Source organism: Lactuca virosa, chromosome 4 (genome assembly GCF_052849685.1).
Source record: "Lactuca virosa cultivar CGN04683 chromosome 4, Lactuca_virosa_CGN04683_v6, whole genome shotgun sequence".
In the NCBI taxonomy this organism is placed as follows: Eukaryota; Viridiplantae; Streptophyta; class Magnoliopsida; order Asterales; family Asteraceae; genus Lactuca; species Lactuca virosa.
This window is the reverse complement of record NC_136429.1, coordinates 99,636,763-99,708,851: the sequence shown is the minus strand read 5'-3', so window position 1 is coordinate 99,708,851 and position 72,089 is coordinate 99,636,763. Positions and strand designations below refer to the sequence as shown.

At 35.8% G+C, this 72,089-nt stretch overlaps 5 protein-coding genes across 8 annotated transcripts; 3 read left to right on the top strand and 2 right to left on the bottom strand.

The window, feature by feature from the left end:
* The first annotated feature begins 2,310 nt into the window (after positions 1–2,310).
* LOC145104821 (uncharacterized) lies at positions 2,311–2,700 on the top strand. The gene has a single exon (XM_079041994.1). It carries the CDS (start codon positions 2,311–2,313, stop codon positions 2,698–2,700), a length of 390 nt encoding a protein of 129 aa, XP_078898120.1.
* Positions 2,701–28,775: 26,075 nt separating this feature from the next.
* On the top strand, positions 28,776–34,437 carry LOC145106650 (uncharacterized). Of its 3 annotated transcripts, none has more exons than XM_079043605.1 (17): positions 28,800–28,888; positions 28,969–29,061; positions 29,542–29,605; positions 29,779–29,902; positions 30,082–30,267; positions 30,350–31,093; positions 31,226–31,414; positions 31,496–31,642; positions 31,720–31,848; positions 32,006–32,206; positions 32,426–32,603; positions 32,695–32,753; positions 32,850–32,892; positions 32,974–33,111; positions 33,503–33,615; positions 33,709–33,774; positions 34,218–34,437. In XM_079043605.1, the coding sequence occupies exons 3-16, from the start codon at positions 29,542–29,544 to the stop codon at positions 33,749–33,751; spliced, it is 2,358 nt and encodes a 785-aa protein (XP_078899731.1). In that variant the 5' UTR covers positions 28,800–28,888; positions 28,969–29,061; the 3' UTR covers positions 33,752–33,774; positions 34,218–34,437. The 3 variants fall into 3 exon arrangements, with proteins under 3 accessions (XP_078899730.1, XP_078899731.1, XP_078899729.1); XM_079043603.1 differs by having other exon boundaries at positions 29,776–29,902; XM_079043604.1 differs by lacking the exon at positions 28,969–29,061 and having other exon boundaries at positions 28,776–28,888.
* LOC145106653 (uncharacterized) lies at positions 34,214–50,447 on the top strand. Of its 2 annotated transcripts, XM_079043607.1 has the most exons (9): positions 34,214–34,272; positions 48,474–48,645; positions 48,803–49,086; positions 49,192–49,298; positions 49,377–49,439; positions 49,529–49,618; positions 49,700–49,816; positions 49,970–50,047; positions 50,245–50,447. In XM_079043607.1, the coding sequence occupies exons 3-8, from the start codon at positions 48,907–48,909 to the stop codon at positions 50,043–50,045; spliced, it is 633 nt and encodes a 210-aa protein (XP_078899733.1). In that variant the 5' UTR covers positions 34,214–34,272; positions 48,474–48,645; positions 48,803–48,906; the 3' UTR covers positions 50,046–50,047; positions 50,245–50,447. The 2 variants fall into 2 exon arrangements, 1 of the variants encoding a protein (XP_078899733.1); XR_013707617.1 differs by having other exon boundaries at positions 48,474–49,086; positions 49,700–49,833.
* On the bottom strand, positions 34,906–38,201 carry LOC145106652 (HXXXD-type acyl-transferase family protein). Its single transcript, XM_079043606.1, has 2 exons — positions 37,269–38,201; positions 34,906–35,624 (listed from the first exon to the last, which is right to left on the bottom strand). Exons 1-2 carry the CDS (start codon positions 38,069–38,071, stop codon positions 35,096–35,098), a joined length of 1,332 nt encoding a protein of 443 aa, XP_078899732.1. The 5' UTR covers positions 38,072–38,201; the 3' UTR covers positions 34,906–35,095.
* A 9,361-nt stretch (positions 50,448–59,808) lies between the features above and the next one.
* On the bottom strand, positions 59,809–60,753 carry LOC145104819 (uncharacterized). The gene has a single exon (XM_079041993.1). The coding sequence runs from the start codon at positions 60,751–60,753 to the stop codon at positions 59,809–59,811; it is 945 nt and encodes a 314-aa protein (XP_078898119.1).
* Between the last annotated feature and the right edge of the window lie 11,336 nt (positions 60,754–72,089).

Below are 72,089 nucleotides of genomic sequence, written 5' to 3'. Positions count from 1 at the left end.
TCCTTATGGAAGAAGATTACAAACCCTCCCGAGAAACTCAAAGGCGTTTGAATCCTCCAATGATGGAGGTGGTGTAGAAAAAGATTTTGAAGTTGTTGAATGCGGGGATGATCTATCCTATATCGGATAGCAAATAGGTAAGCCCGGTCCAAGTCGTACCAAAGAAGACAGGTATTACCGTTACAAAGAATGACCAAGGTGAATTAGTCCCCACCCATGTGCAAAACGGGTGGAGAGTTTGCATTAATTATAGAAAACTCAATTCCTCAACCCGGAAAGACCATTTCCCACTTCCCTTCATTGACCAAATGTTGGAAAGGTTAGCGGGAAAAACACACTATTGTTGCTTAGATGGGTATTCCGGTTTCCATCAAATACCCGTTGCACCCAAGGATCAAGAAAAAACCACTTTCACATGTCCCTTCGGAACATTTGCATATAGGCGGATGCCTTTTGGACTTTGCAATGCTCCCGCCAATTTTTAAAGGTGCATGGTAAGTATTTTTTTCGGAGTATGTTGAGGAAATCATTGAAGTGTTTATGGACGATTTCACTGTATATGGTAATTCTTTTCTTGAGTGTTTGGGTAATTTGAAAAAGATTTTGCAAAGATGTATTGAGACCAACCTTGTTTTGAATTATGAAAAGTGTCATTTTATGGTTGATAAAGGTCTCATACTTGGTCATATTGTGTCTTCTAATGGTCTAGAGGTAGACAAAGCAAAAATAGATGTCATCAAGTCTTTACCTTACCCCACTTGTGTTCATGAGGTACGCTCGTTTCTTGGTCATGCAGGTTTTTATAAAAGATTCATCAAAGATTTTTCCAAGATATCCCGTCCCATGTGTGAGCTTCTACAAAAGGATGCAGAGTTCGAATTTTCCAAAGAGTGCAAGCAAGTTTTTGATCAGTTGAAGGAGTTTTTAATCTCAGCACCAATACTTCAATCACCGGATTGGAGTTTGCCCTTTGAAATCATGTGTGATGCTAGCAATCATGCGGTTGGTGCAGTATTGGGGCAAAGAAAAGACCGAGTTCCTCATGTCATTTATTATGCCTCAAAGACACTTCATAGTGCACAAGCCAATTATTCGACAACTGAGAAAGAATTGCTATCTATTGTCTTTGCTTTAGAGAAATCCCGTCAATATTTGTTAGGTTCTAAAGTGATTGTTTATTCTGATCATGCAGCTATTAGGTACCTACTTGCAAAGAAGGATCCGAAGCCTAGACTCATTCGATGGGTATTACTCTTACAAGAGTTTGATATTGAAATCAAGGACAAGAGCGGAAAGTCAAACCTTATGGTTGATCATCTTAGCAGGATTGTTTCTCCCGATGATTCAACTCCCATTCATGATGCATTTCCCGATGAGAACCTATTTTCAGTAAAAGTTGCCCCATGGTATGCCGATATTGTGAACTACATTGTCACAAATTAATTTCCACCAGATTTGACTCGGTGGCAAAAAGAAAAAATCAAGAAAGAAGCCAAGAGGTATGTATGGGATGAGCCATATCTGTGGAAATATTGTGCTGATCAAATGATTAGACGATGTGTGCAACAACATGAGGTATCTTCTATCTTAGCATTTTGTCACTCTTATGCTTGTGGAGGGCATTTAGGTCCTCAAAGAACTGCAAGAAAAGTATTAGAGAGTGGATTTTACTGGCCAAGTATTTTCCATGACTCTTATGTTTTTTGTGCAAGCTGTGATAAGTGTCAAAAGATGGGTCCTTTAAATTCAAAGAATCAAATGCCCCTAAGTCCCATTTTAGTTTGTGAAATTTTTTATGTTTGGGGCATTGATTTCATGAGACCTTTTCCATCATCTTCGGGTTTTACTTATATCCTTTTGGCTGTGGATTCTGTTTCCAAGTGGGTGGAAGCAAAAGCTACCCGTACTAACGATTCAAAAGTTGTGATAGATTTTTTGAAGGCTAACATATTTTCTAGATTTGGTGTTCCAAAGGCCTTAATCAGTGATCGTGGTACACATTTTTGCAATCGTATGCTCGGGAGTGTTTTGAAGAAATATGGTGTTACTCATAAAGTTTCCACAGCATACCATCCACAGACAAACGGACAAGCTGAAGTGAGCAATCGAAAAATCAAGGGTATTTTGGACAAAACTGTCAATATAACAAGGAAAGATTGGAGTACTCGTCTTGATGATGCTTTCTGGGCATACCACATTGCATTCAAAACTCCAATTGGGATGTCTCCATACCGCATTGTTTTTGGGAAGCCATGTTGATTACCCGTTGAGTTGGAGCATAGAGCTTATTGGGCAGTCAAACAATTCAATATGGATTTAAGTGAATCGGGAAAGAAGAGGAAGCTTGACATACAAGAGCTTGAGGAGATACGCAATGAAGCGTATGAGAATGAAGTCCTTTACAAAGAAAAGACGAAAGCATACCATGACAAGATGATTTCACGCAAGGTATTTCAAAAAGGTCAAAAGGTATTACTTTACCATTCTCATTTTAAATTAATTCCTGGTAAATTAAGGTCCCGTTGGGTGGGACCATTTGTTGTTACTAATGTTTTTGAGCATGGTGCAATAGAGATCACAAGTGAGAAAACCGGGAAGATATTTAATGTGAATGGTCATCGTTTAAAGCCTTATTATGAAGGATTTGAAGTCAAAAACGAGGAAGTGGAGGAAGTAGCGGACCCAAAGTACCAAGATTGACAAATAATTGGGGTCCATGTCGAGCCACCGACTTTAAACAAGGGCAGCTACCCGAGAGGCAACTCGGGGGTATTTTGGTCATATTTGTAAAATTTTCATATGGACATTTTCTTTTAAGTTTTTGTGTTCCAAGGTTCTTAGAATAACTAGGGGAGTCTAAAAATAATTTTTATGAAGATTGGAAGCGAGCGGGTGCGGAAATAAGAAAAATCAAGGTGCGTCTCTCAGAACATTACACGGGCCGTGTAATGCATGTCTTTGCAAAACAAGGCCATGTAATGAAGCTTGACTCAGAATTTTGTGGCGTTACACGACCGTGTAACAATACCCTTACCATTACACGGGCCGTGTAACGAGGTCTGTAAACAAAAATAAAATAAAATAAATTTTGCAGCTTCCATTCATTCATTCATTTCAATCGTGACTCCTGTCTCTCATTTTCCCTCGCCATACACGACCGAACAAACACACATACATCTCAAATATTCAATTTTCCATGGATTTAAGCAACCAAGGTATGATTTTTCACTCTCCTTTCTTCTTCCTTACACTCAAGAAGCTTCAAAACACCATTTTAATGGTGATTTTCGGATTTTTGGAAGAACCCTAGAAATTGGGGTCCGAAAATTTTGTTTTAATTTCTTCAAATTGTTTGTAGGATAAGCTTGGGGAAGCATTGTGGAAGAGATTACAAGTGATTTCAAGCACCAATTTCGTGTTTCAAGCTCCAAATCGGGTATTTTCCTTCCAATTCTTTGACTTTGCATTATTAGTCAAAAAGCTTTAATCTTTGTGCTTAAACTGTCATATTGAGTGTTAATTGTGTGTTGGTCATATTAAGTGGTTGTGAATTGTGCTTAAGAGTCAAATTTTTGCGCTTAAATTGTTTCTCTCATGGCTTCATCATCTCGTGGGGGTGGTAAAAAGGGTAATTCCAAGCGTTCTAGAGTCGTTGACTCTAGTGTTAGTCAACGTGACCCACACCCTCCACGCCAAAATTCGGGTGCATTGGCATTCTTAGACTCTCAACAAGAAGCTAGGTATCACAATTTTCTTGGTCGTAGGCGTGCAGCACAGAAATTTGCGGACATGCCCACTCTTGAGTCCCTCCATATACATGACCAAGTACGTGTTTTGTTCAGAAATATTGGATGGGAAGGTTTGTTGTCATTGCATGATGTGGGTTATGTCCAACCCACTATTGAATTTTTATCATCTGTTTCCTTCAATCATCGAACCGAGTATCTTTCCTTCCGTGCTTTTAGTCGTAATTATCAATTGCATAAAAATCAATTATGTGAACTCGTTGGTGCTCCAATTGCTAACACTTACAACCCATTTCACATTTTTAATTTTCCATTTCAAGAGGATGCTAAAGCTTTTTGGGAGAGAATTTCAGGATTGAGATATTTTCCAAGTGCTGCCAAAGCATCAAGTATCATTCATCCTGTTCTTAAGGCCACTCATCGCATCCTTGCTTCTATTGTATTTCCACAAAATGAGATAAGCAAGGCTGGCCAAAAAGAATTAGAGCTTATGTGGTGTATGATCCACAACCCAACTCAACTTCTTGATTTTGGATTATGGATCATTTTCAAATTGTTGAAAATATCCCGCAGCACCAGTGGTAAATTACTTTGTGGCGGTATGATCACAATTATCCTCAAACACCCAACTCTTGCCATTCGCTTTCCACCCGGTCTCGATGTCATTGAAGGAGAAACTCGTCTCACAACAAACATCTTGCAAAATATGCATTTGTTTCACTTGGATGATGAAACGCATAACGTTTGTTGGGCTGTTGATAGCTGCGACTACCTCCGTATTGATCATCAGAATTCCCAACTTCTAGATTGTCTAATCCCATTCACAACACTGTGTGGCGCCTTAGGTCCAATTTAGGTGTTCCGCTGCCCGAGCCTGATCCTGATTCTAATGAGGATGAACCCATTCCTGATGCAACCATACCTGATGCTGCTGCTCCAGTGCAGCAAGAGCCTGTCATGCATCCCCATCATGACATGTATATGCAAGAATTTCGTAGGTTGCATGAGGACAATCGGCGTTTGCATCGTGACTATTCTGAACTTTATGATAGTGTTTGTGAGATAAATACTGAGATGGTGGAGTTTAGGGAAGAGTTTTATACCTTTAGAGACAATCAACAAGCACACAACCAACATGTGGATTCCCTTGTGACCGACATGTATAGGGTACTTTGTTTAGGTGGTCAACCTACACGACCACCTTATTACCCTCAATATCCACATTACCCCCCACCGTACAATCCACAATTTCCACATCAATATCCTCCTCCATTCCCACCTCAAGATCCTCCTCAATAATTTGTCCCGCTCTCTTCCCAAGCATCGAGGACGATGCACATTTTTAAGCTTGGGGAGGAGTGTATTATGCATATTCATTAAAAAAATTAAAAAATTAAAATTAAAATTAAAAATTAAAAAAAAATAGGATTTATGCAGCTTTTTCAACATTAGTCTTTATGTATTTTTAAAGTCAAATCAATGTCCGAAGAATAGTTGTTAAAGTTGTTTATTATTTTCATTCTAGTTTTCTAGTTGTACATATTAGAAGTTTATCGTTATTTTAAACCAATTTGTTTTCCAAAGTCAAAACCGCGAGATCATCAAAATGGCGGATTTCAAAGTCAAATATCTACAAGTGTTTGTCATTTATAAAAGAGTTCTTCTAAAGTCAATTTATCAAGTTTTGTGTTCAAATTAAAAAAAATAATAATAATAAAATAATAATAAAAAAAGAAGTTTTAGTTTATGTTTGTTTTTCATTTCTTTTGTAATATTTAAGTTGAGTCTTTGTACATATCCATGCTGCTTTCTAGTAATAATAAAAAAAAAACCGAACCAAGTCTGTCCAGATTTTTCATGATGATATTTTCACAGGAAATTCGTTTGTGTTTGATTTTGTTGGCTTGTTTAGCATTAGAAGTTTATTTTGAAGCCAACAATTATGATTATATGGTTCTATTTTGTATATTTGTTGTTGTATATTTCTTTTGCGCTCCTGATATGGTTATGGATTTATCTCCTATTATGGATTACCGAGAGTTGACACGGATTTTGGAAGAAGATATGAAGATTGTGCAGCCGCAAGCTATTAAAAAGCATAGAGAGAAAACTAAGAAGAATGGGATATGCCTTACCGACGCTGAGTGCCCTCCGCCTTAAATAACGAGTGTAGGTTCTTTGATAGGAGTGAGTTCACACATCTTGTGAAATGAGTGCATACACGAGTTGAGTGTTTCAGTGAGCACGCCCTATAGATTGAGATACACCTGCCTTGACATTAAAAGTTACTAGGAGATGCCTTATACTATGGTTCTATGCAATTAAACCAAGTGGTTGGCAAATCTTTGTGTTCCAAGTCTTCTACTGTCCTGATTTGGAATGCAGTACATTCGTATGTGTTTAGGGTATAGGTTGACAACTCTTTAATCACGATTATGTTGTCGGGATAAATAACTTGAGGCATTCTTTCTTTTTATTTCTATGTTTGCATTTCTTCATTTGCATTTGCATTCATCTCTTCCAAGGTTAATTTTTGTTTTGTTTTCTTGAGGACAAGAAAAGTTTCAAGCTTGGGGAGATTTGTTAGGTGCATAAATTGCACCTTTTCATAAGCTAATTTCATGTTTATTTATAGCATTGCATTGCATTTTTAGTGTAATATTCATTCATTTTGCATTTAAGGACATTATCGAGGATCTATCGATATTTCACCATTTTTTGTGGATGTTTCAGGGTGATTTGAATATTGGAGCATGCTTAGGATGGTCAAGGGAAGCTCTCGGTGAAATTTCGGAACTTTCGGAGCTAAATTGAAGAAATGAAGAAAATTAGGAATTGACTTTTATGAACTGCATTACACGGCCCGCGCTTTGGCAAGGCATACGTTACGCGGCCGCGCTTTGGAAGTATTTCAGCACATCAGAGTCATTACACGGCCGTGTAATGGCAAGGTATACGTTACACGGGCCGTGTAACGTGATCTGATCAAAATTTGAATTCTTAACTTCCGATTTATCATGTTCTTCTGGCATGTTCAAACATAACTTCGACAAGAGACTTCAAGGGGGCGATTTTGGTGTATCATATCATCATCTAGCATCTTGGAAACACTTTATTTTACATTTTGTAAGTTAATTTGAAGATCAAACTAGTTGAATTTGTAGTTTAACTTAGACATGTGTGGCTGATTTCTTTATCATTTCTGATTCTGTATTCCTAAGTGTTTGTTGTTAAGTTATAATTTGCACTTGATTTTATGTTTATCATCTAGTAATCTTTGATTTGATCTTAATTATATGTTTGATTGGTTCTCTTTTCACTTGATCAATGAATTAGGGTTCTTATCAATCTAGTTAATCAAATTGTGAAATTCGTATATGTTTTTTGATTTGATGTTAGTAACATGCACTTGATTGGTTGTAATTAGATCAAAATTAGTGTAATCAAAGATTAAATGTTCATATCCCAAGCTTATGAGGAATGTTGAACATTGTTGGTAATTGTTACAAGAACTTAATGTCATTTAATGATTTGGTTCAAGAGCTTGTTTGAATTGAATCAATTAAATGAAGTTTTATTTGAAGAACATCATTTGAATAAAACACTTTTGTAAACTTGGGTATTAGAGCTTGTTAATATCTAAATTACCAACCTAGATTGAACATGAATCATAGTCATATTACATCCTACAACATAATGCATGTTTAGGAATCCGAATCAGAAATGTATTTCTTTTATTGATTTTTAGTATTAATCTTGTTTATTTATGAGATTTAATTCGAGTTCAAACATAATCCCCCATTTTAATATTGTTTGTATGATGTGTGAGAATATGGCTAAATAAGAAGTCCCGTATTCCTGTGGACCGACCCTCCTTACTCTATACTATCTCTAGTGTATGAAGTAGCAGTGAATTGAGTTTTCTTGTTATTATTTTATCCCATTATTTGTTGGTTTGACAACCAAACACATCTCGTTCTTCCCTTTGCTTAAACTTGTTCTTCATGTTGCTTTCATGGAGGTGAAAAAGGTCTTTGATATTTTTAGAGGAACAAATATGATGGAGTTGAAATGGTGGAAAAGGGTTTCGTTCCGTCTGGTCTCAAGGGGAGATAGTCTAAGGTGAGGGGTAGTGGTGGTCGGCGGTGAGGGGTTGATCTTGAGGGACGTTGAAGTCCAAAATACCGAGAGAGAGAGAGAGAGAGAGAGAGAGAGAGAGAGTTCCCTCTCATTTTTTAATTATTTAAATGAATAAATAAGTATTAAACATTAAAAAAATAATAAAAAAAAATTAATACCCCAAGGGTATTAAAGTCACTTCACTTTACTGAGTGACCAAATCCACAACGAAACTAGCTCCAAATGATCACGAAGCCAAAAAAAATATCGAGGTTTGGACTAAACCTAAAAAAAAATGCATACCACAGGGACCATTTTTGCAGTTTTGTCTTAAAAAAATACATTGGTTTGGAAAATGATTTTTTACATTTGAAAAATAAAATGAAGAGAGGGGACTACATTTCCGATTATTATTGAACAAAATTTCTTTTTTCGGGTTTTGGACTTTTGCTACTATACATTTTTATTTTAGAGTTTTGCCATAAAACTTTTGGATATCGATAGATTTAGTCTTTTATGATTTTACAATTTATAGAAAATGTCTTTTGTGAAGCTTTTTTTTTTCAAAAGTAGTCCCTATAACTTCGTAAGTAAAACCTTGTATGCATCCTGCGAAGCAGGCATTTTCTAGTTTTTTATAAAAAGAAAACTATACATATAATGTAATTTTCCATTTAGAATTGAGTTTATGCCTTCATGGTCTTCGGGCACAAATTATTATTCTTCAGCAATTAATATGTCTCCTTTTATAGCTAAATGATTAATGCCTCTTGATGTGTATGTACGTTTATGGAATGGAAATGAAAAAACAAATACTTTAGAAAAATAGAACATCTCAGGGGCTTTTTTAACTCTCCATTTCAATTTCGTTTCATTATTATTCATACAATAAATTTCAAATGAACTTGTGAACAGTACAGTCGATAAGTTTTTGGCATGATTTTTATCTGCTTTTCGATTTTTTTACCGACTCGTTTATATTTTTACCGTCCTCTTATTTGTAGCCGGTATTTTCTACCAATCTATGGGCAATAGGAGGAGAAATGTGGGGTGTCGTTGGAGCTGCTTAGGTCCACATGGAATCGACTGTAGAACTCCCATTTCTCTTCCTCGATTCGATTCGTCACCGCTATCATCGCCGTATCAACGATGATGCCACTTACTGGACCTCTTGCCATATCTCACACTCATAATCACGCACTTCAGATCAATCTCACCACTCGATTTGGGGTTGTTGCCCCCTTCTTCCAATCTTCTTTAGGCACGAAGCTCTCCATCGGCCATGAGTATTTTATTACACAACGGAAACCCTCACATTCAATATCGATTTTGATTTTGAGAGAGACGGTGTAACGGCCCAAAAATTCTAAGCAAAGATTTTCTTTTAAATCGATTAAAACAACCAATCATTTAGTTTGAAAACCCATCATATTATAAAATACGTTGTACAATCATCATAGTACAAAATCAGTCAAATCATGCGGAATGCTGATGGCATCTTTGGTCAAGGTCCAGTGGCAACATCGGAAGGGTTCCAAATGGACTTTGGAACCTGAGGCAGAGTTGCGGGAGCATTACCCTGAGTTGTTCATAGCAGCGGACTTCGAGGATGAAGTCTGATTCAAGTGGGGGAGAATTGTAACATCTCGATTTCCAGGTATTTTACATTTTGACCCTTGGCATGAGTATTGTTTGCAAATTTGGTCCCGTATGACATTTTTGTAATTTTTGGGAGTTGCTTGCGTACGCTGGGCGTACCCAAGCGTACGCCAGACGTACGTGACCTGGACCTAAAACCCTAATATTTAGGGTTTGTGCACTATTTATTCATCCTTAATTCTCAAGGCTCCCTTCATTCATCGCCCTCCAACCTCATATTCGACCCTTGAAAACCCTAATCCATTTTTAGAGCATCTTTGAGCCTTGAGTGTGTATTTTGGTGATCTTGAAGGAGGAAGAAAGGAGACGAGACCATCTTAGAAGAGTGAAGCATTTTGGATCCAAAAACACATCATCATTTGGCACTACTTGGAGGTAAAAAGCTCTGATCTTGATGAAGTTTTGCTTAGATCTTGATTAGCCATGGATTGTGTTCATTGTGGTCCCATAAGCTTGATGTATTTGAGTATGGTTTACTCTAATCCATTTGAGTTGCCCTTTCATACATTTTGGAGTGTTTAGAGCCATAAAAATGTAATCTTGGTCCTTAGTTTTTCCCCATGCATGGACTAGAATGTCTTAATGAGTTAAAAAGTTAGGGTTTTTGGTATTGAGCACCTTATAGCCATGCAAAATCATAAAGTTGGAAACTTTATGATTACGGACATCATTTGAGGACTATATCTGGATTTTAGACAAAAGGGCTTAAGGGATTAAGCTTTTAATCAAAGGTGTAGCTGGTTGGCACGTACGTTGGGCATACGCTAGAGTACGTCGCATGTACGTGGTCAACATCCCAACTTTTGTCAAGCCTTGTGTACGTTGCGCGTACAAGCTGAGTATGTTGGTCGTACTCCGTTAAGTCAACTCGGCTGACTTTTTTTTACTTTCAACTTTGGCCGACCACCACTACCCGATGTGGAAGTGGTTGGTGCCCGATTTATTTTATATATATATATATATATATATATATATATATATATATATATATATATATATATATATATATATATATATATGATGAGGTTCAATAGAGAACCATAATTAACCAAGGAACCAATCTTTTTTTCAACTTTTAGAACTTATTTTTATAAAAAAAAAAAACTAAAAATACAGAAGTTCATAACTTTTTATCCTTTTTTCAATGATATCAAATTCGAAAAAAAAATTTCGTCAAATTCACAATGTGAATCTTTGAAAATTCACAATGTGAATCTAAATTCACACGGTGAATCCGAAAAATATTTTTCACATTGACGAACAAAATAAATGAATCACTAGATGATTCATTTGTAAGATGATTCACAAAAAAAAATTCCCAAAAAATCATTTTTATGATTCATTTTTAAGTAAATTAAGAAAAAATTCACTTTTATGACAATTTTAGTGAATAACAACAAAATCATTGTATAAATGAATCATCGAGATGTTTTTTTGAGAATTTTTTCTTATGAATCATCTTACAAATAAATCATCTAATGATTCATTTTGTTTGTTCGCGAAAAAAATATATAGAAAAAAACTTCTTACCTTCCTACCAAAAATTTCCTTCTTATTTGATCTTGACTCTCTCTTTCTCTCTCTCTATCTCTCTCTCTCTCTCTCTCTATATATATATATATATATATATATATATATATATATATATATATAATTAGCTAATTATCTAACTTTAGGACTTGGAAACCCTAATTAGGGTTTAGAAAACCCTAATGTCATGAAACCCTAGTTTTTGGAGTTGGTCGGGACCCACGTTAAAACTATTAATTAAACTTAAAATAATACTTAATAATCCTCTACAATTATGTAACGAACAAATTTTCAAAAGAAAATTTTCATTTTTAAATAGTCAAAAACATCTTCAATAAGTCATAAAATTCCAAGTACCATTGTTTAAAAAATCAAATTATCAACAATATTATTTCAAACATCAGAGTGTCCCATAAAAACGTCTGATAGAGAGTGCCTTCTGCGTCATCAAGCCTTGCCCTTACCCCTAAGATCAGATGTACATGCAATAAATCCACAAACTGTAAGCTAATGCTTAGTGAGTTCCCCATAGCATACCCCACACACAGTCCACGTAACACATATCATATTAGCTATAAAAGCTACACATATCACATAAGCCATGCATACAAACATATAAGGATGCTGTGGGCTCCTCCCAAGGTGTTACTCCAGGATGTCATGGGCTCCCCCACATGGCCTTACACATAAGTGTCATGGGCTCCCCCCTTGGTCTTTACTTGAAAAGCCATGGGCTCCCCCACATGGTCTTACATCCAAGTGTCATGGGCTCCTCCCATGGTCTTTACTTGAAAAGACATGGGCTCCCCCACATGGTCTTACATCCAAGTGCCATGGGTTCCCCCCATGGTCTTCCTTGCAAATAACACATACATAGCTAGCATAACACATAGCATAACTAACTATCATACCACATATTTCTACAACAATAAATGTACCACATAACACAAAAAGGGTCGGCCTTGGTGCCTTAGACCCATTGGTATGGTGAGGAGACTCACCTCTCGTGAATGTAGAATTGACAAGCTAATATTAGCTAATCTCCCAGGTGCTGCTCCAACTCAACCGCCTATAATCATCATGAGATCAACTTGTCAAAATCCCATAAACACCCTTAAAGTCAACCCTGGTCAACAGTCAAGGTCAACAGTCCATGTTGACCTCCACTCGTCACCAATTGTCAAGTCACCCTCTAGACAAAGGATTCATAAGACCGAGTTTCTCTCCTTGGGGAGCTCCGGTGTTGTTTGTCAAAAAGAAGGATGGATCTTTCCGGATGTACATCGACTATCGGGAATTAAACAAGCTCACAATAAAGAACCGATACCCTCTTCCCCGGATTGACGATCTAATTGATCAATTACAAGGAGCCAGTTACTTCTCCAAAATAGATCTAAGGTCTGGATATCACCAATTGCGGGTTCGAGAAGAAGATGTACCCAAGACTGCATTCCGAACACGTTACGGCCATTACGAGTTCTTCGTAATGTCGTTTGGATTGAAAAATGCACCGGCGACGTTCATGGATTTGATGAATCGAGTTTGTTGACCCTTCCTTGACAACTTCGTGATAGTCTTCATCGACGACATACTGATTTATTCTCAGAGCAGGGAGGAGCATGGCCAACATTTACGACAGGTCTTGGAGGCGTTGAGAGCAGAAAAATTGTATGCAAAACTCTCTAAATGTGAGTTTTGGATCCGCCAAGTGAACTTCTGGGGCACGTGGTTAGTAAAGAGGGAATACATATAGATCCATCCAAAGTCAAAGCGATTGAAGGTTGGGCAACTACGAAAACACCCACTGAAATCAGGCAATTTTTGGGCCTTGCTGGATATTATAGAAGATTCATTCAAAATTTCTCAAAAATCGACAAGCCCCTCACCACACTAACTCAAAAGGGTGTACCTTTCACCTGGGAATCAAAACAAGAGACAACCTTTCAAACTTTGAAGCAAACCCTCTGCAGTGCTCCAGTCTTGTCACTCCCGGAGGGAACTGAAGATTTTGTGGTGTATTGTGACGCTTCCAACCAAGGTTTGGGTTGTGTACTTATGCATCGTGGGAAGGTGATTGCCTACGCATCCAGACAACTAAAAAACCATGAAGTGAATTATACTACCCACGATCTCGAGCTAGGAGCGGTGGTCTTTGCCTTGAAAATTTGGAGACACTATCTCTATGGGACAAAGTGTATAATTTACACAGACCCCAAAAGCCTCCAGCACATTCTGAATCAAAAAGAGTTAAACATGAGGCAGCGAAGATGGGTCGAGCTGCTGAATGACTATGAGTGTGAGATCAGGTACCATCCGGGCAAGCCAATGTGGTGGCTGACGCCCTAAGCCGGAAGGAGTACTCGGGGCGCCGAGTGAGAACACTATCGATAACCATCCATTCCCATTTCTCGTTACAAATCAAGGAGGCTCAACAAGAAGCTTTGAAACCAGAAAACGTCGCAAATGAAGCGTTACGTGGGATGGAAAAGAACTTAATTGTCAAAAAGGACTGGGCATATTATCTTATGGACCGGATCTGGACACCGAAGTTTGGTGGATTCCGAGACGTGGTAATGAATGAGGCACACAAAACGAGGTACTCCATCCATCCCAGCTCTGATTAGATGTACCTGGATCTTAAACAACATTATTGGTGGCCTAACATGAAAGCGGAAATTGCCACTTACGTGGGCAAGTGTCTCACTTGCGCCAAGGTTAATGTGAAATATAAAAAACCCTCAGGTCTACTGCAGCAACCCGAAATACCCGAGTGGAAATGGGAAAGAATCACAATGGATTTTATAACCACATTACCTAAGACGACGGACGGATTGGATGCCATTTGGGTAGTTATCGACCGGTTAACTAAATCTGCCCATTTCCTGCCAATAAAGGAAACTTATAAAATGGAAAGATTGACACAAATCTATATAAAGGAGATTGTTAGACTGCATGGCGTGCCAAAATTTATTATCTCGGATAGAGATAGTAGGTTTACCTCCCAGTTTTGCCAATCGCTCAAAAGATCGTTGGGAACTCAGCTCGATATGAGCACTGCCTATCATCCTCAAACTGATGGTCAAAGTGAAAGGACTGGTGGTTGTCGAGGCCAACAAAATTAATAACCCTATATCTTTTACACTAAAATAGTGTATAATGGTAAAGCGGTCGAATCCACGGAGATTGGTTCAATTTGTTGCTCAATGAAAATCTCTTTGTAAAAATGCTTGTTAAATAACGATAAAAATAAAAATGCGGGTTTTGGTCTTATGATATACTTGAAGTAAACTAGAACTAAGGTAAGATTTAAATAGACAAATTAATAAAAACAAGATTTTGATGTGAAATCAATAAGGGAAAGATGATTGACTTGAGGTTTCCTCACTTTGACTTTTTGGTGAACATATCTTTAGAATCCAATGGTGCAATACTTGTTTTAAACCCTTAATTTGGATATAGTAATCCAAGAAGCTTGAGATTACCTAGACTTTTCTTAGTTGTTAAAATGGTTAGAGAAGCTCATAACAATTTTCTTAGTCAAAGTCACAATTTCCATTAAACATGTAATTAGTGAAAGTCAACTAGCATTAAGAACTAAAAAGTCACCAAATCCAAGAGGAGTCAAAAGCTTCCACTACCATGTTGAAGAAAATATTTTTATGATTGTGAGAAGTAAAACTAACACAAAAATCACTTGTTGCTTGATAATTTGAAGATCTTTTACTTAATCAAGAAATTAGCCAACTAATCAGCACAAACACATTTAAACTCATGAATAAAAACATACAAGTAGTGATAAGATGTTAAAACACAAAACATTTTCATAAAGATTCAAACACAAGTTCATGTAATCTTCAACATTCAACAATTAGTCAAAGGATTCCACCAAAGTCAACCACAATTAGTTTAGCCAAGCATGGCTAAAATTAAGAAAACAAAGTTAGAGAAGATTGTACCAAACATTAACAAGAATCAAGAGGTGAAAAGATGATGTTCTTGAGGTGTTATTGGCCTTCAAAAGTCTTCCAAACTCCAGAGAGAATGCCTCCAAATCGGATGTAAAAGATTAGGCTGAAAAGGCACACCAACCTTCCCAATATAGAGCTCTAGAAAAAATCCCGAAATTGCCCCTTTCAGGAATCCACGCGGGCCGTGGGCTTTCTTACGCGGGCCGCGTGACTGCAACGAATTTTTGGGCTTCTTCAAGTCTTGGTCCCCCACAGCTAGTCCATTGGCCCAGTTCGAGTCTAATCAGCTTCTAGCCCATTTTTCTTCAAGATTTCATCAATTTGAGCCCAAATTGCCTCTCCAAATCACTCAAAGCTTCCGCAAACTCCCGATCATCGATCTTCGCACACTTGAAAATTCTCCAGCGCCTTGGTTATTTAAAGTTCAACTCTTCCAAGCCTTCAAGCAATTGACAAGCCCACTCCATGAATCACCTCCATAGCCATCAAGCACGAAATCCCCATTTCCCTTCGAGTCCAATCGCCTCCCAAGAATCCCGCTCCGCTAGTCTCCAAAAAAATATGCAATAATGCTCAAGAAACTAGAAAGTACCCGAAATGGTCATAAAAATAACAAAAGGGAAAATATGCATGGAAATTAACTAAAATGCGAATGAAATGTGCTAAAATAAACTATAAATAAAAGTAAATAAAATGAAGCTATCAAATCACCCCAAGCTTAAACCTTACTTGTCCTCAAGTAAGACAAGACTAAAATGAACTCGGGATGAACTATCCTAAGGAAAATAAAAAGAATAGATAGAACCGCGGAACGTGATCACCGTTAGTCAACATGGTCAGAATTGATCTTGCTATTATCTCATTACTTTTTCATCCGATGACAATGGGACCATAAACCATAACTATGACAACTCCTCTAGGTGAATAAGGAGGGATGGTCAGTCGCAGCCCCAATGGAACATGCATACAATGAAGAACATCTGTAGTAGGGAGAAAGCAGTTGGATGGGCTCGTGTGGAGCTCTTCTTTAAGTGTACACTCTGATCTTACGTCTGTCGACCACTCTCAAATGTGATTAGGTTTCATCGCTCGGGCACCGTTGTAGGAATCAGTTCACTTAGTGTTGGCCCAAACCTCCCGTAGAATCCGACTCAACAGTCTCCCTAACATCACCAATTTGGGAAAAACAACTCGATCTATATACAATAAAACATACCTAAATAAATGAATATCAAACGCCGGGTGACCAAAATGTAAGAAAGTTGGTTCAATAATTGAACCGGTCACCCATCTAAGATAATCGCCGCTTGGAATTTGCTTGAATGTTTTTTTTTTTGGATTCATGCAACATAAACTTGACGATAGAGCACTAACATATTGAATTTTTGCTTTTTTATCAAGAAATATATATTTTTTTGGATTCATGTAAGCGAAACCGAATGGGTAGCAATAATAATCTGAATGGTCTAAGTGTGAAAATGACCATGTGTGGAGCATAAAGATGCAAGCTCCATTTCAAACTTGTGGTTTTTCAAAAATATTGAAAATGTCCAAATGTGGACTAAAAGACTCTCTAAAATCCTAAGAAAATCACAAAAAAGATATGGTGATGTAAAGAGACTGGATATGGATTCCACTCGGGGACACGCACCAGTGCTTCATCCTAACGGTTCAAACATGATCAAGTGTGATCCTCTCGGCGGTAGTGACCGCAAAGCTAAGACATCCATTGCTATAGTATATCCTACAGTTGTTAGTATTGTATGCATAATTCTTCATGAAACTACCTGGCCATGATCACTTACCCCTTTAAGCTTCCAGCATCTGATCCCAAGTATGAAATCCCAAACTGCAGCCAATGGTCCCGGTTCGATGGGTGAGATAGCAACAAGATCTTGGACCAATAATGATACAATAACTGTGAACCTGTTCCATGGCATCCAAGGAGGTGAGAATAAATAGACAACAAAAATGCATGAATGCTAATGCCTTAAGCTAAATGTTATGCAAAATAAAAAGGTGAAAAAGAAGAAAATAAAATCTTTTTGGAATTTCATATATATAAAAAAATGAATGCAAATTAGCTTAAACTAATATGATATGCAACCTAACTAAAAAAATGGATGAAAAATTAAAAAGAAAGGGAAATGCCCCACCCCAAGCTTAAGAACAAGCATTGTCCTCAATGCTTAAGGTAAGGGCATAAATGACCTAAATCAGAGGGTCGGGCGGCGGAAAGTGTACATGGCGGTAGTGGTAGTCCCACATATCCTGGACCTGGCAGAAAGTATGCGGAAAGGACTGCTCCAACCGATCAACACGGGTCACCACATCTTGGATGGCTCTCGTGTTCTCTTACGTCTGAGCATCGATGAACTGCACCGTGGAGAACATTGTGGCGAATTGGTCAACGAATGCAGGGGAAATATGATGGGATTTCGTGTCCCCCTTGCTGCTGTGGCTGCTATTGAGGCTCGACAAAGAGTTGTGGAGGCTGAAACTGGTCCTCTTCATCATCTACAGGAGGAGGGTAGTCGGATGGAATGATCCATTATTCGAGGTCGGTTGGTTCGAAACACACTATATACTCGAGGCCAACAAAATTAATAACCCTACATCTTTTACACTTAAATAGTGTATAGTGGTAAATGGGTCGAATCCACGGAGATTGGTTCAATTTGTTGCTCAATGAAAATCTCTTTGTAAAAATGCTTGTTAAATAACGATAAAAATAAAAATGGGGGTTTTGGTCTTTTGATATACTTGAAGTCAACTAGAACTAAGGTAAGATTTAAATAGACATTTTAATAAAAACAAGATTTTGATGTGAAATCAATAAGGGAAAGATGATTGACTTGAGGTTTCCTCACTTTGACTTTTTGGTGAACATATCTTTAGAATCCAATGGTGCAATACTTGTTTTAAACCCTTAATTTGGATATAGTAATCCAAGAAGCTTGAGATTACCTAGACTTTTCTTAGTTGTTAAAATGGTTAGAGAAGCTCATAACAATTTTCTTAGTCAAAGTCACAATTTCCATTAAGCATGTAATTAGTGAAAGTCAACTAGCATTAAGAACTAAAAAGTCACCAAATCCAAGAGGAGTCAAAAGCTTCCACTACCATGTTGGAGAAAATATTTTTATGATTGTGAGAAGTAAAACTAACACAAAAATCACTTGTTGCTTGCTAATTTGAAGATCTTTTACTTAATCAAGAAATTAGCCAACTAATCAGCACAAACACATTTAAACTCATGAATAAAAACATACAAGTAGTGATAAGATGTTAAAACACAAAACATTTTCATAAAGATTCAAACACAAGTTCATGTAATCTTCAACATTCAACAATTAGTCAAAGGATTCCACCAAAGTCAACCACAATTAGTTTAGCCAAGCATGGCTAAACTTAAGAAAACAAAGTTAGAGAAGATTGTACCAAACATTAACAAGAATCAAGAGGTGAAAAGATGATGTTCTTGAGGTGTTCTTGGCCTTCAAAAGTCTTCCAAACTCCAGAGAGAATGCCTCCAAATAGGATGTAAAATATTAGGCTGAAGAGGCACACCAACCTTCCTAATATAGAGCTCTAGACAAAATCCTGCAATTGCCCTTTTCAGGAATCCACGCGGGCCGCGGGCTTTCTTACGCGGGCCACGTGACTGCAACGAATTTTTGGGCTTCTTCAAGTCTTGGGCCCCCCACAGCTAGTCCATTGGCCTAGTTCGTGTCTAATCAGCTTCTAGCCCATTTTTCTTCAAGATTTCATCAATTTGAGCCCAAATTGCCTTTCCAAATCACTCAAAGCTTCCGCAAACTCCCGATCATCGATCTCCGCACACTTGAAAATTCTCCCGCGCCTTGGTAATTTAAAGTTCAACTCTTCCAAGCCTTCAAGCAATTGACAAGCCCACTCCATGAATCACCTCCATTGCCATCAAGCACGAAATCCCCATTTCCCTTCGAGTCCAATCGCCTCCCAAGAATCCCGCTCCGCTAGTCTCCAAAAAAATATGCAATAATGCTCAAGAAACTAGAAAGTACCCGAAATGGTCATAAAAATAACAAAAGGGAAAATATGCATGGAAATTAACTAAAATGCGAATGAAATGTGCTAAAATAAACTATAAAAAGAAGTAAATAAAATGAAGCTATCAAGGACCATCCAAACCCTGGAGGATATGCTCAGGGCTTGTGTGATAGATTTTGGCAGGGCATGGGATGCCCACCTACCATTGATTGAATTTTCGTACAATAATAGTTATCATACAAGTATCAAGGTCGCTCTCTTTGAAGCTCTTTACGGACGAAAATGTCGATCACCTCTTTGTTGGGCAGAGGTAGGAGATACACAATTAGCAAAGGGATGGTCACCCGACAGTACTCTTACTGGTCCCGAGATAATACAAGAAACGACCGAAAAGATTGTGAATATTAGAGAACGTCTGAAGTCATCTAGGGACAGACAGAAAAGCTACGCAGACAAAAGGCGAAAGCCTATGGAAATCCAGGTGGGTGATCGCGTACTACTCAAAGTCTCTCCCTAGAAGGGGACGATTCTATTCGGAAAACGAGGAAAGTTGAACCCGCGATACATCGGGCCATTTGATATCCTTTCCAGGATCGGTCTGGTAGCCTACAAACTACAACTACCACCGGAACTCAGCCAAGCACACCCCGTCTTTCATGTGTCGAATTTAAAGAAATGACTGTCGGACGAAACCCTTGTGATACCCCTTGACGAAATTGAGGTAAATAAGGATCGTCAGTTCATTGAAAAACCCGTCGAAATCATGGATAATGCATGTGCCACATCACTTTTGCATGGCAAATAACCATGCATTTACCTCTCATGTAACTAGGAAACCTCACATCAAACTTAGCTAAAGTCAAACCCTATCGGCCGAACCCCCCTATCCCCTCTCCACTTTTCATTTCAAACTCACACACTTATCTTGTTTTCCTTTCAACCCTCAAAGAACTCTCTCTTCTTTTCTTCTGAGTTGTAGTGTGATCCAAGAAGCTTTCTTCAAGTATTATACTCTTCGTAACTTTATATCACACTCAAGTTGTTTTATTTCCAATTTACACTAAGATTATTCCTTATACAACTCTATTTTCGTGTTTTACTTCCTAGAACCACCTTAACTTCGAAAACCACCTCAAGGAAGCAAGCTAGGCCAAAAACCTTCACCATCTTCCTTCACAAAACGAAAAAGCCCCAAGGTGAGCTTCATACCCCTTGTTTTCGAGATTTTCTTTCTTTAGGGGGAAGATACAAGTTTAGTCTTGTGTAAAATCTTTGTATAATTGCTTGCATGTGTACGTTTTACATGTTATGTGTGTGAAATGTTGTGATATTAAGCTAAAAGTCCACAAACTCGAGATTCATTCAAGTCTCAAGTTGTTGGAAACAAGTTACCTTGTGTAACTTCTCTTGATAAGTTGATATGTTAAAAAAATTTTAGAATTCACCATGAGACTAGAGAAAATGTAAAAATGGAATATATTTGACAAAAAGGTGAAAATGGGTTAACTTTGGTCATTTTCGGTAAAGAGGGGCCATTTTTGGCAAGAAAAGCAAGAATTGGGTTATTCTCGATATTTTGATAAAAATGGTCCGTAAATGGACTTTTTAGTAAACATGGGCCATTTTTGAAACATTTTAGTAAAATGAGCTATTTTTGACAATTATGGCAAAAACGAACTATTATTAACAAAAGTAGTAAACAGTATAATTTACGACAGGAATTATTGCAAGTCATAAACTGCAGTCATAAATTTACACTAGTAACATTATTTATAACGTTAAATAATGGGATTCAATAATTGCGTAAATTCTGTTAGGACTCTTGTGAGACATTCCTTCACCGTACCTATTTAGTGTACATCATAAGTCCTATAGTTATAACCAGAGTCTCCTGGAGGGAGAACGGGAGTTTGTGTATAGATCTATACGGGGTTGACACCCCACACCTGAGCTGCTCGCTATAGCTAGACAGGCCAGTCTAGGGTGACAAATATCTTATTAGAAACCGACGCCTGAAGAACGTCAAGACAGACGCTCCGTCATATTAGTATGGTTATAACGACTCACATAGAGAATAACAATATTGATTTAAAAATTTACGCGGGATACACACTCAACTCGTAACAATCTATGTGTCGAATGTTTTGTAATAAATTGTAACATCCCAAAATTTAAGACCAAAAATTTCTTTTTAATTAAGTTATTATAAAACCATTTAGTATAGAAACATCCATAATAACGATCCATGTCAAAACCAAAGTGTCATTAATCAAAACATGTTAACATAAAACAATATCAGAGTGTAATCCCAAAGATTTCATGTGCGGAAAAACATAGTGTGATGCGCTGCAATCGCCGGCTCCTTTCCTTTGAAAACGAAGTACTTGAAACCAAAATTGAAAAACCGTAAGCACGAAGCTTAGTGAGTTCCCTAAATACCACATACCATACATATCAACATGCTGCCTAGCATATCTGGGTGCTGGCCTACCCCTTCGGTCTCTTTCAACCAGATACTAGCATACATAACTGTGAGCCATACAAAACAATCATATATCATAATCAAATAAAATGCTATGTGCCAAAACATAGTCTTGCCATTATGCCACGGGCCGCCACGTGGTCTTTCTTGCCAAGCCGGGGGCCACCCCCTTCGGTCTTATAGACAAGTGCCAAGAGCCACCTCCTGGTCTTCCATGCAATCATCACAAAGACAACTAGCATACATACTGTTCTACTTGGCTAATCAGCATACGGTATGCCAGGAGCCACCTCCTGGTCTTTCATACATAATGCCTAGGGCTAACCCTCGGGTCTTCCTACCATACATAATAGCATATAGTGTGCTAATAGCCGCCTCCTGGTCTTTCATACATAATAGCATACAGTGTGCTAGGAGCCGCCTCCTAGTCTTTCATACATAATGCCTAGGGCTAACCCCTGCGTCTTCCTACTATACATAAACTAAATGGGCCGGAATTGGTGCCTTAGACCCATACAAACAGTGAGGAGACTCACCTCACACTGCTAAAGTCTCGCGAATAAATCTCTGGCTGCTGGCTGACAGATCCTAAATCTGTCAATCATCAAAACAACACCCAATTAATAATTGGGTTCCAACACATAACCACAAGTCCATGCTTGGGGTAAAAGACTGCTTTACCCCTATCTTAGCTTGATTCAAGCCCAAGGCCCAATCTAAAGGCCCAAAAGTCAACTATGAGTCAAAGCCCAACATATGGCCCAATTTTCCAAATTGGGCCCAACCCTTTACGTGGTCTTACCCTAAGGCCCAACCATTTATTCCAGTCCAAACATTTAACATTCTAATGGCCCATTATCTCATAATCAAAAAGGCCCAATTATGGCTCACCTATGGCCTAATTTTCCAAATTGGGCTTAAACCTTCACGTGGGCCTTACCCTAAAGCCTATCCAAATATTCTAGTCCATATGATTGTTCTTGGATGGCCCATTATTGGCCCAATCACCAAAGCCCAATAGAAAGGCCTAACTTAAGGCCCAATTAAGATTAGGGTTTTCACATAAAATGATGATTAGGGTTAAGTGTTTCTCACTTAACCCATTAAGGACTTAATCCATTAAGTCCATCAATCTATTGGGTCAATCATGTAGTGTGGCCGGGCTTAATACATAATCCCAATCCGATCATCCAAAATACGGGTCCCGACAATCCAAAACCCATATATCCAAAAAATTAGGGTTTTCTAAACCCTATTTAGGGTTTCAGACCTAATCACAACCCAATAGGCCCAAAAACTAATTTTTTAGATTAATTAGGGTTCATTAGGCCTACTAGGGTTTCATTAGTTGGGCACCACCCACTACCACCTCGGGTAGTGGTGGTCAACGGCAGCTCACGGCGGTGGCCACCACCTCACGATGGTGGTTATGGTTCTAGTCCATTTTTGTCCAAGCATTCCAAAAGAAACTAAATGCAAGAAAAAGCACACCGCCACCCAACATGATAGCTGGTGGCGGCAGCCACCACCTCACGGTGGTGGTTATGAGTTTTCTTTATTATACTAGTCACTAATTACAGTTTACAATGCTTTAACCTAAAAAAATAACACACACCCACACAACCACCCTTGTGGTGGCCGGCGGTGGTAGATGGTGGTAGCTACCACCTCACGGTGGTGGTGGTGGCCTTTCTCAGTTTTTCGGCCAAAGTAATAATACATCAACACACACCTAAACACATGGTAAAACATGCACACAGCCACCTTCCACGGTGGCTGGTGGCGACGGAAAGTGGCAGCAGACGGCGGTCACCGTGGCTGGCGGCCATGGTGGTTCCTTTCCTCGACCTCCGGCCAGCATCACACGCACAAGACATCTTGGTTCCAACAACACACATCCACAAACACAACACAAGACCACAGCTCTCCAACTAACGACTAGGCGGCTGAAACAAATTGAAACGACGACCAAAGGCCATTTCCTGCGGCAACAGCGGTGGTTGACGACGGTTTGCGATGTAACAGTGGAAGAGGATGGCAGAGCACAACCGGAGCAACTAGTTCGAACCATATAGGCGACGGTCATGACTGAAACGTAGCGACATGAGAACGGGCAGCAACAGCGGCTGAAGATGGCGGTGGAACTGCTGTTGAAGTGGTGGTGGCGATAGAGCGGTGCAATACGGTATTCGACGGCTGGAGAGTCACGTATCGGCGAAGTAATAGGTGGCATCTGAGGGCTCCACATGGCAGCGACTGAAACGGGAGAAGGAAGAGAATGGTGGATGTCCGGTGGTGTTGTCGTCGGCTGGGAATGGAAGTAGCAGTGGCGCCATCGGCCGGAGATAGCGGTGACAAAACTCGACTGGTGGTTCCCGGCTCCGACCACGGTGGCGGCGTCTGAGAGTGAGGAAGAGAGATTGGCGGCTGACACTTCTTTAGGGTTAGGATTTCGGACCAGGGGGTGACGGGTTATATACCCCGATCCCCTATAATCTTAACTCCATAATGACGGGATTAGTCCCTCCCTTCCCTTTTTCTTTCAATCTTAGCCCAAAGTTTATCATTTAAACCCCACCTTCTGAACCCTTTACAAATTAAGTCCGAATTTTACCAAACAGTCCCTCCCTCTACAAATCCCTTTCAAATTAGGTCCAGAATTTACTCTTTAGCCCCTGCTTCCATAAATCCTTTCATATTTGGTCTAAATGATACCAAACACCCTCTGTATTCTAAAAATCTTTACGAAACCAATCCGAAACTTACACTTTTAACCCCCGACTTCTAAAATTGTGACAATTAGCTCCTCAAGACCAACACCTTGCTATATAATTATTGATTTTAGGGCTACTATACATTAATTAATTAATTAATTAATTTATTTAATAAACGGGGTGTTACATAAATTTTACTACTCAGGTCTTAGGGATTAAGACCACAATTTTTCGCATAACAGAAAATATAGGATTTTCTGGGAACACTTTTATTATATTTTCAAAAAAATGAAAACAAAGAACACACTTGCAACTATGCATGATTTAAAACAAGACTCACAAACTATTTTTTATAGAAAATATTGGATTTTATGGGGTTTTCAACTATTACAAAGTTTTCATATAAACATGTTTGTGAACTCACCAACATTCTATGTTGACGCTTTTCAAAAATAACTTGTATTCTCAGGAACACAGTGAGCAAGTTAATTACAACTATGGACTTTTTGGTGAATGTTGTATTTTGATTTCATCATATATTTTACTATTTTGGGATGTATTTTCATGAACGAACACAATGTTGTAAACCATGTATGTTGGTATCTTGAAATGTATGATGATGATCGTTGCTTTGTTTCATTTATATACAATTGTTATGATATTACAAGATGACGTCACCCGCCCTCAGACGTTTCTGCCGTTCTGGTTCGAGGGTGTGACACATATCTGGGTGCTCGACCTACCCCGCCAGACATATCTGGGTGCCTGACCTACCCCTTCGGTCTATTTCAACCGAATATTGCCGAGCATATCTGGGTGCTCGACCTACCGTTGTTAGGCATATCTGGGTGCCCGACCTACCCTTTCGGTCTATTTCAACCAGGTATTGTCGAGCATTTCTGGGTGCTCGACCTACCCTTGTCATGCATATCTGGGTGCCCGACCTACCCTTCGGTTTATTTCAACCAGTTACAGGGTCTATTTCACCCCTATCACTACCACATAATATCATAGCATACAAGTACATAAATCACAACAGATAGTGACATACCAGACAATCCTCACAAAGACAATCATCTTTACTATAAACAACAACTAGTGAGCCGACATTGGTGCCTTCGACCCACTGATACCGGGAAGGTAACTCACCTCGCACTGCTGAAGTCCCGCGGATAAAACTCTAGCTGCTGGATGACAGATTCCCGAACTGTCAACATCAAAACAACACCCAATTAATACTTGGGTTCCAATACATAACCATAAGTCCATACTTGGGGTAAAAAGACTACTTTACCCCCAACCTATCTTGATCCAAGCCCAAGACCCAAACTCACACTCTGAAGGCCCAATAGCCAAACAATGAACCAAGGCCCAATTTTCCAAATTAGGAAAGCCCATCCAAATTTCCTAGTCCATATACTTGTTATTAGATGTGTAACATCCGGATTTCCAGGTATAATATTTTAATTATTTAATTTGAGATTTGTGGAGTGACTCGACGAGTTGGTGCCTCAACTCGTCGAGTAGAGTCGCGACTGGTGACGTGGATTAATGAATGGACTCGACGAGTCTGTGAGCCGACTCGCTGAGTCATCGCTGCAGAGGGAAACCCTAAATTCTCGGGCCTGTGGCCTATTTAAAGGCACTTATAGCCTCCATTTCGCCTCACCAGTATCCTTGCACACCTGAGAGAGAGAGAGACCCTAACGTCCCTAGTGAGCTTGAGTGGTGGATAGCCAACCTTTTGTTCATTTTGGCTCATCTTTTTTAAGAGAAAGGAAGATTCTTCAGAGATCATCAAGGGAGGGCAAGCAGATATGTTTCCTCTTCATCTCAAGCTTTAGATATAGGTAAAAAGCTTCTTCCTTTCCTTATAGAATGAATAGATCCCATGATTTTGAGACTTAGGGCTTGTAACATCCTCTTAATGGGGGTTTGGGTGCATCAAACCCCTTGATGAGTCTATACTGCAGATCTGGACCTTGTAAGGTCCAGAGAGCCCAAAAGTCTGGAGCTTTAGTTGAGCAAACAAGGAGTTTTGTAGTTAGGATGCATTAATGGAGTTTTGATGGCATATAGAGCAATATATGCCATGCATGGTCTTAAAGATCAAACCTTTACGTAATTTATGGGTATTAGGAGATTAGATCCAGAGGTTGGAGTCGCAGATCTGACCTCAAGCGTCCAAATGAGACATCCAGATGAGTCAACTCGCCGAGTCTATGAGATGAATCGACGAGTCGGATCGGGTTGCCCCAACGATTCTTGACCCAATGATAACCCGTCGAGTTGGGGTTTGACTCGACGAGCTGAGTGAAACCCTAGGAAGAGCTCCGAGGATACGAGTGGACTCGGCGAGTCACAAGAGTGCACTCGGCGAGTCGGGTCAACTTTGACTGTTGACTCATATTGACTTCGGTTGATTTGAGAGTGGGTCAATTAGGAACATTTGAGATCATGGAGGGGTAAAATGGTCTTTTACCCACCCCAAGAGATTAGAAAGAGAAAAAAAGGACTTTAGATGTAAATGAGTAAAAGAGGGATATTGATTGAAATGCTTGTCTAATGTGTTAGGCGGAGGCTGGTTCGGATTTCCGAGTGAGTATCTATTTCATTTTACCCACCCCAAGAGATTAGAAAGAGAAAAAAAGGACTTTAGATGTAAATGAGTAAAAGAGGGATATTGATTGAAATGCTTGTCTAATGTGTTAGGCGGAGGCTAGTTCAGATTTCCGAGTAAGTATCTATTTCCTACTAGCTGCGAGGTGAGTCTTCTCACTATACATACCTAGAGTGGTAATTAGAGTTGTGTGACCAGAGTATCTTGTAAGTTGATTGTGTTATACTGCATTGTTTCTATGTGGTTTATGTTATGTTCAAAGTTTACAGAGTTAGGGTCGGAAGGTCCATAGAGTTAGGACCGAAAGGTCCACAGAGTTAGGACCGGTGGGTCCACCAGAGTTGTGGGACTGGAGGGTCCCACTGAGACACATTGACCGGAGGGTCTTTCAGAGCTATAGCCCCGAGTGGATAATATATTATTTGTGGTATTTTGGGGAACTCACTAAGCATTCGTGCTTACCGTGTTATGTGATTATGTGTTTCAGGTACTTCCGAGGATCGCGGGAAGGCTCCGGCTTGATTGTACATACACATCCGAGATGGAGTTATATTTGTTTTTGGATCATGGTTTTATGATAAACAATACTTGAAAAATGTTTGATATTGAATTTTGAGGTTTTGGTGAAATGTGGCATGTGATTTATTGTGATTGAAAAATGAAAATTTGGTTTAAAATTTTAAGTCGTTACAAGATGGCCCATCAATAATCCAAACATCTAAGCCCAACAGAAAAGCCCAACTTAAAACCCAACACAATTAGGGTTTTCACATAAAATGACGATTAGGGTTAATTAAGAACACTTAACCCATCAAGGACTTAATCCATTAAGTCCATCACTCTACTAGGTCAATCATACAATATGGTCGGACTTAATTCATAATTCCAATCCAACGTTCCAAAACGCAGGTCCCGACAAATCCAAAACTAACATCTCCAAAATTAGGGTTTTCTAAACCCTAATTAGGGTTTCCAACCCAATCGCATGGCAATTAGTCAAATGGTTAAGTTTTTAGATTAATTAGAGTTTCGACGGCGACTTCCGCTGCAAATTATTTTCCTTCTTCATCCGGCAGTCGACGTCGTCCTATCACATGTATGTATTTTTTTTCCTGCTTTTCTATCGATTCATCCTGGAAATTGGCAATTGAATTCGTTTTTAATCATAAATTGATGCTGATTTCCTTTTTTTTTCTGCATATATATTGCTGAATCGTTGATGTTGTTATATGTTTTTTCTTGTTTTTTTTCTTTGTTAAAGATTATGTTGTTGAATTAGAAATTGTTGTTGATTTTGTTTTTTTTAATGCATTCATGTTGCTGAATTGTCATTGTTGCTATGTGTTGTTTGTTTTTCAACTATAATAGTGATAGTTTATTGTTGAAAGGTCACAAATATATGTTGAAATATCATAAATTTTGCTTAAATGTTTGCTGAATATGCTAAAATCTTTGCTGAATTGTTATTGTTGCTGTATGTTGTTTGTTTTTCAACTATAATAGTGATAGTTTATTGCTGAAAGATCACAAATATATGTTGAAATATCATAAATTTTGTTTAAATGTTTGCTGAATATGCTAAAATCTTTGCTGAAATCATAAACTTATATATTTTTTTTATTCATGATGCATTGTTGTTGAGATGTCATTAATTTAAGTTATTATTTTTTTGAAATATCATTAGTTTTTTAATGTCTGTAGTAGCTTGCAAATGTTAACAAAAACAAACTGCAACCGTTTGATCCACCTTTTCTGCTGCAGAGGGTTGTAAATATGGTGTGCAGACTTTATAAATTTTTGCTTCAGAAAATCAAACAACACCTAACCATAATAACTAAATGTGAAAAAGTGAAAGTAGTTACCCTCTCACTCTCAAGTCATTATCCCTAATTTTTTATTAGCTAACGTTCAAGAATCTTAAACCAACAAGCATTCCGGCACTAGCGGTTCAAGCATTAGAGCGCCAAATCAGACAGACGCAAAACAAAGGCACAACGCTGCGGACAGCGAACAGAAAGGTCTTTTCTCTCCATCTTCTTCCTGTATAGCAATTTTCAGTCGATTATTCATATATTGTATGTTTCTTTTCATTCGCTAGTTGATTCTGCTTAACGACGCCCCACTCTTCTGTTCGAATCGTTGAATCATGAAAAATCGCTAAGTATAGAGTAGATCTTGGAGCGTTTGGGAGGTTTGATCTCGAATGAAAAGTTTCATCATATTAGACTCAACTTTTACATTTGTAATTTAATCGAAACCCTATATGAATCGTATATCCTATTAGTGTTTAGTATCGCAAAATATTTGGACAAGTGGCCTCTGATGTTCAGTTTGATTTCTAGAGTTACTGGTTTCTAACTTTCTGTTAATCTATTGTAAGGTTTATAATACATATAACGTGTTTTTGATGACTTTCACATAGGCGATGTAGATAGGTACTTGCCTGTGGCAATCAAGGCCTGATGGCAATCCATCTCTTCTACTAGTAAAAATATGAAGATACTTTTTGGATATAATGTTGCTCATCAGAAAGTGCAAATTTGTTCTCATTATTATTCATTCCAAACCGTTTCCATCATCTTATATTGCATAAATTTCTTCTAGATTTACCAACTATCCATCTCTGTAGTTTTATGTTGAAGCTAATAACATAGCATCAATTTGCTTGCAGATGTCAGAATCACAGAAAAAAGCAACTCCATCTGCCAAATCTAAAGAGAAAGGTTCACTGCTAGGTAACTTTTCAAAGAAGTTCTTAACCTTTCATATAGGAGTTAGTTGACAATCATAAGAGATTTTTTTTCCCTTTAACATAGCCAACGTATGAATTTTGTAACTTTATGGATACATTGATCTCTAAGTAAGCATCTGTAACTATTTTGCAACTAATATTGTTGGTCCATAGCAGATATAGACATTGGAGATGACTTTCTTGGCTCATGGAAGTCAATGTCCATGGCAGGCGATGGAATGGATTTTGACTTTGGAACAACCACCAAAGGCAAGAAAATGGATTTTAAATTTGACAAAATGTAAGCACTGCAAAACCTCAAAGTTACATATATATACTTGGATATCATCTTTGAAATTGTTAATTTCATCTAATGTGGATAAACAGCTCAAACTTTGTAACTGGATTGAATACTTACTGTTCATTACAGAGTTCTGTATAACTTTTTTCAATAACATTCATGATATAACTTTGTTTCAGGGATATGGATTTCTCTCTTGATGCTGACTTTGATAAGTTGCCATCTTTCAAGACAAACATGTCTGATCTTGATATATCTTCTCCTATAAAGAAATCTGGAAAATCAAAGGAAAAATCCAAAGAAGCATCTTCTGGTGGAGAGCGAGCAAAGAGAGATGACTTTGCATTCTCATTTGATTTTAATGAGTTAGTTTATAAAGTCATATTGGAGTTTATTTTTTTTTTTGTATCAGATACAATCAGTCACATGGTATGTGTGTATTTACAGGTTTCCAGATTTAGACTTTGGGTCGACAAAGAAAAAAACAGATGAAAAGTGTGACAAATCTATAGATAAGGAAGGTTCTGTAGACGTTTTGGATAAAGATGTTGATGCATTAAAAGATGATGATGTATCATCAAAGCATCCCATATCAAAGGTTGATACTCAAATGGAGAATATTAAGGATCCTGATCCCAGAAATGAAGATGACCACTTGAAATCTGTAACATATGAAAGCTCAAATGCTGAGGAACATGAGATACAGACAACAATTTCATCTGAGAAGATGATTTCATCTAGCCATGAGGAACCAACCCAAGAATCTCACTCATCAGAGGAGAGATCTTATTCAGAACCTCAAGCTCAAAAAGTTATGCAAGATTTATCTGGTCAATCTTTAGATAATGTTTCAGAAGAAGAATCTGGAACTTCAGTTAGAATGGTGAACCCAAGCACAGGGAGTGAGCAAAGTGGTGATGTTAGGCCTGTGGACGAAGTGTCTACTACTAGAAGTTCACTATTGGAAAATTCATCAGCACATATGAATTCAGAAAGTCAAAAGAGGGAAATGTTCAAGGAAAGGGATGATATTGCCCTTATTGGCCATGTTAATGGTGATAATAAAAGTAAAGGTGATTCACATGTTGAAAGTTCCATGACAACTGTGAAAGAGAATTTGGGTCTTGGGGAAATGGTTGATAAGAGGAATGCAGATTCAGTTTCCAAACTTCATATGGGCTTGCTGGATGGGTGAGACTATGTGCATTATATTTAACAGTTTTGGGAATCTGGTTGAACATAAACTGTTTTTTGATCTAATAGGCAAAGCCTATAAGTCTTATGCTAGTCATATGTGTAAGTATGCTGCCTGATCTTATGCAGTGGAACCACAACTGATGAGCTGGTTTCAGAGAAAGAAAGAGGGAATATTCCTACCCGATCAAAATATTTCAAGAAACAAAATGGAAGTGAATCTGAAAAGCAGCAGGCATCAGTCTCTTCAACAAAACTCATCTCTGTTGGCAATAAAAGAATGAGCACCTTACCAAATAATCCTCCACCTGGAAAAAGGTGAGACTTTCATTTAATACAAGTAGCTTTATCAAATACTTGAAGAAGAAAATCTCATTCCCATTTGTAAGACTTTTGCAGGGAGTTTGGTTCTAAAAGCATAGAGTCTGGTAGCAAGTTTGGTGGTATATCATTATCAAGGCCACTACCCAATGTGGTAAGCAGAAACATACATCTTCAAACTAAGAACATAGAGACATGTCATGCAAATGTCAGTGATAATACTCGGTGAGTCTTTGGTACTTTAAGCTGAAGATTATTATAAAACAAAATTATTAATATGTTTTAATTATGGTTAATTGCAGGGAATGCTTGAATGCTGATAATATAAAACCGAGAAATGAACCAGTGTCAACCACAATGGCACACACTATTGGTCCAACCAAGGAGGAACATGCATCAAGGGAAAGAGACCAAAATATCAATGCACTCAGGTTTGGTTTTGGTATTTATATTGAAATCATTCTGCTTTAAGGCCCTGTTCGTTTAAAGAAGTATAACACTTTTACAGAAATGTCAATTACTCTTTAATAATTGATGTAAATCTTGAAAACCCACACATTTAATAATCTTTAGGGGCTCTTTCTTTAGGTCTGATGTCGATCCATCCAGTTCAGTTGAAAAGTCAACAAAAGATCTCCCACAGAAAAGCCTAAACCCTGGGCTTCAAGCTACAAGCATGAAATCTACTTGTAACATTGGAAAGACTGTTGTAGAAAAGAAGCAGATATCACCTACTAAACCTGAGATTTGGGCATCTAATTTTCAAGCTTCTACTCTAAGGGTTTCTAGGTAGCGTGTTGAATATTAATCTATTATCTTCTCCATTAGGCCCCATTTGTCACACATGATATGACATAAACTGATTTTTGTGTCCCACCGAATAAGGTGGGACATGGACTCACTCTCGATCTCTCATTTGTGCAAAAGACGTAAATGCCCTCCTCATCTGTATTATCAAAAATAGCCATCTTACAGTTTTTTTTACCTACCATCCATCATGTAATGCAGAGCTACAGAACCAAAGTTGAAGCCACTCAGTTTTATGTTAGCAAAGGGTCCTCCATTAATGGGAAACAAAGAGCAAGGTTTGGAATTGCAAGGAAAAATGGTGTTCAAGAGGAACCCTTCTGCTGACATAAAGAACCAAACACCCTCCGCTCCAACTCTGAAGCGTAAAACATTTGAGGTTCTTTTACTGTTTCTTTCATCATCACTCAATTCTCTCCAAAACAAGGATTATAAAACTTAATCAAGTTTTATAATGATTAATCATGCAGGCATCTGTTGGAACACCAACATTCACTCCATTAAAGCGTCTCTCTACATCACCCTACAGGTCCTATATTTATATATATTATTATACCTTTATGTAAATAAAATAAAATTCTGTTACTTTAATCTTGTCTAAAACCTATCATTCATTAAAAATCAGCAACAATATGACACCATCATCAGAAAAAGCTGTTGAGAAACAGGTACTTAAGCTACAAACATTTTGGATCACTTCCAAAGTGGTGTAAATTATTAACTTACACTTTCTTGTTTTCTAATTATAGATTAGCAACCATGCCAGCATGCCAAATGAGAAGTCGCCTAGGGTTGACGTTTCTACCCTTGAAAGTGACATATATTCTGCATCAGAAAATGATGCCCTTTTTCAACAGGCTGAGACATGTTCCAAGGAACTTGATGCTGTAAGTATAGCAACCTACTTTACTCTTTCTATCAATGTAGGCACTCTACTATGTTTTTAACCCATCACACCAATGCACTTACATTCCTATACCTACAATAGCATATGTGATCAGAAACTTGTAAAAATGAACTTTTATTGTTTTCTTATAATAGCAACATCTTTACATTTCTGTACACATAATATGCCTACATACGTACCGTTTCTTACCCATAATAGCAATGCACTTACATTTCATTCAATAATGGCAATATGTGAATGTAACATAGAACTTGTAAGCATTTCACATGGTTCATGTTATACTTTGCTATTTTAGTTATAAAAGAATATAAGCATATTTGTATATATTATGGGTAAAAGAAGTATCAAGCAGACTTGTTTTTTGTATGCAGATATGTAACATGCTGAAAAAGAAGCATGAGGAGGCAAAGGATATACTTGTTCGAGCTATTGTCAATAACAATAATCTCCTCATGCTTAATCATCCTATCTATCAACACAAAATATCCTTCTTTTTTAGTTTTAATTCTTGTTTCCTTTTCAAAAAGAGGTACACTTTTATATTATTGTTCAAATCCTTAAAATATATTCGATACATCAGCATGGTTCAGAAATTTGCTGCATCCCTGAGCCTTAACTAAAACTGCAACATGTTGTGTATCAGGTACTTTGGCTCTGTTATTTATTTATTTTTTCAATTAAATGCTGTCTTGCACACATGGGCTTTTTGGTCTTTTCCTTCTTTATGATCATTTTCTTCCTTCATGTGCAAGGAAAAGATCAAAAAGACCTAGTCTGGAAGGCACATGAGTGGGGTAAACGAACTTGGTGAGAGGGACCAAAAAATGTTATGAAAAAGTTTAATAGGGACCAAAAAGGAAAAAATATTTCTTTTTGGACTAATACCAAAAATCAGCTAAGAACAAGGATAAAAAATGTACCTTACTCAAAAATAAATGAATACCTAATTTGTAAAAACTTAGAACTTTTTTTTTAATTACATTAAGTAAAATGGACTGCTTTGGCCCCCTTAAGTCCATCAAGTAGAAAAGAAGTAGTACCTTTCTATAAATGATGTTTCTTAAAGTTGTTATGATGATAGAGCAGGAGTTTTGTTTGCTTCTGTTCTGGTAGAAGAATTGTCAGGCAATGAAGATTTCAGGTACATGTCTTTTGTTGCCACTTATCTTTTGTGTTTTAATCAAATTTAGCTATTCAAGTGTCATAATAATGTAGACTTTTGTTAGAAAATGGCTATACTGATTGAATTACAGTGGATGGTAATGAAGTAAGGTCCGAATAAGTGACACCCCTATCATTCTTTTTAGTTTCTTAACAGAAAATTTTAAAACTTGAGAAGTTACAAAATGTAGATGTCTCGGTCTATAGATTTTCAACATAGCAACTTCATAAAAAGCAGGACTTCCATGAACTTACTGAGCGGATTCGACTCACATTGAGTAAATTACACCGATCGGACAACCTTTCTAGGCTAATTTGGATGATGAAAATAAAAAGGGCAATTTAGTCTTTTATATAGATAAAAGATTGAATTTACAAATCCTAAGTTTATTTTATATATTTGAAATGATAATAAGTTTCAATCTAAAATCAAATAAATTATATGAAAATATTAGTACAGCCAATGCTAGATTGCCACGTGTCAAGTGGAAAGACATCAACATAAACAAGTTGGTCCCTTTCTTTCCTTTTTAGTTTGGTTTTGCTTGTTGATGAATTGAGTTGGCCCACTGACCATTTTACATAGTCCTTCCTTCCAAGAACATAAAAAGAATGATTTAAAGTGACACGTGGTACTGGAATACGAATTTGTTACAAAGGGAACTCATTTTCAGCTAACTATTCTCCAACAATACATTATGATTGTGTTATTTAAGAGATAACACTAATTGAATGATCAAAAATACCATCCAACCATGCACAAGATCGTTGTACCTTTTTTCACTCACGTTACAAGTACAAATCTATGCAAACTCCGTATTCACAAACTTTTCCATCTCCCCTCTAAATCCAACAACGGCATCCTTATGAATATATAACAACACCTTAAACCCATCTTTCTTCCTCTGAGTAGCCGCCGAATGCGGCAAGAAAAAACACGGTTCACTACTCCCAAGAAGGTTTCTGGACAAGGGTATAACTGTCACCGGACCACCCCACCCAAAGTCGACCGTTGAATGACCCAAGTGCCGCCAGTCAGTCACCGCACTTACCCATTTTCCGGCGTTAATCCCTTTTTCGTAATTTAGCTCCTGGAAATCGATAAACGAGTGAACATATTCATCGCTCACGTTTCTCTTGCTCTTTTTGATGAGTTGGGCTGTTTCCCAAATGGGTTTATCAATTAGATCTCCCGCTGTGGTTTGTGCATACATAGGAACGCAACCGTTGCCCCAGTAGCCGGCGGGTAGTGGCGGCTGAATTACCCTCCTTATGTTCACTGCATAACCAAATTTTACCTCTTCCTTTCTTGGAGTCTTCGAGGCTTTCACCCTGTTTTCATAAATGTTAAATAATTATTTTTAAAAGCTAGGGATGTAAATGGGAACAACTGGTTTGTTTATGTTTCTCCATTTAAGTTTAACTGGAATACTGGATATATACAACCGGATAAAAGAAAGAATTTTATTTTTTTTGTTTGTTTATGAAATTACCTTGTTCATGTTCGTTCGTTTAGTATTCGTTAAATGAACGAACATTAACAAATAAAAATCAATATGATCAAACACAATAAGAACGGAGATAAACAAACATGAACAAATGCATAAACGAAAGGACTCGAGCGCACTGCAGGCAGGGAAGTATTGGTTTTAATCTGCATGTTTAAGATTGCATTTGTATTGATTTTAATCTGATTGTACTAGTGACAACCCATTATGGAAATCCGTAATTCATTACGAAAAATTCCAACCCATTATCAAACTATATGCGATTTTCTAGGCTATTTTCGGATTTTTTAAGCTAAATCTTTGAAGGTTGGACTATATTTGTTTTTTCTCCTATAACTATTCTTTAGTACTATTAACCCTAAGTTCGAATATAAAAATGTCCAATAATAATTATCTCAATTACAATGATTACGTGCAATAAACAAATAACAATCACTTAAATATTAATATTGTTGTTGTCAAGTTATTTTTCTCTTAAGTTAATGAGTATCTATATTGGTGATCACTAAAATGACTAAATAGCACAAAATAAACATTTTTTTAGGAAACCATGACAAAATAATCATTGGAATTTCTTTATGAATGGTCCTTTTTATTTGTTATTTTTTTTGCATATTAATTAATATTTTTGCATAATAATTTAAAAAAACATTGTAATTCCTGCCAAAAAAAAAAAGAAGAATTGCAAAGTATTTAATCATATTTTTGCAAAATATTAATTTCGCAAAAGAGCTATGGAAAACTTGCTAGTTTGCATTTTTTTTTGTTTTTTTTTTTTGCAAAATAAAGTAATTTCACATAAAGAATTTTGTGAAAATGATTACTGAATTTTCTATCAATCAATGAATTTTTTCCAATAATGGTATTGTACGATTACTTAGACTTTTCTACTAATAGTCATACACGATAACACATTCTTTTCTAATAATAGTGATGCAATTGGGTGATTGTAATTTAAGAAACTTCTAAAAACTAAAACTTAATATTACAGATCGATGATACATCTTAATAGCATGTCTTGTATTTCCTTTGTTAGATGAATGGTGGTAATAAATTAAAAATTATTTAAGAAAATATAAAAATATTTATTTTGTACCATTATAACCATGCACTATGAATCAGTATTAACTAACGGGTCCACTCATTCCAACAGTTGATGAAATGGTACAAGATTTTCATTGTGACGATGAGCGATGGTACATGCGAACATTATAATTCTATGTACATGATCTTTTGGTTTAAAATAAAACTTTTTTATCATATCATTTGGTTTTTTGCTTTTAAATTTTTATATCTTTTTTATAGTTTAACACATTAACATAATTCATCATAAATAATGCTATATTGGTATGTAATTTACCGTTTAAAAAAATTATTGTGTTATATTTAGATTTCAAAAGGCATATGTTTGAAAATTAATAAAAAGAAAATGCCTTCGAAAATGACGTCTAACGACAAATCAATGTACCTTGCTTGCCATAGAACAGCACCCAAAGCTTCAAAAGTGGTGAAGCTCGAACCGGACTTTTCTTGTAGAAAAATCTTAAACCGGTCCAACCACTCATCTTTTACATTACAGATCTCTCTAACCACATCTTCATTCGACCCCAAATACGGCACGAAATCCTTATCCAAAGACAAAAACTCTTCAATAGGAAACTCCGTCCTAGCCGGTTCTCTAGGTCCAAGCAACTTCGACCGGTCCCAAACCGGTTCAACTTTCATCTCATTCTCACCTCGAGCAATCTCAGCCATCGCATTGAAAAACAACGTGGCACCAATCCCATCACAAAGAACATGGTGAACCGCTGCACCAAGAGTAAACCCGCCACAACTAAACCGGGTCACCTGTAACATCAACACATGGGTCAACCGGGCTTCCTGATCCGGGTTCGGGACCAACAGTTCAATAAATTCCTCATCGGCATCATCAAGGTAGTTCACAGAGCTCAACGGGGAGTCAACAGTGGCCGGAATGACTGGGACTCCACTACCAACACTGCAATGGAGTTCGAACCGGCCGTCGCTTTTACGGCGGTGGAGAGATCCTGTGTATGGATAGAACTTGACGAGGGCGGTGGAGAGAGCGGCGGTGATGACGTCAAAGGGGTCCGCATTTTGGTGGTCGGCGGCGGCGTATGCTCGGACGTAACGGAATGGAACGTTCATGTTGCGATCGGTGTCGAGGTGGGAGAGAGGGAGGATGTGGTCAACGGTGAAGGGTTGGTGTGAGGGGTAGACGGTGGTGGCGACTGAGACTTTAACATTCATGATCACGGTGGTTGGTGGTGGTTAGCAAAAGCAACAGTAACTCCGATGATGATGTCTACTCATTTTCTTGAACTCGGATTGGAAGACTTTATAGCATTGTAATAGTGGTTGGGTGTTATAATGGACGTGGAGATTTAGGCATCGTTGATAGTTCCTCGACAATGGTATGTTTGTTTTGTTTTTATTAATAAAATAAATATTTAATCGAATTCTCAAATGGCAAATAATGAAGATTTGGAATCTTTTAATTATATCTAGTTTATAACCCTTTATAACCATGGTTATAAAATTAATTAATTTTTATGATAAAATTTATAATTATTAATCAATTATTTTAAATAAGTCATTTTAAATAAATTATTAATTAAGAGATATCAAATTTTTAAAGTTATTATAACTTCAAATTTAACATATAATTAAAAAATATAAATTTGAATTTTGAAATGAGCTGCTTAATATATCTACATGACATAATATTAATGATGAGTTGTATTAGAGTGACACTTGGCAAAAGAAGATTAAAACTATTCATTTATTAGAATAATTTTTTTTTTATTAAAACTTGTGTATCTAAAATTGGTGGTTAATTGGTTGCATTAGTGCTAAAAATACTTGAATTAATCCAGTTAAGTTTTCGTAAAAGTTATTGATGAACACAATGTTAAAATACAGTCTCCAATACGTTATAAGTTAATGGTATTATACAAATACAATATCTTTTTCTCTCTCTTTTTTTTTTCTTTATGAAAACCAAGCAAGCAAACATGTCATACATTTTGGAAGTATTGATTGATTATGTTAGGGGTGGATCATGACTCGTTCCTACGGAAGAGTGGCAGATCATGCCTATTGTCATCTTGTATCAGGATTTTTTCTTTATATGTTTTTTATATGATTAATAAACTCAAATTAAGCGTATATTAATGAAAATGATCAATGATTTAATAAAAATTATCAACTTTTTTGTTTGGAAAAATTACATATTTTTCCGGATATTTCAAACTAACTTTATGTCACACTAAAAGTGTTTTTCTAACAAAAAAACACATGCATATCAATCCAGATTTCCGACGAAAAAAAAATTACTGTGAGAAATAATTCATAATTTCAAGAAAAGAATATACTCGTTGGAACTGAATATATTTGGAACTGATTTAAGAACCGAATTTGTAATTTGGTTCCATCATCTCCACAAATTCAGTTCTCACTTTTCTGGTTCGGTTTGATTCCAAACCTTAACAATTAGGAGTGAGCAAAATATTTGTTAGAACTAAATCAAACGAGAGCCGATTGGTAACTAAATATGTACTTCGGTTTGGCTCTCGGTTCCTCCATTCCATAAATTCGGTTCTCTATTTCTTTTGCGGTTCGGTTTCGGAACAGAGTTCACCCCTAAATGATATAAAATGTGATTGCTAAAGAGACAACCTTACATTTTTTTATTATTATTGCGATTTTTCATTTTAAGATTTTATCAATCATGGAAGAAGAATGCACTTTTACATTATATTAGCTAATATATATCATCCATGGTAACCGAGTCAAGTCAATTTGAAATATAGACTAGGTTGGGGGGGGGGGGGGTGGGGGGTGGGGGGGGGGAACGGAATACCCGTTGGAACTAAATTGAATTGGAACTGATTTGAGAACCGAATTTGTAATTCGGTTCCATCATCTCCACAAATCCAGTTCTCACTTTTTTTGTTCGGTTCGATTCCAAACCTTAACAATTAGGAATGAGCAAAATACATGTTAGAACTAAATCAAACGAGAACCAATTGGTAACTGAATATGTAATTAGGTTTGGCTCTCGGTTCCTCCATTCCATAAATTTGGTTCTCTATTTCTTTTGCGGTCCGGTTTCGGAACAGAGCTAGATGATATAAAATGTGATTACTAAAAAGATAACCTTACATTTTTTTATTATTGCAATTTTTCCTCTTAAGATTTTATCAATCATGGAAGAAGTACGTAAATATACTTTTACATTATATTAACTAATATATATCATCCATTGTAACTGAGTCAAGTCAATTTGCAATATAGACTAAGATTTAATTTGAGTTTAGTAGCTCAAAGTATAAAGATGCAACCAATACCCGTCAAATACATGATAATTGTAATCTTAGAGTTAAAATATTCCAGTGACTATGACATTATTCAATATTTTTGTTGTATGAGTGGTACCCTGTTCATTTCCAACTCCCTTCATCGACAGAAAAAAGAGACTATCATTGTAAAACGTCGTCTTTGTTTAGCTAAAAGAACTAAATTAGTAGCAATGAAATCACCATCTTGGCGATTTATAGTAGGCGGCCTTGTGACAAGTATAGAAGTGTATAAAGAATGTAAATACTTTTAAGACACCTACTCCACTTACATGAAAATCACATCACCTCCATAATAGACTTCAAATATCCTCAATTTACTTATTCATAATGTCTTCTCAAAGTTGATCTTAAAAATCATAATGTTTTGCTACACTACGTTAGACCATAAAATAATTTCATTTACCATCATGTACCCATCTACGATCTTCCTTGATTGAATAAAAGACTACTGAGTACGAGCACTCACCGATGAGTAAACATGTTTCAATCTGTTCCTTAAATATTTAGCTATTAGATTATACTACACCCTACCATACCAATTAGACAGAAATTACTGACATAAAGGAGATCATGTACCTTTGTGATAAGAGGTAAAAACATGAGTTACATTACATATGTTTGGAACCCACACATACTTTTCAAATTGTGTCACAACCTCAATTGTATTGAAACCAATGATGTCCCACTATTTGTTTTAGAATTCTTAAAGGTAAAACCATCTTGTAATGGGGATTTATCCCCACCCTAATTCCAAACCACCTCCTTAATTTGTGAAACAAAGATTAATCCATCTAAAAAGAAACATCTTTATTTGATAATGTTTTGAACATATTTCACCTATTTACTTCAAAAGAGCTGTTTGAGTACTAGAGTTCCAATCCTTTTGTTTTTTTACTAGCCTTTTATATAATTCTTTAGATTCTTTAACTAGTTCTTTAGTTCACCATCGAATTCAATTGAGAATCAATGTCACTCAAATGCCATCGAGTCTCAACTATGTACCTCTAATAATTCGTAACATGTAACCAAGAATTAAATTTTAAACGATTATAGACCACAATCACATGACTCCTCCTCTTATAAATCTTTATCCACTATGAGCTTTAAGACACACCATACCTATAACATCCTAATTACGTCAGATTATGCTTCTAAGGCATGTCTTTCTATTTAAAATAAGAGAAAGTGACTTTTATGTCTCCCCACTTCCATTCTCAATTTGTAGAAGAAAGAATACAAAAAGAAAGAAAGCCTTTTACATCTTTTTAATATAACAACATGTTATATACATCACAGTGTATATAATTGAAACAAAACATCATCATCATCACATACAATATTACAACTGTCATTGTTTACATCAAGTATTGTAATTCAAATTACATGCCAAAATATTCATAGTATGGTGATAACAAAACACAACAAAGTTTCCAGGTATTCTTGCTGACCAACCTGCTCAACGATTTCCTGAGAATACAAGTTAATTTGAAAACATCAACACATATAATGTTGGTGAGTTCATAAGCATGTTTGAGTAAAATGTTTTATATTAATTGTAAACACCAGAAAATCCGATATTCTCTGAAAAGCAATTTGAAATGTGTGTCCGATCTTGTATTAATGCATTTGTGTTACTGTTCGAAAATGTATAAAGTAAATGGTCCCAGACAATCCGATATTGTCTGTCTATAAAAACGTTGTAGTCTTATCAGTGTAAGTTTCCGTGTTACCAAACTGTAAAGGTATTCCGTAAATTTTTATAATGGAGTTAATTCCTCTAAGTGAGTCGTTATAACCATACTTGATAATGACTAATCCGCTCGTCATGACGTTTTTCAGATGCCGACTTGTTAGGTAAGGTTTGTCACCCTAGACTGGCCTAGTTTAACTGTAGCGAACAGCTCAGGTGTGGGGTGTCACCCCCGTATAGATCTATACACAAACTCCCGCTCTTCCTCCAGGAGACTTTGGTTATAACTACAGGCTACGGTTGTACACTCGATAGGTGCCAAACGACGTGTCTCATAAGATCCTTAACTGAATTTACGCGAACATTGAATTGCACAAAGTATATTGTTTCCGTGTAAGTTTTAAGTTTTTCAAGCCAAACAAGTATATATGAATGAATGAATGAAGTCAACAAGCATGTAGATGGATATTCCAGGCCAAACAAGCATGTAAATGGACCACTAAGGCCCAATAAACATGTAATGTATATTCCAGGCCCAATAAGCATGTAAATAGACCACAAAGGCTCAGTAAACATGTAATGAACATTCCAGGCCCAACAAGCATGTAAATGGAACACTAATGCCCAATAAACATGTAATATATATTCTGGGCCCAATTAAGGTGTAAGTGACGTAATTAATCCATTTGTTGTTATGTTGATTGGTTAAGCTTAATTGTTCACCAAAATAACATAAAATACCCACTTTTGTAAAAAGTCGTTTTTGGTCCTTAAAACCGAAAATTTACAATTTAAACACATTTTTGGTAAAAATGACACTTTAGGTCCAGTAAAACCAAAAGTTTACATTTAAGGGTTTGATTTGAGTAAAATAACATTTTTAACCCTACTTTTGTCATAAAGATCATTTTCGGCCCAAAAGCATAAAATTTATTCCTTTTTGGCCCAAGTTTGATAAAATTATCATTTTCAGCCCTTATAACCGAAAAATAACATTTTTGGCTCAACTTTGTTTAAATTGACACTTAAGCCCACAAAAGTCCAAAAATTTATAATTTTAGCCCAAAAACCGTGAAAGTCCAATATGAGGCCCATTTGTGAAAGTTTACACTTTTAGCCCTTCTAAAATCATAAATACCATAAAGATCCATATTTATTCAAATAAATCTTTTCAAAACCGTGAGGTATGTATAATAACTTCACTTTTTGATTATTTTGTCATTTTTGGTCCTCTTATACGATTTTTCTTAGTTAAACCACCTTGAAATGTTTTAAGCCTTTTCTTTGCATAATAAGTTGCATCAAGTGTTATGTTCTACAAATATCATCATATTTTAGCATATTGTGGAGTTTATGAAGTCTATAACACATAATCACAACATATAACATGAAAAACACACATAATCATGCATATACACATAGATCTACACAAAAGAACTTGTATTCTCCCCCAAAACATAGTAAAAACCGAAAATAGGGGGTATGAACTCACATTGGTTTGATGATTTCGGTTTTGGTGAGGAGGTTGAAGATGTTTTCCGCCTTGATTGCTTCTTAGGAAGAGTTTTCGAGTTCTAGGAGGTTCTAAGAGCATGATCACGAAAACATGTGTTCATGAGGATTGATCTAGTATAAAATGAAATAAATCAACTTGAATTTACATGATCTTACCTAAATATGAAGCTTGGAGTGATCTTCTTGAGACTCACACAAAGTCACGATTTTTAAAGAGGTAAAAATGAGAGACTTCTTGAGAGTTTTAGAGAGAGATTTTAGTGTTTGAAATGTGGATGAAGTGAGGTGGGGATAATGCTTCTTGGCCGAGTATATGAAGGAAGAGAGAAGAGAGGGATTAGTGTGGTATTTGCATGATGGTTAAACCCTAATTTCCTAGATATATGGTGGACAATATGCATGGATTTCCATTAAATAATAATGAGGTGTCACACTCTAGTTAATCTCATATTATCTTTTTTTTCTTACAACTATATATATATATATATATATATATATATATATATATATATATATATGTGTGTGTGTTTATAACCGAGAACAAGTAAGGAGGAAGAGAAAAGAATTGTTTGGGCCATTTTGAATATATTCGAAATTTATAGGGTCTAATATGGAAATTTTCGGCCCATTGGGCCTATATAAGGGTTTACGGCCCAAAAATGTTAAATGAATTTGTTTACGGCCCAATAAAGCCTAAGAAACCAAGCGAGACATTTTAGGCCCAATATGGCCCAAAATGCTATGGTTTGATAAATGTAGGTCCAATTAGAGCCCAAATGGAGTTCCTTGGCCCAAAATAGCTAAATTGAGAGTTTACTGGCCCATTAGGCCCAATTAGAGGATCCAAATCCATTTTGAGTTTGAATCGGGATATTAGGGTTACGAACCCACAGTTAAGTGTGTGAAATGAATTGAATTAGGTTTTGGACTTCAGGAGTGAGTTTTGGTTCAAATAGTTGTTTTTGGAATAAGCATTAGTACATAACATCAACTTAGATTACAAGTTACACAAGAGTTGAGTATATGAAGACAAAATTTCCTACCCAAAAATGCTAGTTGTGACATCATCCCCTGTTAGAGGGAATTTCGTCCCGAAATTCTTTTGAAAGTCGATCCTAAGAGCTAGAGAAAAGGTGAGGGTACTTTTGCATCATTTGGCCTTCGCGTTCCCATGTGAATTCCGGTTTGCGCTTAGCATTCCATCGAACCTTCACAGTCGGAATGCGGCTTTGTTTTGTACGCTTCACTTCCCTGTCCATTATCTCCACCGGATCTTCGACGAACATGAGATTCTCGTTTATCTCGATCTCATCCAAGGAAATGGTGAGGGTTTTATCTGATATGTCACCGGACCGATCCAGAAAAGAACCTCGAACGGCCCGTTGTATCGTGGGTTTAACTTGCCCCACTTTCCAATTCAGATATTCCTTTTATAGGGAGAGTCCTTCAATAGCACCCGCTCTCCGACTTGAAACTCCAGAGGCTTTTACCATTTATCAACATCGCTCTTTTGTCAGTCTCGTGATGCTTGGGGTCGTGCCTTGATTTGAACTATTTTCTCCGCCGTTTCCCGAATGATCTCGGGGTCTGTAAGAGTGTTGTTTGGTGCTTGTCCTCTTGCTAGTTGGGTGTTGGTCATCTCAGCCCAACACAGAGGTATTCTGCCTTCACGTCCTCTATGGCGAGGTGGATTGATGGTCATGGTTAATGAGGATCGTGTACTGGACGTCCCAAAAGTAGTACCTCTAAACCCTAAGGTGAACACTATTATCGCTAGGGTTAAGGTCACGTGATGTAGTTAGCCTCATACTTTTTAGGCTGCCATTGGAGTTTCTTACTGTGGGATTCTGAACTAGTAGGATGTTGATCTTTGCTTGTTTCTGGGGGCGGGTCGAGCAAGTCTTCGTTTCGGGATGGGGGATATCGATCCTTAAGGGTGGGTTCGTTTGATTCTTAGTAGTCAGTGGTCCTATGGATACTTAGCCTTTCCTCTTTATGAGTTGGATAGACGTTCTCTGGGGTTCAAGTCTTGGTTTGGTAACTCTCATACTTACTGGATCATTCCCTTGACCGGATGGCTTCGATATTTTTGCTGGCACTTAGTGTCCTTGGTGGTCTGGCTATGGAAATGGCTTCATTAGTTGAGTCAATTTCCGAACTCGACTTGCCACGTATAGATAACATTTCCGAAAGGACTTCTGGAATCCACTTCGGAAAGATTATAAATCTCTAGGTTACCCTCGATGTCCTTTGCTTCTCGTTTCTTATCTCTATTGTGGGCTAGGAACGAGCGTGGTACTTCTTACATAGGTACTTAGGAGTCTAGATGCCAGGAATGATTCGAGGATCTGTCCTTATAAGTTGTAAGGATTTCGTTAGTCGATTGGATAAGGCGTAGGGTCTCTACATGAAATTTTTATGGTGAGGATCAAGCCAGCCTCTGTCAAGTGACTCTGTTGGGTTTCTTAGAGTTTGTTGTAATAGATGTTGGATTGACTTGGAAGGGATGGCTGTTCGGAAATGAGAGTGTGTTTCATGTACTCGTTTGTAATGTTCCTGGTTTCATCCTTGTTATCACTACCGCGAACATTCTTGTACCACGTTTAGTGAGTATTAGTAGTATGAGTGTTGCGATTATTAGCAATGAAATTGGATAGCATGGTCCTCACCATGTCTTTCTATAATTGCTTGGCGGGTAAGAAGCATGTATAATTAAGAATGGAAGGCTGTCGACTGAAGGGCTCTGTCCTAAATCCGTAACCACACAAGGAACAGAAAATAGAATGGAATCACGCTTACTAAACCTTTAGAACCTCAATTATATATGACCCTAATATACACTAAGCCATCGTGGCTCACCTGCAAAACCCTTGGTTTTTATACGAATGATATGTCCTGTTCGGACGATAGCGTAATCTATAATTAATGACTAAAGCCTTTGAATATCTTTACTGGGAAAACGTACCGCTGTTCATAGGTGATTCCGGGAGGGTCTCTCCTGTAGTGATTGTCAGCACTCTACCTTCCCTGCCAGAGTTTCTTGTTATTGGACAGTCCCTCCTGAAGTGTCCAGATTCATCACACTCGTAACAGGTCGGGCTCATTCTGAAGTTGGAGGTCTGGGGATTGGTCGTGCTGATGCCCTGCAGGAACGGGTAGGGTGCCCCTTCCTATTGCAATTCTTATAGTATAACTTTCGGTAGGCTCCCTTATGATGGAAACTGCACTTGCTGCATTTTGGAAGATTTCCAGCATATGGTCTTACTGATGTTGATGTGGTAGGTGTCGTGGCAGCATGAATCGCAACAGTCTTTTCCAGGCCCAATAAGCATGTAAATGGACCACTAAGGCCCAATAAACATGTAATGTATATTCCAGGCCCAATAAGCATGTAAATGGACCACAAAGGCCCAGTAAACATGTAATGAACATTCCAGGCCCAACAAGCATGTAAATGGAACACTAAGGCCCAATAAACATGTAATATATATTCTGGGCCCAATTAAGGTGTAAGTGACGTAATTAATCCATTTGTTGTTATGTTGATTGGTTAAGCTTAATTGTTCACCAAAATAACATAAAAGGCCCACTTTTGTAAAAAGTCGTTTTTGGTCCTTAAAATCGAAAATTTACAATTTAAGCACATTTTTCGTAAAAATGACACTTTAGGTCCTTTAAAACCAAAATTTTACATTTAAGGGCTTGATTTGAGTAAAATAACATTTTTAACCCTACTTTTGTCAAAAAGATCATTTTCGGCCCAAAAGCATAGAATTTATTCCTTTTTGGCCCAAGTTTGATAAAATTATCATTTTTAGCTCTTATAACCGAAAAATAACATTTTTGGCTCAACTTTGTTTAAATTGACACTTAAGCCCACAAAAGTCCAAAAATTTACAATTTTAGCCTAAAAACCGTGAAAGTCCAATATAAGGCCCATTTCTGAAAGTTTACACTTTTAGCCCTTCTAAAATCATAAATACCATAAAGATCCATATTTATTCAAATAAATCTTTTCAAAACCGTGAGTTATGTATAATAACTTCACTTTTTGATTATTTTGTCATTTTTTGCCCTTTTATACGATTTTTCTTAGTTAAACCACCATGAAATGTTTTAAGCTTTTTCTTTGCATAATAAGTTGCATCAAGTGTTATGTCCTACAAATATCATCATATTTTAGCATATTGTCGAGTTTATGAAGTCTATAACACATAATCACAACATATAACATGAAAAACACACATAATCATGCATATACACATAGATCTACACAAAAGAACTTGTATTCTCCCCTAAAACATAGTAAAAACCGAAAATAGGGGGTATGAACTCACATTGGTTTGATGATTTCGGTTTTGGTGAGGAGGTTGAAGATGTTTTCGGCCTTGATTGCTTCTTAGGAAGAGTTTTCGAGTTCTAGGAGCTTCTAAGAGCATGATCACGAAAACATGTGTTCATAAGGATTGATCTAGTATAAAATGAAATAAATCAACTTAAATTTCCATGATCTTACCTAAATATGAAGCTTGGAGTGATCTTCTTGAGACTCACACAAAGTCACGATTTTTAAAGAGGTAAAAATGAGAGACTTCTTGAGAGTTTTAGAGAGAGATTTTAGTGTTTGAAATCTGGATGAAGTGAGGTGGGGATAATGCTTCTTGGCCGAGTATATGAAGGAAGAGAGAACAGAGGGATTAGTATGGTATTTGCATGATGGTTAAACCCTAATTTCCTAGATATATGGTGGACAATATGCATGGATTTCTATTGAATAATAATGAGGTGTCACACTCTAATTAATATGATATTATCTCGTTCTTTTTTTACAAATATATATATATATATATATATATATATATATATATATATATATATATATAGCTAGGTTCATATGTTTCTAGCAAGTAGTGTGTGCCTAAATGCACCAATGAGAATTCAAGAAATAATAAATCATTAAATAAATCATTAAAGGGTATTTTGGACATTTTGTACTTTTAATTAAGGAAATGATTTAATTTAAATCTTGCAATTAAGGAAATAAAGTAAATATATTTGACCTAGTCATTTGTGTTCTCGTTTATAGGCGTGTTGTTCCTTTCCAACCCTAGCACATCTCTTTCTTTTTTCCGGCCTTCTTTAGCAACCAGCGAAAAGAGAGGGCGAGATCGGGAAACTCGCCGGAGCTACCTGTCGGAGTTCTAGAAGACAACCGGCGAGAAGAAAGGTTGGAAGGTCTAAGGCAGATTACTCGTTTGGTAAGTCTAGTATGTCTCTGTTTCTTATTCTGTCTTCTACCTCTTTCTTCACGCCTCTTCTACTCCATCAAATTTATCAGGTAATTCATTTTTTTTCAACAAGTAATCAATGATTTTGTTAAACTGTTGGTATCTTATTACACCCAATTGGATCAAGAACACGAATCAAATACGGATGGTAGTCAACAAAAGAAGAAAATTAAAAAAGATGATAAAAAGATTGGGGGTTTGGCATCGAGGAAGAGAATTTCATTGATAAAAATGTCGGAAGATTCGATTTGGGTGACTGGAGTTAGTGGTTCGATCTGTGAGAGATTCTGGAATGATGTGCAGTGGGTGATTACACCTCATGAACTCCCTGTACAAGCTGGTTATATGGTTTTTGTGTTCTTGATCAATCACACAGTTCTTGCTCTTTCTGAAGCAGGAATCTTATACCAGGTTCTTCCATGGAATCTTGATTCTTGTCTTGTTGTGTTTTTTAATCATTAAACTGATATTATATTAAAAAAATACATTTTTATTTGCTAATTTGCTAATATGCAGATGCAACTAAGTGAAAATTCACAGCCGATACGGATCGAGTACGCACCAATTCAAGATTCTAGCACAATCATGTTCATCAAATATGGTGTTATATCACATAATACAGAGTGAGTAAGATCAAATAATTTTATTTTCAAACCAATAAATTAATTAGATCAAATTCATATTATAAAATATGAATACAGGAGGATCTATTTCTGCACGAAAAATGGGCTGCTATTGGAGCTTATTGAGGCTGATCCTCCAAGGTTATCTTTTAAAAAAAAATCTGAAAAGGGTATTTATGTCTTTTCATAAGCATGGGTAAAGGGTATTTATGTCTTTTCATAATGGGTAGATGGATAAACCATGGGAAGCCTCCTGGTGCAGATGTTGTAGCCATAGTAAATGCTCCTGGAATTAGGGCACAAGTCGTATTCACCATAAGGTTACATTTTTTTCTCTATTTTTTTAATGTGATTTGAAGTTGGAATATAATTTATTTACTTTTTTTCTTAATTAAATGTAGTTTGTCGGGGGATTTGTACGAATTTGATAGGAATTCGAAGCCATTATGGAAGAAACACATATGGAGTAAAGAATCGGGTCATGACACTGCTTTGACACCATCGAGTGGCGAACAATAGTATATTCTAGCATAATGTATTTTATGTATAAACATTCTAAAGCATAGAATGTATAAATGCATTCTGTCAGAATATTTTTAAGAATATTTGTTAACAACATATATATTTTCTTAACTGGTAATACTAATGAGTAATGCATCTTATTCTTTCAGCATGGCATGGAGAAGGAATTCAATATTGATCATACTAGATGAAGATTTGGAATCGAGTTCAACAACATTATATTAGCGGTAAATACGATACTTTTGAATGTATTCTATGTATCCTGTCAGAATGTATTTTGCCAAAATAAAATCTATTTATTCTGCCAGAATGTATTCTATGTATTATGTCATATTCTATGTATTCTACCAGAATATATAAAGTGATAGTTAATTGCAAGTAACATGTTTTTAACCATTATTAGTTTTTGTTGTATTTATGATAGGATGGCTGGAGTAATGCGTTGAAGACCTAATAGGAATAACTTGAAGAAAGAATAAAGTTTGATCATACTCACAGTTTAAGAATGTTGTTATTTTTTAAGAATTTTATTCATTTTTGTTGATATTCTTTTAGAATATGCATAATTATATTAAAATGTATAAGGCTTTTACTCTGTAAGAATATGTATGAATTTGTATTTAAGTTCGGATGTATAAGAATATATTAGAATGTTGTTATTTTTCAACATCGGATTCAAGAATTTTTTTATTCTTCAATAATATTCTAATAGAATAAAATTCTGAAAGAACATCATTCTAACAAAAAAAATATTCTGACCGAATAAAATTGGTTATGTTTACAAATTACGTTAGAATTAAAATTGAATTAATTAAAAAAATTCAAAATTTTAAAATTTGGAGAATTAATTATCCCTAAAAATCTGAAAATTTCCTTTTCTAAATGTAGTTGATTGTCCACAATACCCTTTTGCTAAAATTTGTGTGATTATATGGTGCATGCAATCACCCTGTAATATCATATACTCTCAAATCATGTCCACTGATTAATTCCATCCGTTGGTCCAGATCTGTGCATTCTGGCACACAATAGTTAGTAAAAACAAAATAACCTAAGCCTATATATATATATATATATATATATATATATATATATATATGTGTGTGTGTGTGTGTGTGTGTGAGTGTGTTTATAACCGAGAATAAGTAAGGAGGAAGAGAAAAGAATTGTTTGGGCCATTTTTGAATATATTCGAAATTTATAGGGTCTAATATGGAAATTTTCAGCCCATTGGGCCTATATAAGGGTTTACGGCCCAAAAATGTTAAAGGAATTTGTTTACGACCCAATAAAGCCCTAGAAACCAAGTGAAACATTTTAGGCCCAATATGGCCCAAAATGCTATGGTTTGATAAATGTAGGTCCAGTTAGAGCCCAAATGGAGTTCCTTGGCCCAAAATAGCTAAATTGAGAGTTTAATGGCCCATTAGGCCCAATAAGAGGATCCAAATCCATTATGAGTTTAAATCGGGATATTAGGGTTACGAACCCACAGTTAAGTGTGTGAAATGAATTGAATTAGGTTTTGGACTTCACGAATGAGTTTTGGTTCAAATAGTTGTTTTTGGAATAAGAATTAGTACATAACATCAACGTAGATTACAAGTTACACAAGAGTTGAGTATATGAAGACATAATTTCCTAGCAAAAAGTGCTAGTTGTGACAGTGCTTTACCCACTTGTATTGTGTAATGTGTTGTCTTTCCTATAAATATGAAGTGAGTGACACTCATTGATGAAATGAACACTTTGAGAGCATTAGTTTAGAGAGAGAAATTGCAATACCCATTTGTACTCTTTCTATCAATACTAATGAGAACTAAACCCAGATTTATTTACGTGATGTGTTCTTGAGTTTGTATGATAATTCACTAGATCTTTTCTTATTCCGCACATGTCATCATAATCAACACCACTACAATTAGTATCATAGCGGGTCTGTGAAGATCAACATGATTTTTTGAAGAAACGGTTCTCGATTTGGCAACAATCATCACACTTGGAACATTTATGGTGAGTCTCTCGATGATCTCTCTAAATCTCGTTGATTCGTGCGTTACATTCTTGAATTTTTGATCGTTTTGTCTCGGTTGGATCGAATTTGTTTCAAGCCCAATTGTAGATCCAATCTATTTTCTTACATTGATCAAGCCCAAACCAAATTCAAAATCATTTTATAAATCATTTTTCTTGAAAACAAATTTTGAGTCTAATATCCTTAATCTTTTATTGATCACGAGATTAATTGAGCCCAAAAACAATTTCTAAATATGTTTACTGTTCATGTCCAATTCATTGAGCCCGAATATCGAATGTTTACTGTTCATCAACTTTGAGTTCATATCTATTTTCGTGATCCAAATTCAATGTTGAGCCCAAGAGGTGATTAATTTCATTCGGTTTCTAAGATTCACTGATTGAGTCGATTTTATCATTCGCACAAAAGAGTTGTACGTTCTTGACTCTTGTTGTGTTTTTGTTTCCAATGTTCCAATTTCATCAGTTTTATCAATCTGGTTGATCGATTGTTGTTTGTTTTGATTGATAAAATAGCCTTCTGAATCGATTTTGTATTATGCGTTCGATCTTCAAATCGATTTTATTCAAATCTTACTCTAGAAATCGATAGTTGATTTTTGATTATAATGAAATTGGTCAAGAACACTTGAAATCGATGAAGAACAGGATGTTTTGGGTTTGATCTGAAATTGTTCTGAACATTATTGATTTTGTGTTTGTCGATTTTGGTATGAGAACGTTAATATCGAATTGGATTGGGATGGATGTCTGATGTTTGACGTAATTTTTGATTCTGATTCACCACAAAAGTCAAACTCAAAAAGTCAACATTCGTGTTCTTGGATGTTGAATGATCGATGCTTGGGTTGATTGATTTCGAAGTTAGTTACTGGAAGATTTAGCTATGTTCAATGTCTAGGATCAACAAATTTGATGATTGACTTTCGAAAGTCAAAGAATGGTTGAGAACGAACAACGATTGTAAGCAATTGTTTTGATTTCGTTCTTGCTTGAGGCTAATATGGAAGGACTGAAGGTTTGGGAAATGCCTGGGAAATTGAAAATCGTTATTTCGATTGTTGATTTAGAGTCGATTGTGAGTTTTTGGAGCTTAATAGATAACGAAGCTTTGGAATCGAAATTTTGTTGTCGATTTGATGCAAAAGCGAAGGTTGTTTGAGGATCGCTGTCTAGTTTTGATTTTGATTTCAAAATAATTACTGAAAAATGAAGGCTGTGTTGGAGTCGTTGATGTCGATTTTGGTCGATGTTGGTGTTAAACAGCCAAGGGTAGGAATTTGTTGTTGATGACGATGATTTTGGAACTGGGACGTATAATCAAAATTTTGATGTCGATATGCAAAGTCATTTGAGTTAATTTCGAAAGTTTGGATTTGGGTTGAAAACTGGAAGTGAATGGCTTTGATATCGATAGTTGTGGAATCGTGAATTGGATGGTTGCTTTACTGTCGAAGATTTTTGATTGACAAACGAAGGTTTTGGGTCAGTGTAATGAAAAGTGAAGGACCATCTGAATGATTAAGATGTTACTGTTCACGATTAAGCGTTCGATATGCTTCGGATTCGCAAGTGGTATGTGTTATCGATAGTCGATTTTTTTTTTTGGAAAAGCGAAGGTTTTGTGTAAATCTTTCGAAGGTTTTGGTGTTGACATTGGCGACCGGTAACAAATTGGGGAGGAAACATAAGTTTCGAAATTGGTCCTTAAAGTTTCAAAACTTTGACAGTTTATACACATTTCGAAATTTGGACTAATTTTCGAAGGTTTGAAAGAAAAGAGACAAAATTTTTGAAAGTAGTCCCTGATGTTTCGAAATTTTGGCAGTTTATACCCAACTTCGAAAATGGGGTTATAATGCTGAGAAATTGAAGCATTCACATTTCAAGCCCCTGCAGTTAATGCGAATTGACGCTTTCTACCCAGTTTCGCAAATGGGGGAGAGTTTCGCATTTTTGGTTGTTCTTGTCAAAGACGGTCCATGAACGAAGCTAAAAATTGAAGATTTTTTGGATTTTCCGGATTGAAGCAAAATGTTTATGCCATGTGTTAAGGGGGAGTTTTGGATAGAAAAATTCCGAATTGAGCGCTTTCTCATTCCCTTTTTGGTTTTATAATCATTTTTTGATTATAAAAAGGGGGAGAGATTTAGATATGGAAATTCGAAAGTTGAATTTTTCATATTACGCGGACTTGAAGACCGAAGTGACCTCAAGTATTTGAAGTTTATGAGATGATTCGATTGGAAATTCGGAAGTGATTTCGGTTCATGATGGGTTTGGACTTATTGAAGATTTTTGGGATGTGCTTTTATGCTCAACTTTAGGATGATTATTTGGAGATTGAGAAACTCCTAATTATCCGTTGATGGTCGGTTCGTATGGTCTCATATTCTAGAACCCAAATTGAAGAATCGTGGAAGAATTGAAGATTTGATGTTCATCTCTACATGTGTCACGCTTGAGGCTTGGTTCGCGTAGTTGCTTGATTTTGGAAGATTTGAAGCGGGTCATCCGTTCCTAACTTTGAGGGGGAGAATGTTGGGTACAAAGTTATCCATGTATGACTTTGTAAATGGTTTGAATTTTGTAGACCCACTTGCATATGGTAAATTAGCCTTGTGCCATGAGAGATAGATAGAGAGAGAGAGAGAGAGAGAGAGAGAGAGAGAGAGATTCTGGGATAATTGGGTAATTTAACCGTAACCTAATGTGTATTCGAAGAAAATAACCAAAAAAAATGTTTTTAGCAAAATAACCACAAAATCCGATATGGGGGATTCTGGGATAAGAAAAAAAAATCATTTTTCTGACAAAAAAATACATTTCAGACTGGCATTCTGGTTTCCAGACCGACATTCTAAATTTCGGACTGAAATTTTGGACTTCGAGAAAAGAAATAAAACTTTGGAATTTCAAGAACAAGTCCGAAATTCGATGAAAAGTTCCGCAATTTCAAGAAAAAATTTATTTTCTTACTAAAATCTAACAAAAAGTTAAACAAACATAGTAATAGGAAATATATACGATAATATGACTTAAAGTCAAACCTTTAACTTAAAAACAATGATATTAAATACTTCGAATAAACATTTTAGATATAAGTAGAGAGACTTCTTTTAAAAAAGTTGCAAAAAAAGGAACTCCGAAATTTGAAGAACTGTTTGGAATGGGGCATCAGGGAGAAAGTGATTATTTTTCAAACAATTCCTTGTGTTGCATCTCCATTGGATTGTTTGCTTGAGTGCTTATGCTTTGAGAAATAGTAAGGCTCTGTGATTTTAAAAATACAAAAAAAACATCAGATATTGTAAGAGCAACACCTTATGGTGTTTGGTGTTCTTAAAAGGCGACGTGGTAATATTTGACATGATTAACTAAAAAAATATGTTTAGTGTAACCGAATATCCAAATCCAGTCTGTAGGAAATTAGAGGGTAGCCTCTTTATCATCTTTCACTTCCGAATTTGCTGAAATAATAGGAAGAAATGAAATTAGGGTTCTTTACTTGAAGCGAGTCCTGACCTTCGCTCAAGCAATATTGAACTTTCATTGCAAAGATACATCGAATAGATGTTGAATGAAGGCGGTGGTAAAACCAAAATTCACAGGTCTATAAACCCGGTGATTTTAAAGATTTCAGGCGCTTCAAACTAATAACATGTACCGTGAAAAGAGAAATATAGGTTCCAGCACAAACCAATCCACAAAAAAGAGTCTGTCCTTGTAATATCCTCCACTACACCGACAAATCTGGAGTTAACAAAGTCACCGGAGGCTTCAGGTGGTTTCAATAAAGTGAAGCTACCATTGGAAAATGACTTTCAGTCAGCGAAACAATGATACCGACGACTTAGGACTTGCGTTCAACGTTCTCCACTGGATTAAAGTCCGATCACATTTATCAAAATAGTATGTCGAAATAAGTGTTTTTAAACACTATTGTTGAGTCTCTATATTGAGTTTCAATTTTTGTTGTTAAGTCGTAATGAAATTTGATATCGAGTATGTTAGTATATCGGTTTAGTTTTGAATGAAAAGAACTTTAGTTGTTATATGCATATAACTTCCTCCATATATATATATATATATATATATATATATATATATATATATATATATATATATATATATATATATATATATATATATATATATATATATATATTAAAACCCACAATTGTTAGGAAGAGTGTATTTTTGGTCATTTAGAGATTTGCCACACTACTTTGTGGTGATTGACAATTTTGGTCCTCCATTTCCACCGCCTTTTTGTTGTCCAAAGAAATCTTTATCCCGCTTCCTATCAGATGCACCAACTGTCTCTTCATTCTAAGATAGTTAGAGAGAAAGTAGAAAGAGAAAGTAGACGGAAAAGTTTGAATTTCATTTTTTTTTTGTTATGGATCAACTGTGTACAAAGGAATCTACTTATAGCTATATTATCAACTAACTATTTACAAGTTAATATGCACACGTGTTATAGATTTTACATCCTCCCCTCAAGTTAAACTTCCTTGATGAATATCTTGTAAGTTTAACTTGGACATTAAAGTTTGAAACTGTGGTCCATACAATCCTTTTGTAAACATATCCGTAATTTGTTGTTTGGTTGGAATGTATTTAGGAACAAAAAATCCTTCCTTGTACTGATCTCTTAATAAGTGACAGTCGATATCCAAATGTTTGGTTCTTTTGTGAAAGATTGGATTTTGTGTGATATGTATAGTTGCTTTGTTATCACACCATAACGATACATGAATCTTGATTTTAACCTTCAAATCTCTAATGATGTAGCTAATCCATAGTAATTCACAGACAGTTGCAACCAAACTTCTATATTCTGCTTCACATGACGATCTTGACACTGTCTTCTGCTTTTTCGTTTTCCATGATATTAAGGATGAACCAATGAATACGCAATATCTTGTTAAGGATCTTCTCGTATATTTGCATGTTGCCCAGTCGGAATCGGAATCACTGTATGCAATTATTTCAAAATTTGAAGAATTTTTTTATCAAAGAATAACCCCTTTGATGGAGACCCTTTTAAATACTTCAAGACTTGTATGTCAGCCTTCCAGTGTATTTCAGTTGGTTTATGCAAATACTGACTGAATTGTTGAACTACATAACTGAATAACGGATGTCTGGTCTTGTAAAGTTGAGATAAAGTAGTTTTCCAACTAATTTCCTGTATCTTTCTGGATTCTTCAGTAATTGCCCTTCATCTGTTCATAATTGCATATTTTTAATGACTGGACTTGATGGCGGTTTTGCCCCTGTAAGTCCCACCTCTGATAGTATATCAAGAACATACTTTCTTTGATTTACATATAAGCCCTTCTCTGTTTTTAATAGTTCAATTCCCATAAAATAGCTTGCATCACCAAGATCTTTGATTGTGGAGATATTGTGCAAATAAGATTTGACTTCTTTAATAAGAGCTTCATCTGGTCCTGTGATTAGCACATCATCCACATACACCAATAAAGCCAAAACAAACTCATTCCTTCTCCTTTTGTGAATAAACAATGGTCATGTGAGGATTTTTTGAAGCAAAAACTCAAGAGTTTATTACAAAACTCTATATGACATTGCCTACTTGCCTGTTTCAAGCCATACAATGACTTATTTAATTTACACACTTCACCCTTTTTGGCTTTTTCATAACCCTGTGGTGGAAGTAAGTAGACTTCTTCGTCAAGAGATCCATGCAAAAAAGCATTATTTATGTCTAATTGGTGTAGAAACCAATTATTTAAAGTAGATAAAGCAAGAAGTATTTGTACTGTTACCACTTTTGCCACAGGAGAGAAACTATCCATATAATCAATTCCATATACTTGATTGTATCCCTTTGCCACAAGTCTGTCTTTGTACCTTTCTACTGTGCCATCTGGATGCAATTTGACTTTGTATACCCATTTTGACCCAATAGGTTTCTTATTTGCTGGTAGGGGCATAATTGTCCATGTATCATTTTTTTCCAAGGCTTCAAGTTCTTTGTTCATAGCCTTTATCCATTCAGTGTCATTACTAGCTTGTTCATAACTAGTGGGTTCGAATTTTTTTGAGATAGAGGTTAAGAAACTCTTAGGAGTTTGAGTGAGAAAGGCTGAATGAATATAAGGAAAAGTAGGAGGGTAATGAGGAGAAGTAAATTTCTTTCCAGCTGAATCATTACAGTGCATAACATAATTTATGTGCCAAGAAGGATTCATCCTTTGTCTTGTACTAGTTCTAGTTTCTTGGACATGATGATCGTCTTCTTCATTATGATTGTCTTGATTTGGATCATAAAACTCTTCATTTTCGTTTATGAGACCAACATTATTAGAGTTGTAATCTTGGGAAGGCAAAAATTCTTCATCATGAATTTCAAATAATTCTTCTTCAGGTATAACTTTTGGAAGAACAACTTTATCATTAACATTTCTTTCAATTTCTCCTTTGTATGGAAATATTGACTCATAAAAGATAACATCTCTGGACATGAATACTTTCCTTTCTTTGAGAACATACAACTTGTATGCTTTTTGTCCCACATTATACCCCAGAAAACAACACATTATTGCTTTTGAATCAAACTTTGTCTTGTGTGGTATAATATTTGTAGCAAAGCATAAGCAGCCAAATACTTTCAAATTTTCATATGAAGGAGACTTTCCATAAAGTTTGAAAAAAGGTGTATCCCAATTAAGGATAGGAGTAGGGAGAAGATTGATGATGTGTGTGGCCATTAAAATGGCATGTCCCAAAAAAAATGGGTAAATTTGATTGAATCATAAGAGCACGAGCAACTTGTAGAAGGTGTTGATGTTTTCTTTCAACCCTTCCATTTTGTTGGGGTGAATAAGGAACAGTTTTCTGGTGAACTATGCCCAAAGAAGAAAATAGTTTTTGACAATTTAAATTGACAAATTCTATGCCATTATCAGTTCTAATGACTTTGACAGATTTTTGAAACTGAGTAGAAACATAAGTTAGGAAGTTTGACAAAGTTTGATAAACTTGGGTTTTATCACTTAAAATAAAAGTCCATGTGGACCTTGAAAAATCTTCAAGAATTGTCAAGAAATAGGATGATCCTGTAATAGTTTTTGATCTATATGGGCCCCACAAATCAGCATGAATAAGATCAAATATGTTTGAAGTAGAAGAATTACTATTTGGAAATGATAGCCTTTTTTGTTTAGCTTCATGACATGGAATACATGGCATATTGTCAACTCTATGAGGAACAAATTTTAGATGAAGTAAAGTAGATTCACAGCAGTAACCTAATCTGTTATGCCACACAGAAAAAGAATCCTTATTATAAGTCTAAACAACATTATACAAATATGTTGGTTTACTAGGATTACAAGGATAACGATGTGAAACAGATGAAACAGAAAAAAGAGTCTGATTATCAAGAACGTAGAGATTTCCAATGATTCTTCCATAAGCAAGGAGTTTCTCAGTTTCAAGGTCCTACAAAACACAATGTGTTGAGTAGAATTTGAAGACAATTTTTACAGATTCAACAAGGCTCTTAACAGAAAGAAGATTACATGTGAATTCAGGAACATGTAATACATTGTTAAGAATTATTCTAGAATTCAAAACTATAGAACCAGTATGAATTACTGCTTTTATGGAGCTATCCGATAAAAATATAGGGGTATATTTGGAAACAGGAGAAAGATTATTTATAGAAGAAATGTTTGAACACATATGAGCTGTAGCTCCAGTGTCAATAATCCAAGTGTTTTTGTTGAAATTATCACTTCTCAAAGAATTTAGAAGTGAAATGTTTATACCTGCGAAATCACCAAAACGAGTCATGTTCGCAGAATGGCCATCTATCTTCTGATTTGACTTCATGAATTGAGTGAATTGTTGAAGTAGATCTTCCATGGACTTCTCATTTGTGTTCCTTTCTTCTGAATTATCGTGAAAAGGAATTTCACTTTGATGTATATTCGCCATATGAGCAAAATTCATAGTTGACTTCTTTTTTTTCTTTAAGTTCCTTGAACCAGTTTGGATATCCATGAATCTTGAAACAAGTATCCTTTGAATGACCAATAATTTTACAATGATCACAGTAATGATCATTGTTATTCTTTCCTTTTGAATCGTTTCTTGATTTAGATTGGAATGATTTCTTGGTGTTCGTATTGTAATTTGATGATCTAGCTATCATAGCACACATATCAGTTAAATTTGTAAAATTCATTTGAATCTCTCTCTGTTTTTCAACACTTAAAGCCACGGAATATGCCTTGTAAACAATAGGTAAAGGATCTAAAACAAGGATCAGATTACGTAAACCATCATACGAATCATTTAGGCCCATAAGGAATTGCATTAATCTCGCAGATGAATTAAAATCTGAGATTGCCTTTGCTGATCCACATGTACACGAAGGTAATTGGATAATAGAACTTAACTGATCCCAAAGTTGTTTTAGATTTGTGTAATATTTTGAAAGAGACGAATCACCTTGATTAATCATTGCAATTTGTGTCTGAAGTTGATATATGAGAGGTCTGTTGCTTTCACCAAAGTGTTCTTCAAGTTCTAACCACAATTCTCTTGCGGTATTTGCGAAGATGAATGCTCCAAGAACTTCTTTTGAAATTGCATTAAGAATCCACGATCTGACCATACAATCATTGCTTATCCATTCATGAAGTTCAGATCCTTCCGATTCAGGTTTCTTCAATGTGCCATCGATGAATCCTGTCTTCTTCTTCGCTCCAAGTGCTAATTGAATTGAGAATTTCCACTGTATGTAATTCTCATTTCCATTCAGAAAATTCGATACCAAGAACATACGATAATTTCCTTTCACATTAGAAGAAGAATTATTTGTAAAATTGGCTGAAGAACTAGTGTTTTGATCCATAGTTGGAATCATATTCATGAAGTTTGAAAAATTTGGATCGAACAATCAACCCAAATGCTCTGATACCATTCTAAGATAGTTAGAGAGAGAAAGTAAAGGGAAAAGTTTGAATTTCATTTTTTTTGTTATTGATCAACCGTGTACAAAGGAATCTACTTATAGCTATATTATCAACTAACTATTTACAAGCTAATATGCACACGTGTTATAGATTTTACACAATCAACCACTGCCAAATTCCTATATTTTGTTGCTTGCTTCTGGTCATCTTGACGTCATTGCTGATGGAGGTGACTTTACTAGCTGGTTTCTTCTTCACGGTGGTTTTCACCGCCACAAACAAGCTTACTCATTCTCTCTTCATTCACGCCGTTTTCTCTTTCGTTTACTACTAAACGCTTCTCTTCTTCCATAGCTCTCCACCGTCTCTCTTTACCCTCCATATTCCTATTTCCCACCAACACTCGAAGACGAGATTAAGTTGTAGCTTTACAATAAAGTGGAGAGCAGCGAACACGATGACACTTTCTTATCCGACTACTTCGTCACCATTCGTCAGAAATGACGTCCGAGATGGTTAGGGTTTCATATGTTTTGAACTTTTGATTTTTCAGATTTGTTTTCATACAACGTTAGACAAGTAGCTTCGACGGTTAGGGTTCTTGTGTTTTAAACTTTTAATTTTTTTGATTTGTTTTTTGGTTGGTTTTATAAAAATTAAACACTTTCTAAAAAATATTAGGAATAGAATTTGTATTCACTTTGTACTTTAAAACTCTTTAAATTGTGATAGCCCAAATCAAATTTAGATTTCGTAATACAATTTTGACTTTTTATATTTTTGGTTAATTTTTAATAACTAAGATGACTTTAAATGTTGCATATATTATAATTTTTTGTCATGACTACTCTTTTAATGAGAAAATCTATATCATAACTATATATTTGTTTATGAATTCGGACGTCACTTATGATTGGAGGCCCCGTACAACCGCATCACTCGCACGTCTTTAGGGCCGCTACTGTAGTATATTGCACATATAATTGAATTCTACATACCAAAGGGCTTGTAGCCTAGCGGTATCCGGTGTTGCCCTCCATCCTTGAGGTTGAGGGTTCAAGTCCCACAGTGGACATAGGTAGATTTTAGGAGTAGTTTAGGAGTATATGATATATTTGCCGTTTAAAAAAAAAATTGAATTCTACATGTATTTATGGTTGAAAAGATAATATCCATGAATAATGAGACTTATCAAATAATTAAGTTTCACATTGTAAAAATATCTAAAAGTAACGAAATCGCATCACCCGCACACCCTCAGGGCCGCCATTGGTGGTATATTACACATATAATTGAATTCTACATATATTTATCCTTAAAAGAATAAGTTCTTTTAAGGGAAAATTTCATATGTATCCTTACAAACATTAAGTATTACGTATGTATCCTTATAAAATTTTAAATTACGTATATGTTATTCTAAAACTATAACATTCACATATATAACCAAACTTATATTTTAATTAAAATTAAACTAATATAATATTAGAAAACTTATCTAAAATTCAAAATTACATAAGATATTACTAAAATACCCTTTCTAAATAAAAGATTAAAATTTAATCATTTTAATTATGATAAATCCTAGCAACGTGATTCCTCCTAATTGTTGGATACCATTCTTCATACGTCGAACTGCAGTTTGCGTTTCTCCATCGCATCTTCAAAAGAGCTGTGTGAGTACTAGAGTTCTCATCCTTTTGTTTTTGTTTTTTTTGTTTTTTTTTTTGTTTTTTGTTTTTTTACTAGCCTTTTATATAATTCTTTAGATTCTTTAACTAGTTCTTTAGTTCACCATCAAATTCAATTGAGAATCAATGTCACTCAAATGCCATCGAGTCTCAACTATGTACCTCTAGTAATTCGTAACATGTAACCAATAATTAGATTTTAAACGATTATAGACCACAATCACATGACTCCTCCTCATTAATCAACAATGCTCACGATGTTGTTATGCAAGAGAAACTACCAAATTTTTTAGGTATACACCTTTAAACTCATATAGAACCCGTTGATGTAATTATTTGTATTTATTTTTCATCTGTGTGTATAAGCCCATAGCCAATGTATTTAACCCAATTAGAATTATTCCTTGTATTTTGTGTATAATATTGTGTAATGAGATAGAGAAGATCATAAGAAATATTTTCTATAACATGATAAATATTTTCTATATTATGATACATCCCATGATCTTGCTTTCTCATTAGGCAATATTATATAGAAACTACAAGGAAGAATGCTAACTAATTGGGCTAAATATATGGGCTATGGGTTTATACACATGGATACAAGATAAATACAAATAGTTATATTAACAGAACCAACATCCGTTCAAATTTACTCATCTATGAAGTATGAAACTGTTATGTTTACATGCGTAAACATTTCTTCATCCATAGGAAGGTCTACCGAATCAACATCAAAAAACAATTTTATTGAATGGATTGACATTATGTTGACAAAACATCGTATCCCAGCTCTTGCAATTATTATGCACTTCTATAAAGTCACTACATAGAATGATAATGCACTACTGATTTTAATAAAATGAAGTAAATGATCCCCAAAATTCTGTTTTAGTGGCAATTCTTGTGGAGCGCAAACATTTATAAAAGAGAAAATTGCAAATTTAGCCAAAAACCCTAATTACTTTGTGGAAAATAGCAAAAAAAAAAAAAAAAAAAAAAACCAAAATTGCATTTTTAGCCACCAAAATCGCAGATGGATTTAATCTATCTGCGATTTCGCCATGCCATCTGCGAACGTACAAGTGGTAAAGCGCATACATACTTTAGCCACTTGTACGTTCGCAGGTGGTTTTTTTCGCTGTATATATACGTTGTTTCCGGGCTAAAATCGCAGATGGACTATGTCCATCTGCGATTTCCTCTCGTTTTCACTTGCAATTTTGTGATTTTTTTTATTTTGACTATGAAATTGATAGGGTTTGATGACGAAACAACCGTATTATATATAAACTTTTTCAAAAAATTATCAGTTTTGTTGTTATTTCTTTGGAAAATTTGTTTAAAACATCTCTAAAAAAATGAATGAATATTTGGTTTGCGTTGTAACTGGTGGGAGGTGGAAATTTTTTGAAACAAATTTTGAATATGTATGTCCACATGTAGGTATTTCAGAATTCACTTTGATATTTTCTGAGTATATTAGTTATAGTGAGTTTGTATCTTTGGTGAGAAGGAAAACCGGCTTGTTAGACAAATATAAAATTAGTTTTCGTTTCCATCATCCTGAATTTAATCATTATATAGCCATGGTTGAAGACATGGATGTTAGAATGTTGATCAATGTAATCAAATCGAGTGGAGGAAGGGCTGTGAAAGTGTTTGTGGTGGCTGATGAAGGTGATGCGGTTACGGAGGGTGGTGAGAGTGGAAATGAGCCGGTTTCTAATTTATGCAGCGATAAAGGGAGCAACAATCCAATAGGTACTTTCATGACTCTCAGTGTACCTCAAATTCATAGTGTTGCTGAAAATGTTAATGTGAGGTATTCACCTATTCACTATGTGGATCCTGAGAGTTACAAGTATGTTGGCGATGATGATGTTGGTACATATCTTAATGACGTGGGTGGTCGTTGTGTCGATGTTCCCGAACAAGAAGTTAAAGTTATGAATAGGCGTGTAGTAGATAAAAGTAAAAAGAAAAAAGTTATGATTCAGAAAGATGAAATTTTTTGAAACAAATTTTGAATATGTATGTCCACATGTAGGTATTTCAGAATTCACTTTGATATTTTCTGAGTATATTAGTTATAGTGAGTTTGTATCTTTGGTGAGAAGGAAAACCGGCTTGTTAGACAAATATAAAATTAGTCTTCGTTTCCATCATCCTGAATTTAATCATTATATAGCCATGGTTGAAGACATGGATGTTAGAATGTTGATCAATGTAATCAAATCGAGTGGAGGAAGGGCTGTGAAAGTGTTTGTGGTGGCTGATGAAGGTGATGCGGTTACGGAGGGCGGTGAGAGTGGAAATGAGTCGGTTTCTAATTTATGCAGCGATAAAGGGAGCAACAATCCAATAGGTACTTTCATGACTCTCAGTGTACCTCAAATTCATAGTGTTGCTGAAAATGTTAATGTGAGGTATTCACCTATTCACTATGTGGATCCTGAGAGTTACAAGTATGTTGGCGATGATGATGTTGGTACATATCTTAATGACGTGGGTGGTCGTTGTGTCGATGTTCCCGAACAAGAAGTTAAAGTTATGAATAGGCGTGTAGTAGATAAAAGTAAAAAGAAAAAAGTTATGATTCAGAAAGATGAAAATGTACATGCTTACGGGGATTATGTTGATGTTGCTGATGTGGCTTTAGATATAACCGACTTAGAAAGAAATTATGATGGAGATGAGTTGGGTGATGAAGTTAAAGCTAAGTTTCCCGATAACCTTTTTTACGGTATGCCCCCTGTACCAGCATGTCCAGTTGGTGTTAATGAAGATATCCCAACACAGATGGTAGATATCAATGTTCAAAAGATTGAATGTCTCAGTATATTTAAGAACAAAGACCTTCTAAAACGGGCAATTGGGAAAAAATGTCTTCGATAAGGTTTTCAGACGAGGACAAGTAGATCGACCAAATCAAGGTATGAGGTTGTGTGTGTTGGGAAAAATTGTTTTTGGTTACTAAGAGCAAATGGAATTAAAAATTCTAACGGACTTTTCCAAGTGAAAAAATTTGTTGTCGTACACACATGTTTTCAACAATTTTGCAACCTAATCATCGACAAGCAAACAAATATGTTTTGGGTGAATATCTTGCTGATGTTTTAGCTGAAGATTATAGTAGAGTATATCGGGGACAAGATATTATTAATGATATGAATGCTCAATTGAAAATCAATATATCATACCATCAGGCTTGGCGAGCGAAGCAATATGCACTATTGTTGTTAAGGGGTACGAAAGAGGATTCTTTTACCAAACTTTCAGCTTATTTCCACAATTTGGTCAAACATAATCCGGGTACCGTGACACATATTCAAACAGATGGTGATGATTGGTTTGAGTTCTTGTACGTCGCACTTGGTTGCTCGGTTAGTATTATTATATTTTATTATTATTATTTTTTTATTTTTGTGTATTTGAATAGATATACAATGTATTGTAGGTACGGGCTTTTGTCAAATTTTGTAAGCTGAGCCTTGCAGTAGATGGAGCCCTGGAGCCCACCTAAAGGTCGAGTTCAAAGGTACCATGTTATTTGCAGTTACTAAGGACGGACAAAACCAAATATTACTGGTTGCATATGGTATATGCAAAAATGAGTGTACAGATTTTTGGACATGGTTTTTTCAAAAACTACGAGATTGCATAGGCAATATGGAGGAGCTTACAGTTATATCTGATAGGTCTCCATCTATAGCGACATCTGTTGCTAACATTTTTCCCCACGCTCATCACGGAATATGTGGTGTCCATTTGTATTTCAATATAGTAGCTAGATACGAGAAGAGTAAGACAGTTAAATGAATTTTTTGGGAGGCTTGTAGAGCGTATATAGTTGATGGTTTTGATGCTGTCATGAACCTTATGAAAAAGACAAAAGAATCGGTATGAGAATACTTAAAAAGTATAAATCCTGAAACTTGGTCTATGACACATTTTAGAGGGAACTTATACAATCTTATGTCGTCCAACAGTGCGGAGTCTATAAATGCATTATCTAGACACGCACGTAAGGTGCCGATACTGATGTTGATCGACTTTTTTCGTGCAACAATGCAACAGTGGTGGTTTGAAAGACGTAACTTTGCAGGTACTAAGTTTTAATATTAATGTTTTTATTAAATGTTATTGATCTTAATTGTGTAATTTTGTCTATTTTTTAAGCGGAAGCAACAACAACACTGACCCCTTGGGCCGATGATATTGTAAAAGAAAATAAAAATTCTTGTAGTAATTGGGATGTTCGCATGATCTCAAGTAACAAATGCGAGGTAAGAAAAGGGGCACAAAACGTGATTTTTTATTTCCAACAAAAGACATGTACATGTAGGCATTGAAAACTTGACGACATACCTTATGGTCATGTCATAAGAGCGTTAATAATCAACAATTACCAAGACTGCTTGATGTTTGCATTAAATGCTTACCCTACCGAAACATTAAGGAAAACATATGAGGAATCAGTGAACCCTTTGCCAAAGCCATCCGAATGGGAGATCCCCGATGATTTGATGATTGTTTAGCCACCTATAATGGATAAACGTCAGCCAGACAGGCCAAGAAACACAGACCGCATTCCATCCCAAGGCGAGGGTCTAATTAGAAAAGAGTGTTCTACATGTGAATTCCTACTACGGAAACGACATTTAATATTGGGGTTTCTGCGAGAATTCCTACTACGGAAACAACATTTAATATTGGGGCTTCTGCGAGTTGCTCACAATCCTATCACGCCAATTTTGATATAAAACAACCTTAAATTGAATAGCTGTTAATTTATTATGTATTGTAATGTTTTTATTAAATTTTCTAAGATGTTGTTATGCTTTTATATTTTAATTTAGTTTGAACATTATAACAACGAATGAAGGTTTTATATTGTAACATGTTGTTTTTATGCTTTTATACTTGGAAAATTAACGGTAAACAAACATGTTAATCTAAAATAAATAGGAAAGCCAAGTCATGATAATGTTACAACAATTTTTTTTAACTAATTATTAAACTCAGGGAACTGTAATGGGTACTTCTCTTTCTCGATTGTTATATAGTCATCCCTAACTCTCATTTTATCTTGCAAACGATCCTTTTGCACCTACGATGTATCATCTCTGCGTCCTTGTCAGCTAGCCATTTTTCAGTCATTTTGATTGTCTTCTTAGTCTTTTTTATCCATTCTTCATGCTCTTTGATTTTCTTTTTATTGAGGTCTATCCATTCTTGAGCTTGTTTGCATTCCGATGTAATAACTTTACGACGTTGACTAAGAAGTCGGGATGCCTCTTTATCCTATTTTTGTTGTTCTTCAGCCTTTTTCAATTCTTGAAAAATTTCATCCGACATATATGGGCCTGCCGAAGAGGGTGTAAAAAAGGGGTCGACTGAATCACAATAGTAACAATCTACTTCGTTGTATGAGCAAATTTCGAACTTTGGGGATGAACTCATAATAAAGTCGAGATTATATATAGTATTTTTAATTAGAAAACGATGCTATATGTCGTATTTATACATCCTAGTAATCTGTAAATATAGTCCAAATTCAACCATTTCGTAGTCAGAGTTGGAATTCATAGTCAAACTTTGAAATGTCTACACATAAATGACAAGTCACTGTAGTACCTGCAAATCTTAGTCAAACTTCGAAATGACAACACATAAATGATTGTTTGACATGATAAGTCACTGTAGTACACAAAGATTCCACTACACTTCTCAAGTTCATGTTAACTCTCCTTTTTATTATTATTATAAATAGGCGTGTAATCTATACGAAACGAACACCCATACCATCTATACGAAACAAACACCCATATTCAGAAATGTCATCGAATGTAGCAACTTCTTCAAATGCACTACTTGGTTCCAATTCTCCACGACCATGGACAACAAACGAGGTGTTGGTTGTAAGACGATGTTGGCTTAGTGTTAAGGAGGGTGTAACGTCACTGGCTCCCCCGTATTGCCTGGTTGGTGATGAATGGAACCGCATAACAACTTTGTTCAACCATGAGATGGGAGAAGGACAATACCGACTACTTGAAGGATTCATAGTCAAACCAGATGATTTCATAGTCAAACTTTACTGATTGACAAGACAAGGCAGTGTACTTGTCTGCACTTCATAGTTCAACTTGAAGGATTCATAGTCACACCATATGATTTCATACTCAAATCGTAAGCAGACTTTACTGATCGACAAGACAAGGCAATGTACTTGTCTTAAATAAAAATTATTATATAAATGGGTAATACTCACGCCATGAAGTTTATTTGTGAAGTTATTCATATTTGCTCAAATAAATGAGGCGAATGGTATACTGCAATTGCGGAAGTGAACATATCATTAGGATATTACAGCTAAAAACCCAGAAAGATTATTTAACGCTTGCCCAAATATGGTATCATGATTTTTAGTTCCTTAATATTTAAACTATCATATTTCTACGATAACTTATTTTCTTGACTATATTTAAATTTACAGGGACCAAAATGCGGGTTTATCTGTTGGGTTGATGAACAGAAGGACCAATCTTCTATGGTAATAACTAAGGTAGCTAAGTCGAATAAACACGTGCAATCCAAAAATAAGAAGTTGAAGATAGCCTTGGTTTGTAGTTGGGTGTTGTTCTTGGCAATTATTGTTTACAAGTTGTAAGCTTTTTAATTTGTTGTTAAGTTTAAAGTTTTGAAGTTGTAACGTTTAAAATAATGGTGCAGTCGTTGTTATGTTTTAAGTTTTGAATTTATTACTACATCATGTATGAATGAATGCACTTCTAACACATGAAGTAATTTCTATCTAACACTTGATTTATAAATCGAACTTTCAATTACATATATATATGTAATCCAGCTACATAGGACCAACACACGATCCCCAATAAATTTTCGCCATCCTTTGACGAAACTCTAAAACAACATTTTTGGGTTTATAAGTTCACGTATTGGTTGACCTGATACTAGCTGTTCCATAAACATACAAACAAATACGACACAATCTCCCAACTCGCCACTTTGTTAGGGAACATCTTTTTCCAAAATGAACTTCATATTCAAGGGAATCCTTGGGATGTTCCTCCTCTACCAATATTTAATGATGTCTAATAAATTTTCCACCCGAGCCTCAAATTTGGTAAACATTCCATCTGACTCAAATCTTTGATAAACACTGTTACCGAGACTGTCATAAAGATGGACTTCTATTGAGTCTAGTCGTAGTTTCGCAAACAACCAATGATCTGGAAAATAATGAATCGGCATGTAAACCTGTACAAAGTGCATAAAATAATTATTTGTTCATATTACGATAAAAAATGATAATAAATAAAGTAAGTTCAATAAAACTAACAATATATCGTATCCACATCCCACCAAGGATCCATAAAGTTGGGGTATGTAGCTATCCCAAACATAAATTCCCTCTAATCAAAACCATCTTCGAGCATATGACAAACAAAAAAATTTGGAGGCATTATTGTATACCGCTCAGTTTCAAACCGTCTCTCCATCAACAGTCTAATCTAAATCGTCATATGCTGCGAAAGTTATGTTAGTTATAATTTAATAAATAAAAATCACATATAATCATAAATTTATAAATACTTACTGCTTGATCTAACCATCCGTTGTGTGTATGCCAAACAACGCACTCCAAAACTCTTTATCTAATACCAAATTGTAGAATCGGCGTTCCACGTTATATGCATGAAAAAAATAGTTTTGTAACACAACCTCACCGCCTGCTACGTAAGGCTGCAGACGCAAAACCGAAAAGTCATGATGAACAACGAATGTTGGAGGAGGAACAAGGGTTGTTGATTTGGTATCAACCTTCTTCTCTGCTCTTCACTTTGGCTTTGGTGTCGTGTGCAACTTAAACAATTTTGAAACGTTTAAATTAATTCACATAAAAATGTATTATTAGGATATAAGCTTTTAAATGAATACCTCCGTGTAAGGACTACACATAAACTTTGATGGATTTCGAAGCCTAGGTCTATCGGGTGTATCTTCGTTGCCATCAAAAACATGATCATCATAATGATTTACAGTCCCTGTAATTATTAAATCTTCAGCTTCATTATCATCAAAAGCGAACACATCATCATCGAATTGATTTGTACTCCGCCCCGCTTTGTGTACCCTCTCGTCCAACTCCTACATTAAAACATTATAATTATTAACGAAAGGCGCCTTAACATTTAACAATTTAAATCGTATTTATAATATATATATATATATATATATATATATATATATATATATATATATATATATATATTAACCTTTTCGTCTTCAATATCACCAAAAACATTTTCATTGGCTTTATTTTTATTCAACGCCTCATCATCTAAAACCTACATTTTCAGCTATAAAATATTAACAAAAATTTACAAATTTGTTAACAAATTATATCATAAATGTAGGGTGTCACTAACCTTTTCACCAAAACTTGTTTGGAATTCTATAGGATCATCAAAACTGATGTTGTTCCATATGCTTTCATTATCCACTTCTTCTACAAAGACCTTAGTAGGTTGTCGGTTCATAAATACCTATTCCTCGAGTGCATGTAGCCGTTTCGCCAACTCCTATAAGCTTGGTTTCCCATTACGTCCACCTCTGCCGTGAGAGCGACCACTAGAAGATATACTAGACGAAGATTCATCTTGTCTCCTAAAATGGTCTCGTAGTGGGGATGGAACTGAATTCCGTTCACCATATACATACTCTTGACATGACATATAATAAGAAGACGCCATCTCATCATCACTCGATGACATGCTATGTCTTGGTCGCCGTCCCTCCTAAAACAATTTAACATATTAAAAATGCATATAAAAGTGCAATCATGAATTTTTTATAATTAAATTTATATTTAAAAACCTTTGTCATGTCAAAAATCTTGTTCACATCAACCCATTTCAATTTTTTGGTACCACTCCATTGTTTGATCCGAGGTGTGTCTCTATTTTTTCGTAACGCAAATCCACCAGCACGAATAGCTGGAAGCATCTCATATAGCCGTATCTATAATTTTCACAATTATAGTAATAAAAATTAAAATAACTAACATAGCAATACATATTACAAATAATAATAACTTTGTATACCCTAAATGGCGCCATAAATCTTGAAACGGAGTATTTAAAAGTTTGGTGACGCTCCGACAGTGAAAAATATCTATCTATCTTGTTTCATGTATCCTCAAGGTCATTGTTGGAACCTGATAGTGAACCTCTAGCAATCTCTATCTTTTGTATGTTCCGAAGTCAGCCTTGTTCCGAAGTCAGCCTTGTTCCGAAGTCAGCTTGTGGTCCGGAGTCAAATTGGTGTCCGAAATAAAGAAAATGTTCAAGTGTTTATGTTCCGAAATGGTGTTTATCCAAATCAGTTTGTCCGTCTGTATTAATTACTTTTGTCATTTAGCTTGATGTAACGTATCGTAGGACTTAGTCTCTTTTGTCAACTTAGATAATCAGAGTGTCAGGAGTAACTATATTATCCGGTCCTATGTATGTTTATGGTTAGTATGATGTAACTTATTCTCCTATGTAAGGAGC

What these genes read in the sequence shown, in the direction of transcription:
- LOC145104821 (XM_079041994.1), top strand. Translation starts at nt 2,311, where the DNA reads ATGGATTTAAGTGAATCGGGAAAGAAGAGGAAGCTTGACATACAAGAG.
- LOC145106650 (XM_079043603.1), top strand. Translation starts at nt 29,542, where the DNA reads ATGTCAGAATCACAGAAAAAAGCAACTCCATCTGCCAAATCTAAAGAG. An exon ending in TCTACTCTAAGGGTTTCTAG is followed by an intron (nt 32,207 to 32,425) that starts GTAGCGTGTTGA and finishes CATGTAATGCAG; the next exon opens with AGCTACAGAACCAAAGTTGA. An exon ending in CCTATCTATCAACACAAAAT is followed by an intron (nt 33,616 to 33,708) that starts ATCCTTCTTTTT and finishes TATTCGATACAT; the next exon opens with CAGCATGGTTCAGAAATTTG.
- LOC145106652 (XM_079043606.1), bottom strand. Translation starts at nt 38,071, where the DNA reads ATGAATGTTAAAGTCTCAGTCGCCACCACCGTCTACCCCTCACACCAA. An exon ending in GCTGTTCTATGGCAAGCAAG is followed by an intron (nt 35,625 to 37,268) that starts GTACATTGATTT and finishes TTATGAAAACAG; the next exon opens with GGTGAAAGCCTCGAAGACTC.
- LOC145106653 (XM_079043607.1), top strand. Translation starts at nt 48,907, where the DNA reads ATGTCGGAAGATTCGATTTGGGTGACTGGAGTTAGTGGTTCGATCTGT. An exon ending in GTTATATCACATAATACAGA is followed by an intron (nt 49,299 to 49,376) that starts GTGAGTAAGATC and finishes ATATGAATACAG; the next exon opens with GAGGATCTATTTCTGCACGA. An exon ending in ATTGAGGCTGATCCTCCAAG is followed by an intron (nt 49,440 to 49,528) that starts GTTATCTTTTAA and finishes CATAATGGGTAG; the next exon opens with ATGGATAAACCATGGGAAGC.
- LOC145104819 (XM_079041993.1), bottom strand. Translation starts at nt 60,753, where the DNA reads ATGGATCAAAACACTAGTTCTTCAGCCAATTTTACAAATAATTCTTCT.